The sequence below is a fragment of the Carex rostrata genome, chromosome 14, assembly GCF_964058835.1.
Source record: "Carex rostrata chromosome 14, lpCarRost1.2, whole genome shotgun sequence".
Classification (NCBI taxonomy): Eukaryota; Viridiplantae; Streptophyta; class Magnoliopsida; order Poales; family Cyperaceae; genus Carex; species Carex rostrata.
In genome coordinates, this window is record NC_135931.1 from 5,715,926 (window position 1) to 5,788,014 (window position 72,089).

General features: G+C 36.2%; 5 protein-coding genes across 11 annotated transcripts; 1 reads left to right on the top strand and 4 right to left on the bottom strand.

The window, feature by feature from the left end:
• The first annotated feature begins 2,190 nt into the window (after positions 1-2,190).
• Positions 2,191-8,906, top strand: POL (Protein phosphatase 2C family protein). 2 transcript variants are annotated; one of them, XM_078314785.1, is made up of 5 exons: positions 2,193-2,650; positions 2,769-4,774; positions 5,389-5,502; positions 7,339-7,603; positions 8,295-8,906. In XM_078314785.1, the coding sequence occupies exons 2-5, from the start codon at positions 3,002-3,004 to the stop codon at positions 8,408-8,410; spliced, it is 2,268 nt and encodes a 755-aa protein (XP_078170911.1). In that variant the 5' UTR covers positions 2,193-2,650; positions 2,769-3,001; the 3' UTR covers positions 8,411-8,906. The 2 variants fall into 2 exon arrangements, with proteins under 2 accessions (XP_078170910.1, XP_078170911.1); XM_078314784.1 differs by having other exon boundaries at positions 2,191-4,774.
• A 3,059-nt stretch (positions 8,907-11,965) lies between these two features.
• LOC144565852 (uncharacterized) lies at positions 11,966-16,633 on the bottom strand. Of its 3 annotated transcripts, XM_078315699.1 has the most exons (3): positions 16,451-16,633; positions 15,813-15,864; positions 11,966-12,693 (listed from the first exon to the last, which is right to left on the bottom strand). In XM_078315699.1, the coding sequence occupies exon 3, from the start codon at positions 12,664-12,666 to the stop codon at positions 12,115-12,117; it is 552 nt and encodes a 183-aa protein (XP_078171825.1). In that variant the 5' UTR covers positions 12,667-12,693; positions 15,813-15,864; positions 16,451-16,633; the 3' UTR covers positions 11,966-12,114. The 3 variants fall into 3 exon arrangements, 1 of the variants encoding a protein (XP_078171825.1); XR_013514993.1 differs by having other exon boundaries at positions 11,966-12,405; positions 15,813-16,633; XR_013514994.1 differs by lacking the exons at positions 15,813-15,864; positions 16,451-16,633 and adding an exon at positions 14,558-15,796 and having other exon boundaries at positions 11,966-12,405.
• Positions 16,634-25,630: 8,997 nt separating this feature from the next.
• Positions 25,631-47,572, bottom strand: LOC144565876 (metal ion-binding protein). Of its 4 annotated transcripts, XM_078315732.1 has the most exons (19): positions 47,045-47,572; positions 40,330-40,464; positions 39,894-39,965; positions 39,233-39,303; positions 37,791-37,890; positions 37,161-37,259; positions 36,480-36,606; positions 35,688-35,821; positions 35,211-35,270; positions 33,989-34,224; positions 32,762-33,203; positions 32,161-32,484; positions 30,656-31,294; positions 30,385-30,558; positions 29,739-29,960; positions 27,641-27,924; positions 26,873-27,169; positions 26,352-26,474; positions 25,631-25,970 (listed from the first exon to the last, which is right to left on the bottom strand). In XM_078315732.1, the coding sequence occupies exons 1-19, from the start codon at positions 47,255-47,257 to the stop codon at positions 25,838-25,840; spliced, it is 3,885 nt and encodes a 1,294-aa protein (XP_078171858.1). In that variant the 5' UTR covers positions 47,258-47,572; the 3' UTR covers positions 25,631-25,837. The 4 variants fall into 4 exon arrangements, with proteins under 4 accessions (XP_078171858.1, XP_078171860.1, XP_078171859.1 ...); XM_078315734.1 differs by lacking the exons at positions 40,330-40,464; positions 47,045-47,572 and adding an exon at positions 40,120-40,264; XM_078315733.1 differs by lacking the exons at positions 39,233-39,303; positions 39,894-39,965; positions 40,330-40,464; positions 47,045-47,572 and adding an exon at positions 38,125-38,369.
• A 12,342-nt stretch (positions 47,573-59,914) lies between these two features.
• Positions 59,915-60,655, bottom strand: LOC144565478 (uncharacterized). The gene is made up of 2 exons (XM_078315245.1): positions 60,562-60,655; positions 59,915-60,351 (listed from the first exon to the last, which is right to left on the bottom strand). The coding sequence occupies exons 1-2, from the start codon at positions 60,653-60,655 to the stop codon at positions 59,915-59,917; spliced, it is 531 nt and encodes a 176-aa protein (XP_078171371.1).
• A 1,516-nt stretch (positions 60,656-62,171) lies between these two features.
• LOC144565602 (heavy metal-associated isoprenylated plant protein 2-like) lies at positions 62,172-62,990 on the bottom strand. Its single transcript, XM_078315399.1, has 3 exons — positions 62,914-62,990; positions 62,733-62,808; positions 62,172-62,558 (listed from the first exon to the last, which is right to left on the bottom strand). Exons 1-3 carry the CDS (start codon positions 62,920-62,922, stop codon positions 62,227-62,229), a joined length of 417 nt encoding a protein of 138 aa, XP_078171525.1. The 5' UTR covers positions 62,923-62,990; the 3' UTR covers positions 62,172-62,226.
• Positions 62,991-72,089: the final 9,099 nt, after the last annotated feature.

The window sequence follows — 72,089 nt, forward strand, 5'->3', positions numbered from 1 at the left end:
ACTCATGATTTGAATAATATATTTATTGCAGAGAACTAGTATTGCAGCCATGCAGTGGAAAGCCTGTGTAACTTATCTCTTATCTTAATAGTAATGCAACTGGCAGCCTCTGCCTGATTTCGATAAAAAAAAAAACATAATTTACATGTTGTGCATCTCATGTCTTTGAGAAGAGATAATAGTATCGTTCATCATTACTTTCTTGATGAATTAAAAAATATAATTCCTCTTAGTTGTGCGTAAAATGAAACTAATATATTGTGTAATTTAATAGTTATGTCGAGTTTATAGCACTTAACACTAATTGTTTTTTTTTTTTAAAAGGGCATTTCAATTATAAAGAAGAAAATTACTCTGTTTCCAAATAGCCTCTTTTTTACTACAAAATTTATAATTAGTTTGGCATAAGGTCACACGATAATAAATTGATTATAAGTTATTCTAATATATTTTTTTTTCATTATCTGTTGATTGGTTGAATGTATAGTTAAATTCGTTATTTGAAGCAAAATCAATATATTTTGAAATTAAATTCATCAACAATAAAACACATTACTTAAATTAGTGTCTCTAAGGTCATGTTTGGTTGTGAAGTAAGTAGTAAACTCTCTACTCCACCTTTAACGAGACAACTAAGGAGTAAATTTGAAAGAGTATGATGGACTAACATTTTAGTTAGTCCGGATTAAGTTGCTTCACCTCTCTAAGTGAAGTAACTTGCTCAATCTGTGAGTCCTGCGATTAGAGAAACATATTAAGATCATGTTATAATTTTCTCTCTCTTCACGAGTTTACTCCACCAAATTTCAACTAAACAATATTATTTTAATTTATCTAAACTCGGAGGAAACTATATTCCACAAACAAACACAACTTTAATGTTTACAAAGAAGCCAATACGCTAATAGCCAATGGTCTTTTCCTATATGTTTGAACCAGGTGTAAGTCTTATGTGCATCCATCGTGGGCTAACTTTATTTTGACTCTTTGCACCACCAAATCCAATCATTCAAGCGGACACACCGAATTGCAAAACACAAAACAAGAAAACTAATATTATAGTAAACACAAAATTAATAAAAGGTAGCAAACAAACAACGGAGACCAACCAGAGTGTAAGCAGACACCAACTCCATCCATTTCAACCCAATTCCTTATACAGGGCTTTTAGGCATATAATCTCACCAGATTTGCAAATATTTAATTACATATTTGATATTGCAAATTTATCCTTACAAAATATGCTATTCCGTCAAACCTTATTTTATTCCTGTAGAAGCCCCAACAGAGCATAATAGACTTTAATTTTTTTATAAGTTAACACCAAAATAAACACATAAATTAATTGCCTTTTTTTATTATTCAAATCGGACAAAACAGATAGGGTAGGTTTGATTGGAGTAAGAATATGCTATTTTTAGAACAAGGTTATTCGGAATAGCTTGTTCTTTGTTTGAATGGAATTGAATAGCTAGAATAGTGAATTCAACTATTTTGTCTTATTAGAATAATCTATTCTTACAAAAAATTAAATTTAATTATTCTAATAAAGACAAATAACAAAAGAGTTAGAGTGAGTCTATGGTACTATGCATATTACGATTTGTTACTGTGCTACGGCTCTATATTCGAGTTTTCAAATCCTAACGGTTGATCCGAACCGTCCATCTTGTTCTCCATATTAATATGTGTTTGGAGACCAAATTTTACCTTTTTTGAAATTCTTTTACTATTTTTTTAGATTTATTGAAAATCACTGTTTTTGGATGGTCCAGAATTTTTAGATCAAGTGATTTTCTAAATATCTAAAAAAATAGTAAAATTTTTTCAAAAAAATGTAAAATTTGGTCTCCAAACACATATTAATATGGAGAACAAGATGAACGGTTTGGATCGACCGTTAAGATTTAAAAACCCGAATATAGAAATGTAGCACGGTAACAACCCATGATATGCATAGTACCATAGACTCACTCAAAGAGTTATTATTGACTTTTTAGCTATTCTTGTTTTGCAACCAAACATATTATTATGGACTCTAGACTTAAAGAAGGACTCCGGGCAAAAGTTGAGGTTTTACGAGGGGTTATTTGGATCTTTCACGAAACGAGCCCTCCAAAATTTGTTTTTGATCTTCATACTCTCTCAACCCATTTGAAAACCCCGAGAATAGCGAGACTGAAATTCCCAAAATGGGTCTCGCAGCATAGTTGTCTAGACTAGTGAACAAACCCACTCTCTCTCTCTCTCTCTCTATTTTTTTTCTCTCTCAGATCAGAACAAAAACCCCATTTCTTCTCCCTCTTTTCACCTCCAAATCTCCCATCTCGGCACAAGTCCTTTTCCTGCCTCCCCCATCTTCTTTCTCTTATAATTTTTTTTTACATTTAAACCCGTATTTCACTCCTTTTGTATTCCTGTTGACAGATCCGCTCTCTTAGTGGAAAAGTTCCCCCGAATAAATCAAAATCATGTTTTAGTTTTCATACTGGAGCTATTATACCGAAATACATGGGAGGTGGAGATGCTGCGATTTCACTGAGGAATTTCTTCGAACAGTTGGTGACCCACAGCCGATGATGCAATCCCTGTGCAAAAGGGCTCATTGGGTTGTGGGTATTCTCCGGTTTTTGCTATGTCTCCTCATGAGGTACCCTGATAGACTCGCTGTTGGAGTTTGGTTTCTCTTTTCCTTCTGAATTGAAAGAAAAAAAATAAAAACAAAAACCAATTTTTTTGACCAATGGGCAATAGTACCTCTCGTGTAGTTGGCTGTTTCGTCCCTTCAGGCGAAAATAAAGAAAAAGCTGGGGTCAATTTGGATTTTCTAGAGCCTTTGGATGAAGGATTAGGGCATTCTTTCTGTTATGTTCGACCTGTTTTACCTGATTCTCCAGTGATTACCCCTTCAAACTCTGAAAGGTATACCATAGACTCGAGTGTTCTTGATTCGGAGACTCGTAGCGGCTCCTTTAGACAAGACATCCCTGAACCTGGGCTCATGCCTGGTAAAGGTTTTAAGGCCATTTCAGGTGCCTCAGTGAGTGCAAATGCCACCACTGCCCGTACTGGTATAAACCCTAATTTCTCCTTTGAGCCCCTAGCCGAGCCGGCGGCCTCATTCGAAAGCACAGCCTCCTTTGCAGCAGTTCCGCTACAGCCCATACCTCGGGGATCGGGTCCCTTAAACAATGCGTTCATGTCGGGCCCTTTGGAGCGTGGATTTGCCTCAGGACCACTGGACAAAGGCATGTTCATGTCGGGCCCACTGGAGAACACCAGTACCACTGACCGTGCCAACTTCTCAGCACCGCTTTCTTACTATGGCCATAAGAGGCCTGGGCTGGAGAGGCTGGTTCGGAGCATGAGTAAACCCGTGAAACGGGTCAGGAGAATGTTGTTGGACCCGGTAACCCGGTTGGGATGGAATGCTTCTAAAGAGTTAAGATGCCAGTCTGAGTTAAGTGTAGGGTTTCCAGGTGGCTCTTCAGAGCCAGAGTATAGTGAGACTCGAAATTTGCAATGGGCTCACGGCAAGGCCGGTGAAGACCGAGTCCATGTGGTTTTATCTGAAGAACAGGGTTGGTTGTTTGTTGGAATATATGATGGGTTTAGTGGGCCTGATGCGCCAGATTTCTTAATGGGCAATTTGTACAAAGCCATTGATAGAGAGCTCGAGGGACTTTTATGGGATTATGATGAGAAAGTCGAAGAAAGTGAGATAAACGTGCCTCAGCCTACTATTACAATTGCTGACAAAAATCTTTCATGCACCGGTGACCAGTGCATGAGATCTTGCACTAACAAATTGGGTGAAACAGGTAAGAGTGAATCCAGGTCAATTGAGGGCCAATGCAGGATAGACCGTTCAGATTGTGGAGGAGAGATTGTAGAGGAAAAGGGCGCACCTGTGGTTGCTGGGAGCAGCGATACACTAGGCCAGGCAAGGAAAAGCAAGAGGCTTTATGAGCTACTCAGAATGGAGCTTCTTGAAGAGTGGAATGAAGTTGGTACAAATAGGTCATCTGATCAACCGATTGGGGATGAAGTCAATGATTGTACTGATACTGCAACAGGTACCGATAAGGCATGTAGACAGAGTGACGGGGCCTCTTCATCTGATGTAGGTCACCTCCAGGTCAGGAGAAGGAAGCACCTCTTTGGGGCACAACTGAGGAAAATGTACCAAAAACAAAAATCAGTACGGAAGAAGCTATTCCCCTGGAACTTCGACTGGCACAGAGACTACAGAGACCACCAATCCCATACTGATGAAAAAGCTCAGAATCACAGGATGCAACCAGGTACAGTCCGAAGATGCAAATCGGGCCCAGTTGACCATGATGCAGTCTTAAAAGCCATGTCAAATGCCCTCGAGTCGACTGAAGAGGCGTACATGGAGTTGGTTGAGTCAGCACTGGATAAGAATCCTGAGTTAGCTTTGATGGGATCATGCGTATTGGTCATGTTGATGAAGGATCAGGATGTCTATATTATGAATTTGGGGGACAGCCGCGTAATATTGGCACAAGACAGGGCAGTGTGTGAAAATGATGTCGGAGAGCACAGGAAGAACAGGTCCAGAGAATCAATGGTTCGAGTGGAGCTTGATAGGATAAGCGAGGAGTCACCAATTCATGTTGGAGGGGTGAACTGTGTGAATAGTAACAGTTTGAGGGGGTGCAGTGCAAATAAGAGCAAAGAATTGACAATTTGCAAGTTAAAGATGCAGGCCGTGCAGCTGTCTACTGATCATAGCACTAGTTTAGATGAGGTACTTTATCATCTTAATACTTTCCTTTCAATGCTATACTCGGACATTTATAGAATCCGGAACCCTGATGGTCTCTTCATAGTTCTTTTTATTTCTTCCTTTTTTGTGGAACATCTAAAGGGTACAACATTGGTGTTGGTAATAGATCTGGTTAGATGTTGTTTTCATCTCATTTTCTTAAATTATTTTAATCTGCATGTCTAAAACCCATATATCGGGCAGAAGTACAGCCAAGTATGGTGCCAATTAAATCACTTGGTACCACTCGTTGCTAAAGTAATTAATAAATGGTACATAATTTCAAACTAAGATATGTTTGTTATTTAAGTTAGGTATTTATATGAACTAGTAATCTATGTTTTAGTCTTTGATGGCCATTCATTGATCTGCTTGGATTCAGTTTGGGTTCATGCATATTCACACACACATGCATCTAAATTTACTAAAAACAAAGAATTGTTGACATTTGAGGTGTCTAGAGTAGTTCATTTCACGTGCACCCCTAAAGGGCCTCAAAATTGTCCAACATGTTACTGCTGAAGATGATGATACATGTTTCAGTGATTTATGTACTTATGATAGTAATGTTTCTCTTATTTGTCCCTAAAAAAAAGGAGGTCGTGAGGATAAAAAAGGAGCATCAAGACGACCCTCAGGCGGTATTTAATGAGCGAGTAAAGGGTCAGTTGAAGGTCACTCGTGCTTTTGGTGCTGCTTTTCTCAAGAAGGTTTGATGCTTTATCCACAAATACCCTGTATAAATTGATCTGTATAATTTTTATGTTACGTCTCCAGGAAAAAATAATCAAATATCACACTTGCCCCTGTTGACCATGGGAAATATGACCCGTACTCCCTCTCATTATTTCATCAAAGAAAAGAAAATTGATTATCCTTTCTGTGCATTTGTTAAGAGTCTGAGACATTGCAATTAGGTCTATTCCCAAAAAAATATGCAAGGGGTATGTTATTTTTATTATGTACACACTGACATCTTTTTTCCATTGTAATTTTTGAAGTATGCATGATGGTTCTCATAGCTTCAACAGGGGCGGAACTAGAAAATTTAGTTAGAGGGTTCTGAAACTTAAAATGCATAATTATTAATTTGTGGTTAGTGGGATTTGAACCCAAGATCTCCCAAAGCACAAAATAGAGTCTTAACCACTGGACTACGAGCACACATCTAGCATTTTATGAAGGGGGCTGAACTATAGAAAAACTTCAAGAAAATAAAAAAATCAATTACATTTCAACACACGTCATTAAAAGTTTCAAAATCATGGGGTGGCTTAGCACCTTCTGGGCCTTTAGTGTAGATCCGCCCCTGTCAATACATACTGATATTATTATGATCTTCTGCATGGGTTCACATATGATACTTGCTTTTCTGCTTCTTTGAGCTTGTTATTTTTTCAAAACATATCACTTTATAAATCCTAGTAATGACCTAAACATTTTATTAACAAGTATCTAATGCTGCATAGCTGAAAGTGGTATTTTAGACTTTTAGCAAGTCATGTCTCTATGTAGTTTATGTTGTGTTTATAAGCCATACTGCCATAGCCATGTAAAATGCTCACCTTTGATAGATATTGGTTTGTGTGGATAACTATGTAATAGTCATATGCAACTTGCACTGGATAACATTAGATTTATGTAAAATCACAATTATATATTGGATTGAAGTTGCGTACTGCATAAAAGCTTGTGCAAATATGCAAAATGGTGTTACTTAAATGCAAATAATTTTGTTAAGAAAAAAATGTGTAAACAACTGTTCTCTTTTTACTTGTGTGGGTTAGTATGAATGGCAATTGTGGGGTTAAATATAATCTGGTTGACAATATCACACAAGTAATAGTTAGTGCACATGATTGAGTTTAGCTGAGGTGTATAGTGCCTTAGTTGCTCACTTGGACTTAATTGAGGCGTAGCTATTGTAATTTTGGTGTCAAACTGGTGGAAGTTATGGAGGAGAAAAAGGCTAAATTAAGACTCAACTGTCCAACCTATGAAGGAACTTAATTCCACAGAGCTGACTTACATTTTTGCATGGTGTGTTTTGGATGATTGTTTTTTATCCTTTGTTTGGGTTATTGGTGGTGTTATTTGTTGGAGTATCCGAAGCTAACATGCTGGTATTTCTAGAATTATTTGGTTGAATTTTTACAAGGATGCAAGAGAAAAGATGCTTTCATACGAAATAAGGATTTCACTTTTGACTGGTGTGTGATCCCTGATCTGTCCCCAATCAATTGTACATTATGATAGTAATTTCGGCAACATATACTAAATATTTAGCCCAATTATGCCTCCATATATCTTAATTGTGCAATATAAAATTCAATTTTGCTTCCACATCCTCAATTTGTGAGTTGTGCCTTCAATTTTCCCAAGTTTTGCAATAGACCAAAAAAACTACAGCGAAGAAAATAGTAAATACAAAAGAGGCTCATGTGGTCAAAACTTGCTTTGCAAGTTTTTTCTCTGGAGAAAACATAATAGTGTCTTTGCATGTTAATTTAATTTATTTTACCCTATTTAATTTTCTCTGGCCACAGCAAAAATTCAACGAGGCCTTGCTGGAGATGTTCCGCATAGATTATATCGGTGCAGCGCCATACCTGAGCTGCATACCATCAGTACTTCACCATCGTATGACCTCTGGCGACCGCTTCCTGGTACTGTCCTCTGATGGGCTGTATCAATATTTCACCAATGACGAGGTGGTATCACATGTTGCCTGGTTTATGGAGAATGTACCAGAAGGGGACCCTGCACAGTACCTCATTGCTGAGCTTCTTGGCCGCGCTGCAAAAAAAAATGGTAATCTCCTTTTTTATGAGCTTATCTTTGGTGCAGATGTTTTTTGTCCATTCCCAGAAAACATCACCATGCTGTGCATGCCCCAGAAAATAACGACTTTCTTGAACACCCTTCCTAAATTTGTTTATATTTTATGCAGTGAACCTTCTAATACTTAAAAATACTCAACTTGTGCCTCTTTTCTTCCTGATTGTAGAGAAATAACAGTGAGAGGGGCTCCTTTTGGCAATATTTTTAAAATTAGACAGGGAAGAGAGAACTGCATAGTTTTTTTTTTTATATATTTATTTTTATTTTATGGGATGTGCATAAGATTTTTTTTTTTTTTTTAAGTAGTATACACTATCTTTTGCTTTTCAGGAGAAGAGTAGTAATTTTAACATTTACAGGGTTTATTATCTTGTAGTTCATTTCAAGCACTGCTTCATAGTGCAAAGTAGTTTGGCAGTGTACATCTCAAGGATGTTTATTTGTAGTGCTATTCAAATGAATGGTTTGATCTACCAGTTTGACCAGCGCTGCACTCCCCTTCTAGTGTTTCTTCTTTTCCCCCTTAATAATTTTATCAACTGCTGGGGTTGAGTTTCTGCTAATTGAGAAACCAGATATGAGCTTCTGGAAGTATATGATCATATATTTATTTGAATATTCTGCTGATCCACTTGAGAAAATATGCTGTTGACGTGAACAGGGATGGACTTCCATGAATTGCTGGACATCCCCCATGGTGACCGGCGGAAGTATCATGATGATGTGTCAGTGATGATTATTTCGCTTGAGGGAAGGATATGGAGGTCATGTGGTTAAGAAAACATAGCAAACTGCAAATCTACCCCCCTTTCCCCAAATCTGAAAAAACCTGACAATTGAACCCAACTGGTTCAAATCAAGAGACTTCCTATTGTCTTTTTGTTCCATCTCTTCATTTTTTTTTTCTCTTTTTCTGTCTTTTCCCTCCCCTGATTTTGAAAAGATTTGCCTGTCTTGAGTATATGTGGGTGGCATGTTACTGGCTGATCGAATTGACAGGCTGCATCAAGAATTGACATAGCTCGTGAGCGTCTCAATTTAGTCCTTTTCTTGTATTTTGCCTTTTTTTTTTACCTTTGATTAGGTGGTTGTTGGATGATTTTATCTTCTGTTTCGTAAATATCAGGGGCATAGATGAATTGGTGGGTGGTAAGGTGATATATGTATCTTAATTGCCTAGTAATGTAGCTCGCAATCTAGTTTGTAGGAAGAAAAGTTTAGATTTGTTTGCTAACGCAAGCAAACCCTAAAGATGGTGTCCCTATTGTCTCTATGTTTGAAGGGTTGCTTATTACTTGATGATATCACTTCAGCAGCATTTAATACGATGCGGGTCAATTGAATGTCAGTTGTAACAACGAACAAGGGGATCATTGTTCCATAATTGACCCAGGAATCAAAGAAGTCACTGGCATGTAATTCCCTGCTTTTGAGTTCCTTTTGGGTATGCCTTGTCAGAGGAAGTGGGGCGTGTCTGATGCCGGCTCGGAACTGTCCAATTCCGATTCGCTTCAAGCTTTAACAGTTTAAATTAATTAAATAGATTAAATAGTTAAACTTATCAACCACCTTATAAGCTTAAATAATACTGACATCACTATATTGTTTTTATACTATTGCACGGTTTTGTATCTTCATATAAATATGCACATGCACATACACATACACATGACTGTTGAGATTAATTTAAAGAAAAATGCCTCGCACATATAATGGAAAAATAATACATAAAAAATGGGTAGAATTAGAGTGTTCTCAAGCACTAATTTAGGCACTAATTTTCTATATTTATTTCGGGTTGACGTATAAATCATGGCATAAAAGGTTTAGGCTTCAATTAAGTCGTCAAATGCATAATTGGGCCGGTCTAAGATGGCCTAAGTTTAATTTTAGGTCTTGGTTTAACCTTTATTACTTCATGTGACCCAATCAATGAAAGCTGTTGGTTTAGGATAATTGCTGATTTAATTAATGAGGCTTCAAATACCTCTATTTTTTTTGTCTCCATCATGCTTATATTTTTAAAAACTTTTATAATTCAAAATTTTAAACTTAAAAGTCAAAATAAAACCGTTAGATATGATTTACATCATATTACTATGCACGTGTCAAAAATAATGACATTTCAACTTTGTTTTGGTTGTCATCAAGAGATTGTAAAAAATGCAATAATGTGGATAACTTCTAGCCGTTGATTTCCAACTTATTGATTCGCATAAAAATAAAATTGAAATGTGATAATTTTTTTATGAACACAGAGAAAATAACATAGATCACATATAATGGTTTTATTTTGACGTTTATGATTTAAATTTTAAATTATTATCATTTTAAAATAGAGGCACGGTGAAAACACATAAAATAAAAATAAAGACATTTAACCCCTCTTAATTAATTGTAGCTTGAGTGATTGTCGATGGTATTTTTAAGTTATAAATTACGGAAGTCACCTTACTCAATTCTTTTGAAAACATTTGTTTCATGTGGTCGTTTGGATTTTTATAAAAAAAATTGTAGAGTTATGCAGATTTTATCAGCAAATTGTATATTGAATTTCACTGCTAACTAATTGATTCAAAAAAGGTAAATTGAAATAGAGGAGGGATCATTTACAACATTTGTAAGTTACATTAATTTATAACAATTTGATTTTGTGATTTTCAAAAATCTAAATAGTCAAATTCAAACCATTCAACATGATATCTATATTAAAATGTGCTCAGAGATTAAATTTTATATTTTTTTTGAATTTTTTTACTATTTATTAAGTATTTTACAAAACCGTTGTTTTCAGTAGTCCATAATTGTCTAAAAAACAACGGTTTTGTAAAATACTTAATAAATAAATAGTAAAAAAAATGTAAAATTTGATCAAGCACATTTTAATATAGACTTAACTTAGAAAAAGAACGAGGATGAAGAATTTAAAATGTATATTATAGCACATTTGACTTGAAATAGAACGAGGTTTTGTTAAAATCAGTGTTCTAAATAGTGCGCTATAGCGTTTTTGGAGACCAAACGCTATGCTATGGCATTAAAACACGCTATTTGCGCTACAGACGCTATAGCGGTAATAGCGGTCCGCTATAGCGTATAGCGTGTAGCGCAAATAGCGCGCGCTATGCAACATTTTTTTTTTTCAATTTATATGAGCTTTAAAATAAATAAATGGTGAAAATATTGTTTAATTTTGATGAATATTACATTATATCAAATTCAGGTCCGCTATAATAATTTTTTCATTTTGCTCTTGATTTTTTTTAACTGATGATAAATCAAATAAATAATTGCTAAATTATGGAAATTTTAGGGACTAACAAGAATTTCTTCAAGGATCATCTGTTTATTTTACTAGAAGTATGATTTTTTTTTTCTTTTCAATTTCTAGGTTATTTTGAAATTTAAATAGAAAAAAGATAAATTATGTTATGATGTTGAAGATATTTTAAATAGAAAAAGATCGATAGTTTATGATATTAGTATTACTATAGATATTTTGAGTCGCAATTTGGACTTTGTATTGGTTCAATATGAATATTATAATTTTTTAATCAATTTGATATTATTTATTGTTCTACGAGACTAAATAATGTTGATATTTAGTAGAAATATATAATATAATTTTTATAAAAATAAAAAAACGCTATTTGGGATAGCTTTCGCTATAGCGTCGCTATTCGCTATAGTTTTTTCTGGAGGCTCCCCGCTATGACGCGATAAACGCTATTTAGAACCTTGGTTAAAATGTATATTAAAATGCTTCAAATCAAGTCTACATAGATTCTTTTAAGAACGAGGATGAAGAACCAGATATGCTGAGAAAGCGATCAACTTGACATCTGATTCTTCATCCTCGTTCCTGCGGATGGCTTCTTCTGCACTTGATGAACTCCCAACATCTCATTCTTCTGACTGGAAGTTGTCAGTTGTTTCCATCTATAGGTCTCCCGTGATCTATTCTTAGTTTCAGCAAACATACAATCCGCGTCCCTCTAATTGTTCTACCATGGCCCATCTGTATAATATTCAGATAAAAAAGGAGAATGTTGCTTAATAATATTTTGTGGTTGTTCTTAAGTATTCATAAAGTTAAATGCTTCAAGCCAATAGTGAATCTCTATTGTGATGTCTCCATTAGTCTCTAATAGTGAGATTATTTAGTTGTCACCTTTTTCGTTCAAAGATCTCAACAAATGATCACAAGACACACATGGCTACTAAATAAGGAAATATCAAACAGGTTAAAGATAGACCATAAACCCACAAACGGGAATGACAAAAATGACACTATTCCTATAATTAAAAAAAATAGACAGGAGACATCAAGCGTTTATCTACCAAAACTTTATTCTGATGTAAATTTATTAGCATAAGCAGATGTCATATGCTGACATGCACAGAATTATCAAATCAATCATCCAAAAACTTGAGCATATCAACAGTATATACCAATCAGTGGGCTATAACTAGACCTCAACTCATAAATGTACATGGCACAAATTGTAGGTGAAGCTATCAAAGTTATCAATAACAATTATTGGCTTCTCATCGCTTTTCACCTCTGTATGCACACTCCCATTTGGAAGAGCGGTTGACAGAGAAGCTGTCACAGGATGGCTTCGCCAAATAGCAACAATTCGACTCTTCAGAGATCTCGAATTAGGATAAGGCAAGGTGGTGGTGACAGAGTGAGCATTGGCTTTGAGTTGTGACGGAACATAGGAGAGAGAGGCCCTGGCAATTAAAGACGAATACTGGATCCTTCGGGGCTGAGGCAACATCAGAACAATTGTATCAAAGTCTGAGCTTTTGGGTGCTTTACCATCAGTTATGGGTACACGTGCATACTTCACTGGGAGACCAGCCGATTCCAAACCTCTGTAGACCTCAAGAGGTGTCTGGACTGATTCCCTTGTTATGTGTTCCCACAGACCACAAATCTTACCACCACCTGTCTCATGCACCACAATTATGGCCCCGCCATACCTTTCAGCTTCACACAAGATATCCTCCTTTAGTCGGGCTTCCATTTTTTCCACTCTCTCTTGCCGAATTCCCTGACATCACCAAAACATATTTTACTGTTACTTATTTGAATACATAGATCTTTTAGGGTCCTGTTCGGATGACCAGGGTTTCATGGGAATTAAGTGGGATTGGATGGAATTTCTTACTTTTTTCCCAACTGCGTTCGCATGGCCTGTTTCTTACTAATGGGTTCCCAACTTTTTTTCCTGCACCGTTCCCATCTTAGTTCATTTTTTTGGGAAAAATTTTATTAGCTCAGAGAGAATTATTTTTTTTCCCATCCTTCTCTCTCCTCAGACTTTTCACTCTACTCACGTGAGCCTATCTGCCACTTCACTTATCTTCTCTCACACGCGCACAACAACTCTTTATATAAGGAGCTTCTATTAAATTCCATTTTTCATTGTGGGACAAGTCAAATGGCTAGTGTCCGGACCAGTTTTTTGTTTTTTTCTTTTACGTATACAAATTATATATAAATTCTTTGTACAAGTCAAGTGGTGTTGTACATAATTACATAATTATAGAATTACAAATTACATTTTTTTTACAAATTACATGCTTATTGATCATCTATGTATACAAATTATTAATTTGTACATGATTATTATTTGTACGTAATTATTTTTGTGCATAATTATTTGTATAGACCAATGGTTCGAATACGGTTGTACATAATTACATAATTATATAAATTACAAATTACAAAAAATTTTGGGTACAAATTACATGCTCATTGATCCTCAATTTTATTTAATTTCATTAATATAATTTTAAAAAAAATTATGTTTACCAAATGTTACAATTTACAACCCATTAAAATATTAAATTTACAATATATTATTGATCTAAATAAATAGATGATGGCTTGATAGTTTTTTTCATTGTAATTTTATATTTAATTACTTTTTTATATTAAACTAACTTTAATTTAATTGGTTAAAATCAATACAGAACAGAACGCTATACTATTCAAAAATAATAATTAAATAAAAAATTATTTATAACTAAACTAAACTAAAACAATTAAATAAATATACATATTTTAAAATAAATAAAGATTTCCCACAATTAATCCCATGATACAAACGGACACTCGTTTTCTCATTTTTCCCATAATTGATCCCGTGCATTCCGTACCCGTGGGTTCCCACTTTTTCAAAAGTGAATTTCTATTCCCATTCCCATTCCCATTCCGTAATCCCATGACATCCGAACACGCCCTTAATGAAAAGCATGGGAATGGGAAAAATAAGAAGGAATCTTCTTGGAAGGTAGACTATAACACCCTAAAAATCCTAAATAGGTAAAACGACATACAATAAAAATACGTGTATAACAACTCCAATACAAAATGTCAAAGTTCCATAAAAAATTATATTCATAATGGATACATAGCATGCATATTAACAGAAAAGGTGGAAAATTCCATTGATCTAACTGTATACTTCAGCATTTTTTTACAAGGGATCTCTTCCTCATAAAGCAGAAAGGGCCTGCCACTAATATAGATGACTGGTTCTTCTCTCATGTTAGACAATCGGAAAAATTTGGAATGTCAATGAGCAAAGCAACTAGCAATCCTAAATATTGTTTGATCCAAGCTTGAATCCAATCTAAAAGTCTGATTTGGCCCAATAAAGTCGAACCACAATTTGAAAACAAAAGTAGGTCCTGAAAATACCCTTGAAAAAGCAGCAGTCAACCAATATTTGAGACCTTGGCTGATAGTGCCCCAGAGTATGAAGTTCAACGAAAATTGTCAAAAATTGGTTTTTGGAGGTGTTATCTATGATCCCTATTTTGGTCAGAGCAGAATTTGTGTCCTGAGTTCACGAAACATCAATAAGAAAAATTGTATCTTCTTCCAGTGCAAGATTAAGAAAAACTTACCGGCCAAAGAGTCTCAAATTTTGGTACTGTACTGGCAAGGACCAGTACCAATATAATGCTGATTGGCACCATCCAATACCATATTTACATAAATACGGAAACAATTGACTCTTGGTTCTCCCTTTATTCAATTGTGCAGATCTACTCAAAATGAATAACAAAATTCAAAGGAGGCTAGGGTTCGGGGTGGATCTTCCTCTTCCCTCCTTTTATCTTCTTTTCCTCTCTCTTTTCTCTCACTCTATCCTCTCTCTCCTTCTTTTTCTTTTTTGAAATGCTTGGCAGTTGGCAGAGGCTGCCAAGGGTCTATCTTCTCTCTCTTTCCCCTCCCCTCTCTTCCCCTTTCACTATCCTTATTTCCTTGTGTAATGGGATGTTTGGTGTGAGATTGAGATCCTCACGCCTTTTACACTTATTTTTATGCGTAACGTTTGTCTTTCTGTGGCTCCGACCTCTACTTTTCCTTTACTTGCTCTAAAACCCTTACCCACTAACCAAAACCATCAAAAGTCACGGGCTTATAAACCGAGTGCTTCTTTTTTGAGAAAGAATATAAAACGGGTGCTTATTCTTACGTTGGAGAAGTTCCACGGCTCTCTGTGTGCTGGAAGTTTTTTTGGATACTGAAGGATAACAATTCCTTATGGACTGCATTTAAGGCCCACATAAATTAGGGGTAGGGGAAGAAACTGCAACTTACACTTATCAATGCTAACATTCCTATTTAAGATTCAATTAACCACAGGAACACAGCTCATCACAGCCCAAAACCTAACACAATATTAATATTGATGAACTATATATATATATATTCAGAACTCAATGGCTATTAATCCATGACCAATTAATAGACAAAGAAATCAACCTTGCATTGCTCACTGGGAGCTAATCTAACTTAATATGTAATAAACCATGCCAACAAAAGTTTCCAGTTAACCTAAGCAAAGAAGGAAAAATCAAGGAAGGACCTATAAATACCAAATATATTCCTATGAGATAAATTATTTACCTTCCTCATTTTTCTCTCTATGAATAGTAAAGAAAGGAGGCGAATTAAGCAATTTCTTCAACAAATTGCAAGCGAATACATATTATACAGGTTACCATGCTTTATAGGGTCACATGGGTGACATGACATATTTCTAACTTCAAAGCATATGTAGAGTAATCTAAAGTTTCGTACGGGTACATATAAAGAAAATGAAATGTTCTTCTAATTAGAACAAACAATCAGGTAGAAGGATGGAATACTCACCAATGAGGCAGTATGCTGACATGCTTGAGAGTCTCATCAGGCTAATCTAGTTCTTCAAAACAAAGCGCATCATATTAGTGTACACAATGGATTTCTCTCTGAGGTGTGTTATCACAACTTTCCGCTTTGTTCTCTTTGAGGTGCATTAGACTTTCTTGCACCCTCTATTGTTAGAGTTGCTATGCATATATTTGGTACTGATCCACCGATCCACCTATATTCACCAGAACATTTCATACCAAGCTTCACTGATCCCAGTGAACAATTTAAATCAAGCTAATCTAGGTTTTCACTAAACAAAGGAGCATTGCAATCCTCTCAGGTAATTAATAACCGACACAAAAATTATTGTCTTTATCTAGCCCACATGAATAGCCATTATGTCTCTATATTGGCCTCAACTGGTACAAATTAGCTCGACGCAAAAAGGGCCTCTAAATCTGATTTGGGTCATCTCCTGTTAGGTCCCTATTAAACCAATCAAATTATTCTCTGCAGAATTTTGTTGAACATCTTGCAGGCATAACCAAAATACAGCCACCAGAAATGCTTTCAATAATACCAACCAGAGGGTTTACAAAGACACCCTATTTGAATCAGTTCTCACCAACTCAAATAAATTACAGCAAGAGAAGTACCATTGGGAGAATTGAGAAGACTTCATCCGCGAGAAAACCCGACTTCAACCGACAAATAGTACTGGGATTGAATTCTTTTCAAGTTTCCATAGATTTAGAGTCGAACTAAAGTCCAGCATCAGCTGCAGTAAACCGCCTTTCTCTCTTTTCTTTCCCCTCTTCATTTTTGTTCTGGTATGAGTGTGAATTGAGAAAACAACGCAAGCTCTCATTACTAGCAAAAAAAAATGATTTTATTATTGAACACAATCATATCACCTAAGGTAACATAAATTTTGAGTTAAGATCTGGATCGTTCAATATACTTTGGCACGAGTATATAAAGAGCACGTGCATTTCACCACGGGCCAGATTGGTCCGGATTCTGATCGTACGGACCAGATTTAAATCAAATATTCTGTTATCTCAGAGGATGGGACTGCCCAGTGCGCGGTTTCTGATGCACGCATAAGAATAGTAACACGTCTCATAGATTTTGAAGTTCCTCCAGATTCTGGTAAGGATTTCATGCATCGTAAGTGCAAAGACTGAAATAATGCTTTATTTCAGCCTATTTATTTGATCTGATAACAATTTTTGTTGTATCTGTTGAATTGATATGGTTTCCTAAAATATTTAATAGTGCCTAAATATGTTGATAAAAATTTAACAAATCTGTTCTTAAAACAAAAGGAATACCTCAAAAAATCTTAACAAATCCTATATCATATGTTCATTAGCAATGCCAATTGACACAAATTTTAAAGAATCTTTGTAAATATTAGATAGGTTTGTTTTTCTTACTGACCCGAACTCAGTTTTGCAAAATCAAATTGTTCTTAGGTGCAATAATCTTCTGCAATGTCGTAGTTACAGAAAATCTCAAAACTAAATTCTAAAAATTAAACTATAAAATGGGTCGAGTTCTCGTACATCTTAGTCATACTCATACTTAGGACCGGTTCTGAAGATTTTGGGTCCGGGGCGGGAGAAAAATTTGAGCCCTTTATATATACAAATTTTTTATGAGATCAGCTAATACACTTCCACAAGTACTTCAACACCATATGCCTATTAAGTCATTTTTGCATTTTTCATAGTTCAAACAGTTGATCCAAACTGTTAAATATGATATCCATATTAAAATGTGATTGGAGACCAAAATATATATTTTTTTGAATTTTTTTACTATTAAGGTAAGTAGAAAATCATTGATACCTATCTTAAAAAATAGTAATTTTTTTTCAAAATAATGTAAAATCTGGTCTCCAAACAATGTAAAAAATAGCTTAAATTCTTACATGCTTATCTTCTTATTTATAAGTTATTTTATTTTAAAAATTGAACTTATTTTTCAAATAGATATTTGAAATCCGAAGGACGACCTTAATTTTTAAATATTAAAGAAAAAAATGAATAAGGAGAATTAGAGTCTAGAGAGTTCCCTGTGGATTGGAAATTAATGTACACGAAGATTTGATAATTAAGATTTCAAATTTGTGTAAAATAAATAGAAGAGTAATTCTTTCCTCCCGTCTACTCTGTTTACTCGGTTAGTGCGCATCTCCGTCTTCTAACGAACTTATGTGGTACCTACTAACTAACCTCCGTAAATACCTTTCTATTTTGAATTTGAACTTCCTTTCCTTTACTTTTTTGAATCTGAGATTGTTAATTGTTAAAGAACAGTAGAAGAGAGAGAAAGATTTTCCTAATATTGATTTTCCATCATCCAATACATTTACAGAGTGGGATTTATATAGCCTTAATGAATCAGGTAAACAATGCTTAACAGACTAGCTAACAACCTTTCTTAACAGTTTTGTCTAATAGATTTACTAACAGTCTACTAACAGTCTTTGACTTTGGTCAAAGCTGTGTTGTGTCTATCACCCCCCTCAAGTCCTGTGTAGATGAAAGAACACAGAGCTTGGTGCGTAAGCTAGTAAATCAAGCAGTACCAAGATTTTTTGTGAGAGCATCAGCCAACTGGTCTTGAGAAGACAGAAAGCGAACAAAGAGGCGACGAGAAGCTACCAAGTCACGAACAAAATGGATATCAACCTCAATATGTTTGGTTCGGGCATGATGAACCGGGTTGGCAGCAAGAAATGTCGCATCGAGGTTATCGCACCACAAAACCGGGGGAGTAATGGGATCAGGAATGAGCTCTTGAAGAAGCGATTGAAGCCAAACGACCTCAGCTGCAACAGCAGCAAGAGCCCGGTATTCAGCCTCGGTGCTAGACAGAGCAACTGTGGGCTGTTTTTTTGAAGACTAGGAAACTAGAGAGTCACCCAAAAAAACACAGTAGCCGGTAGTAGATCGGCGATCATCTGGATTACCTGCCCAGTCGGCATCAGAGAAAACTTGAAGGGAAAGGTGAGAGGAAGGGCGAAGAAGTAAACCAAAGGATAAGGTGCCCTTAAGGTAACGAAGGAGGCGCTTTACTGCTGACCAATGAGTATCTGTTGGAGAATGCATAAAGAGAGAAAGTCGGTTAACAGTAAAGGCAATTTCTGGCCGTGTGATGGTAACGTACCGAAGGGCCCCCACCATACTCCTGTACAAGTGCGGGTCAGAGAAGGGATCTCCTTGAGTTTTAGAGAGTTGAAGTCCACTTTGCATAGGTGTAGAAACTGGTTTGGCCCCCTCCATTTTTGCTCTATGTAAAAGATCAGTAATGTACTGACTTTGAGTGAGAAGAAGACCAGAATCAGTTCTGGTTGCTGTGATGCCCAAAAAATAAGAAAGACACCCAAGGTCTTTGATAGTGAATGTAGCATGAAGGCTTGAGATGAGATGATCGACTAAGGAGGGAGATGTGCCAGTGATAACAATATCATCGACATAAACAAGAAGGTAAACCGCATCACGAGCCGTGCGTTTTATGAAAAGGGAAGAGTCAGATTTTGAAGCTAAAAACCCGAGAGAGGCAAGAAAATCTCTAAGGCGATGAAACCATGCCCGTGGAGCCTGTTTGAGACCGTATAATGCCTTTTTAAGAAGACAAACATGGTTGGGAAAATCGGGGTTGACAAAGTCAGGAGGCTGAGCCATGTAAACAACCTCATTAAGGTCACCATGTAAAAATGCGTTATTAACGTCAAGTTGACGAAGGGACCAACCCTTGGAAATGGCTAAGGATAGAAGGGTCCGAATGGTGACCGGCTTAACCACAGGACTAAAAGTCTCGGTGTAGTCGATTCCCTCTTCTTGCGTGTAACCTTTGGCCACAAGACGAGCCTTAAAGCGTTCAATAGTGCCATCAGCTTTTCGTTTGATTCGGTAAACCCATTTGCATCCAACAATGTGTTGATGATCGGGTGGTGGAACAAGGTCCCATGTCTGGTTTTGGGCAAGGGCATCAAGTTCAAGAGCCATAGCACGTTGCCATTCAGGTGAACTTTTGGCTTGGGTAAAACAGGTTGGTTCTTGCTCAACAGAGGGTGAAGCCGTGTAAGTAACAAAATCTGGAAATTTCCATGTGGCTCTTGTATTGTCTCTAGTTCGAGTGGTCATTTGATGAGTGTGAGTAGAAGAGGCTAGAAGGGGAGAAGAAGGTGGAGGTGATACTTGAGGTGATGGTGAAGGAGGTAATGGAGGTGATGGTGAAGGTGCTGTTGAAATGGGGAGAATAGTTAAGGAATAAAAGAAGAAGGGGAACGCTGTGAGTTTGAGTCTGGTGAAGAAGAAGATATGGAAAAAAGGAAAATTAGACTCATGAAAAATAACATGTCGGGAAATGTATACCCGATTAGTTTGTAAGTGAAGACATTTATACCCTTTATGAATAGAGGAGTAGCCAAGGAAGATACAAGCCAGAGAACAAGGCTCTAATTTGGTTTTGGGCCTTTTGGCATAAGGGCGCAACCAAGGGTAACATAAGCATCCAAGCACTTTAAAGAAAGAATAGTCAGGCTGTTTACTGAAAAGTAGTTCAAATGGTGACTTGAATTTAAGAACTGCTGTAGGGAGCCTGTTGATAATAAAAACGATGCTTTCAAAGATATGATCCCAATACTCAAGAGGGATGGAGGCTTGAGTCATTGAGGCCAAGGAAAGTTCAACAACATGCCTATGTTTCCGTTCAACAATACCATTCTGTTCCGGGGTATAAGGACAAGAAACCCGAAATGTAAGTTCTGGAAACCGGCTCATGATGGGTTTAAACTCAGTGCCACCGTCACACTGTAAGGTCTTGAGGGAAGAAGAGAGAAGATTTTCCACTCGAGCTTTAAAACCCGCAAAAATATCAGCCACTTGGGACTTTGCAGAACAAGTAAACAGCCAAGAAAAACGGGAAAAGTCATCCACAAACAGTATATAAAATCTATTACCAAGTGAGGAGATTACAGGAGAGAGGCCCCAAACATCCACATGCACAAGCTCTAATGGCTTAGAAGCCTTATTTGAAGACAAAGAAAAAGGCAATCGATGAGATTTGAATTTGCTACAAGCATCACACGGTGAATTGAGAGATACAGTAGAGATGAGATTATTCTTCTGTAAGTGGTGAAGAACAGGATAGGAGGTGTGACCAAGTCGATGGTGCCAAAGATCGCCACGAGAAATATCACAGAGAAGTGCAGCAGTACTGGGTAGAAAATAAAGCCCTTGAGAGATGCCACCTTCAAGCAGAACCTTGTGTGTCTTGAGATCCTTAATCACACAGCCAGAATTAGTAAATTCAACAATGACATTATTGTCTCGAGTGAGCCGAGAAATACCAAGTAACCGTTTGGTAATGTGAGGAACATGAAGAACATGGTCAAGAATTAGATTTTGGTGACCAGTAGAGAGAAAAGAAGAGCCAGTGTGAGAGATAGGTAAACCATGGCCATTGCCAACTCGAACTACATCATTACCTTGATAAGGAGTGTAGCTGGTGAGGCAATTCAAGTCGGGAACAATGTGTGAAGAAGCACCGGAGTCAAGAAACCAGTCACTAGTTGGTGAAGAAGCCGGTTGAGTAAGATGTACCTGCGGTGAGGGAGAAGAATCATCATCATACCGGTAGTAGCACTCTTTGGCCGTGTGACCGAATTTCAGACAAATTTGGCATTGCAAAGTGCCAGTATTGCTACGAGGTGCAGTCCCACCATGGCCACCAGAGCTTGTATTGCCACGACCTTGTGATGCAGCCTGAGAATATCCATTCGATCTCCCACGACCCCGACCCCGACCCCGACCCCGACCCCGACCTCCTCTGTAATTGGATTTATTGAGCTGCTGAGAGAGATAAGCAGCAGCCATTTGCTGTTGTGTTTGCCAAGAGAGAGTAGAGAGAAGGGCTGGAGCCAAAACGGAGGAAAGATTTGGAGACGATGAAGAACTGGACCCAATAGGGAGCGGAGTAGGCATGAGCGGAGAAGAGAAATTAACGGGTTTAATAGAGGCATCCGAACCGGCTCCATTTGAATTAAAAGAATTCGGAGGGGCTGTTTTAGAAGAATCGCCAAGGGTTAGATTTGCAGCGTGATCACAGAGAGCTTGAGAAGCAAGCCGCAATTCATAATTGAGAAGGTGGCTGTGAAGTTCAGCAACAGAGAAGGTGGTATTCTGCGATGTGAGGGAGGTTACAAGGGAGTTGTACTCCGGCGGCAGGCCATCAAAAAGGGAAAGTGAGAGATCCTGATCACTGACTTCACAACCAATAGATAGCAACTGAAGAGCAACGGATTTAAGCCGATTGAGATACTCCGTGCAGGATTGATTTCCTTTCTTCAAAGTGTGAAGTTGAAGCTTCAATTCAAGCATCTGAGAGGTAGATTGAGCGGAGTAGGACGAGTGCAACATACGCCAGAGATTAGCGGAGGTCTCACAGCCGATCGCCTGAGGAAGGATATCGGGACCAAGACTAGAAAGAAGCCAGGCAAGAATGAGCTGATCTTGCTGCTGCCGCATGTCAGATGGCAGATCGGAACTGGATGCACCAGGTGAGGCTGTGAGAGTACTCGAAGCAGCGGAAGAAGAAGACTCGAGGAAGGAGAGCAAACCATGGCCTCGAATTACAGGTAAAACTTGCGATTTCCAGAGCAGAAAATTAGATTCAGTAAGCTTTGGATTAATGGAGTAATGAAACTGGATCGGATTGATAACAGTGGGTAGAGGAGAAGCAATTGGGGTAGGATCGGGAAGAGGAGGAGCAGACATGATTGTCTGAGAAAAAAGAGGATACTGGTAAAGTGAGATAGCAGCTCAAGGCGTTTGCCGAGAGGCCTCTGATACCATGTTAATTGTTAAAGAACAGTAGAAGAGAGAGAAATGATCTTCTTAATATTGATTTTCCATCATCCAATACATTTACAGAATGGGATTTATATAGCCTTAATGAATCAGGTAAACAATGCTTAACAGACTAGCTAACAACCTTTCTTAACAGTTTTGTCTAATAGATTTACTAACAGTCTGCTAACAGTATTTGACTTTGGTCAAAGCTGTGTTGTGTCTATCAGAGATGCTTTAATAGAAATTTTGACGCGGTCTCACATCTCTGATTCTGACGCTCTCTCTAATCAAATCTACGATCATATTCTTTTGTTTTCTTGCAATTTCTCATATCTGATCATCAATTTCCCTTCCTGTGAGTTACAATTTCTCTTTTCTCGATGTGTTTTTGTAGTTAATTTTTGTGTTTGGATTGGATATGTGAATAAATGTGTTTAGGATTTGACTAATGATTTACTTGATATGTTTTGATTTGATATGTTATGTACTTGATATGTTAAGCAATAGTATTACGCACTATAAATATAAATACTTGAAAGATATGATATTAATATTTTGAAAGCAACAAATATTTGCAAGCCCAATTGATTAGTTAAAAAAAAAAAATTACTTGAAACCGGTTGATATGTTATGTACTTGAGATGTTAAGCATTAGTATTACATACAATAGTTATAAGTAGAATTAGGGTGTTCTTAAGTTCACCAAGTCCCTTGGTGAACTCAAGTCTAAAATCCGTTAAATTGGTTTCAAATAACGAATCCGAATCATTGAAACCCGCCTACCTTATGAGTGATGCGTCTACATGTAAAAAACAAAAATTTTGAAATTAATTTTGCATAAAATCAAAAGGTCAAAACACATTTAAAAAAATGAATCCATTAAAATTAATTTATTAACCTTCTAATTTTGATTGATTGACTTTATACTAAATTAATTCAAACGTTTAAAATTTTCATATGTAGACACATCCCTCGTAAGGTAGACAAGTTTCAACGGTTCGAATTTGTTATTTAAAGACAATTTGATGGGTTTTAGACTTGAGTTTACCAAAGAGCTTGATGAACTTATGAACACCCTAGTTCTACTCCAATAGTTATATAACTATTTGCAAGACATGACATTAATGCATTGAAGCATTAGTTAAATACTTAGTACAATATGTTAATTAAAAATACTTTACAATATAAATATTCATACTTCAATATATAAATATAAATACTTGTCATATTACATATTAATATTATCAAGCGTCAATTAGAGTCATTTGTAAAAAAAAAAAAATTACATTTTTGGTACAATATGTTGATTAAAAATATTTTACAACATAAATATTCATACTACAATGTGTAAGTATAAATACTTGTCCTATTACATATTAATAAATTCAAGCGCTAACTAGAGTTATTTGTAAGAAAATACATATTTGGTACTATATGTTGATTAAATATATTTTACAACGTAAATATTTATACTTCAATACAGAGATATAAATACTTCAAATTTTAGTTATTAATATATTCAACAAAAATTACAGTGTTGGCACTTGCGTTGGCGGTTTCGCATCCATTTGCGCTTTGCGATTGCGGTCCCCTTTGCGGTTGTTGTTGGAAAACGTTTGCGGTCCTCTCAGATAGTTGTAGTCCAGAGAACATTTGAGGGATTTTCTTGGAAACAATTAGTCACCTGAATTCCAATTTTTTTGCTAATTAACAAAAAATAGTTTTTACTAAAATTTGAATGGAATTCAGAATGCAGCAAATCAGAATTCATTCTATCTTTTATTTCCATTCAATAATACAGCTCAGTTCCTATTAAATACCTACTCCATACTTCCTAAATATAAAACTATATAAAGATTGAAATAAAGTATAAACGCGATACAAATTAATAAATCGTTACTTATGAATTATGATTCAATTTTGATACCATATTTCATTCCTACACATATTGCTATGTTTTACAAATTAAATAAATTAATTCATAAAAAAAGACATTAGAATTATCTCGGGTATTTAAAATAATATTTAATCAATTATAGAATCTGATAGGTAATAGTAGCACCCAGATTCAGTTCGTTCGTGATCGGTAAAAGTAGCACCCACCGTAGGAATTCGCATTATATCTCCGCGTGCGTGACTTTTTGGAAAATCTCAACCGTTCAAATACGTTCTACCCGAATTCAAAACATAAATAATGCTGCCCCGCCGAATACGAGTGCGTATCAGCGTATCCTCTCAGATATTTCATAATTTGCGTGACCGACTTGTCCGGTGCCTATTCGGGGATAGTGCAGGGGCAGTATTATTTGAGCTTTGAGATTCGTGTAGTATTTGAACGGTTCAGATTTTCCAATATGTCACGCAAAATGTGAGATTTATCAGAGGATGCGAATTTCACTATGGGAGGAACGCAGGAACGCAAAAGGTTGGACGATTTTCTGCGACAGTTCACTTTACATATCATAGCAATGTACTTCTGAGTTCTGACCCGTAATAGTATCAAAATTCACTCGTTGCATGGACGATCGCACAAATTGGGCTGCCAAAAGTTTGAGGGAGAAGTCATTGATCTGAACCGTTAGATATACAGGTCCTGTCCCGGATCACCTGAGGTTGTGATTTCACCTGAGGTAAAAGCTCTTTTCTACCCTTGCTCTCTACCAAGAATCAAGGTACAGTTATTCTTCTGCGGTGCTGTGGTTTAGTGCTGGATTGCTCGTTCAAGGAATACTTGGCTGCACATCCTCTTCACTTCAACGGGTTTGGTGAAATTTTGTAAAAATAGGGCAGGATCACATTCAAGGAAATATCAAGCTGATGTGGTTGCCTTGAGTAATTTTCATAGTTCCTTCCCTTTTATCAATGATATTAATTAACTTAATTATGGCACATTTTTATGTTTTTATGTTCTTTTAGAAACACAAGCAAGTCAACCAAAATAAAAAATAAAAGAAAATCCAAACAGCCGTATATGAAAAACGGGTAACTATACAAAAGCATAGACTAGATCACATATCTAATGAAATATCTATTGATTTATTTACATATTCCTCTTTGATAAGCCATAGACATACTATTAGAATATACAACAGAATGCAATTTGCCGCAAATGCCTATTTTTTTTTTCATGTTAGGAAAAAAATGGCGTCAGTAGGCCAAAAAGAGGACTTGAGACTATTATTTATCGAGTCTCAGGTTATCGCAGAGGTGGGCAAGCTCAGGTCGTGCTTTCATCCATGTTGTGAATTTGGTTTCTCTAGGAGATACGCTGTAGAGGTACGACCGGTATGTTATCAGATAGAAGTACCTCCTGCAGAATATTAAAAAAAATTATATATTTTGATAAATTATCAATTTCAATGGTAGAATCAAAATTTTAGTCACTAGGTATTATGCTAATATTTATTTTTGTCCCACTAACAATTATATATGTCTAATTGCAGTATCAAGCAAGTATCATCCCAGATATATCCAACACAGGTTCATATTATCACTATAACATAATTTTGCCTCTACTTGACATAGTAAGGCCAACAAAATTAATGATCAACCACCAAGATGACAGTAAGAAGCAGAAAATGGTATAAGTTGGCCAAACAGATGGTCCATATGAAACAAATACCACATTGGCTGTACATTATGGTAGTGGACCATACACATTTTTGCAATAGGGAAGAAGGTATTGACTAACCTCAGAGCCTTGATGCCCATATCCATGAGGTATGACCGTGCCTCATCATCATGGCTATTGCACTTCTCCAGTGCCTTCTTATACTGGAGAATGTCATCCCTCAAGTGTCCAGCACCCCCACATCTACGAAGTACATGATTAAAAATAGTTTCTATCAGATTCTAATTTATAACAATGAAGAGTTACAACAAAATGGCAACTATTAGTTATCATAAAGCTTACTTCCTATTTCATTCAATACAAGGGTATGAAAACTATTATCTCGTTTTCATACATGACCGGTGTGGCACCAGTTCCTCAAACCTTGGGACTATGGCCTAAATCGGCAATAGTCCTCAACTAACCCTTAATTGTGCAATTCAGAATCAATTGTGATGTGTGAACACTCCAGACCCAATAAACCCACAATTCCCAAGCAAGCACCAGTTCAACGGAATCATCCTCCAATTCTTACATAGGATATACAATAACCGGAAAGCAAAACTAATTCAATTACTTGACCAAAAGGGAAAAAAAGGTACCTATCAATTATGGAGTCGACCTCTACTTTGCTCTCGGGGCCATGGACCAAGACCCTGGTGAGGCTCAGAATATCCCGGTAGTCACCTTGTCTGAAACCGGCAGCATCTTTATTGTCATCAGATTGATTCTCACAGGCCGAACTGGTTTCTGCAGCCAGTGAGGTTGACACAAAATGCGTCTCTGCGGTGTGCTCCGTCTCAAACTTTCCATCAGCGCCAAGCCCGAGACAACTGATAGCCATCGCGTAGGCCACCCCGCCATAACCTGTGTGCGAAATAAACAGATATCTCGCACCCCTACATGCGTGCATATAGTACAATTAGCAGAGTTTCGTGACTTAAATTAGAAAATTAATCAAGTGACAGTGACTTTAGTATTTCCCTTAATTTTTTTCTCTCCGTGATAGTCCTATGGAATGTTCTAACACCCTAAGCAAAACAGAATTTCATTCAAGCTTAAATGGGTGCAAAAAATGAATCTAGTTTCTTTGTGCTGATAACCACTAGTGTATTTTAGCAAGTATTAATTGACTTAAGTAGCCTCATGTCTAGTGGATAAGGGGATAACTCTTATCAACACTCTCACGATGATAAGAGCTATCCCCTTATCCCTCACCCATCCCCAAACATGACCTTTAAGGTTTTAAAGAAGGCTTAAGAAGAATGATTTTGTCAAAACTATAGTAAAATTCCTAAAATGGGCTTTTTGTAATATACCACACAGGTCTTCTGTACAAGCATGGAATGATATGGTTAGCAAGGACATACCCGAGCAAGCAAGAATGGATGGCATCTACGTCAGAAGCCACTGCCTCCCGTTCTCTGGTCAGAGGAATTCTCTTGTACTCAATGTCGAAGCCTTCCTCTTTCAGATCAGAAAATACTTCTGAAGGCGTCTTGACATTGTCCAGAGAAATGTCCTCCCAGTAACCAATTACGCTTGATTTGTTTGAGACTGTGCTAATCACCTCCCGATGCAAGAGCATCTGGCCTCCTGACTGGGAGACTTCAGAGATGATGTCTTCCTTCATCCTGGTCTCCATGTGCTCGACCTGAAAAAATTATATAAACAAGCAAATTTGGTTATTGAATCTTTGTCATAAGACTGTTATAATGGGCAGTGAAGCAGTGGAGACAAATTAGGAACAAATTAGTCAATACTCATAAATGAGTCACTAGAATCCTATGTCAGATAAATCTTGCCGTACACTTTATTCACACACACTCAAATTTAGGTCCAGCTTGGCCTGACAATAATCTAACACGAAACAACCAAAAAATATTGAAAAATCAATGACTGAAGCAAACACTGACCACAAATCAGGTTTGATGGAAGCGGAAATCAGATCTAAAATAGAAGCAACCATTAATGCTGAATCAGGTTGACTGAGGCCAAAACCAGATCTAAAATTGATGAAATCAGGTTGATCCAAACCCAATCTAGATCTAAAATTCCAACTTGGTCCAATGCAACTTGAAAAAGAAAAAAACAAATAACATCTAATACCAAGGATACCCTTCCAAAGAAGTGGTCAACCAAGACTGAGATACCGTGATGATTGATATTCCCCTAGAGTATAGAGTTCAATAGATAATACCATGGATTGGGATAATACCATGGATTGGGAGATGGTATCTGCGATTTGTATAGGAGGAGATTCTACAATTTGAGGTTTGAAAAGGTAACTATTAATTCCATCTTCCTCCATTGTAAGGTAACAAAAAACTCACCAATTGATGCAAAAAAAGTCTCAGATTTTGGTACCATACTGGTAAGGACCAGTATATATATGGTGCTGACTCGCACCGGCCCATCAATATTTGACCAGGAGTTGCAGCAGTCAGCTCCTAATTCACCCTTTGTGCAATAGCACAGATCTACTTGACACGAATAACAAAATAGGCGGGTAGGGTTTAAAAAATTAAGGCTCCTCTTTTCTCGTTTTTCTTTTTTTCTGCCGACTCTCTCACACCATACCCATCTTTGTTTCGTTAATATCTAGGGTTCTGAAAAAGGTCTTCCTGCCTCTTTATGTTATTTTTTAGAGTTCTGATGCAGCACACCCAACATTGCCCCCACTGCGCCCCTGGCGCTGTCAAGATAAAATGTCCTATTTTCTTTAATACGCTGGCAGCGTTACCTTTGACACCAAGCTTCGGTTGGTGGTGAACTGGAGGGGGTAATGCAGGGGGCATTATATATTTTCCCTTTCTATGGGTTACAGCTGTCTTTGCATGGCCTCTACCCCAATCTTCTTTTTCTTTTGCCTGACAACCTTATGTGACAACCAAAAAACTATCCAAAACATTGAGCTTATGGACCAAATTTAATTCCGCATTAAGTCAGGGGAAAAAAAATACAAAACTGTAATCCCTTTATCTATGGCTGGTTGTCTAATTAGATCTCATCAAACAGCCCATCCTAACCCAGCCTGTTATTTATTTAGTATTGATGATACTATGCATATTCCTAACCCAGCCTAATCCATGGCCAAACCTACACATTGGTCACTGGAATTTAAGATAACTAACTGACAATGAACCATGCTAACAGAAGTTTCCTAAGACGTATCAAAAAAATTAAAAAGAAAAAAATAACGAAACCATGTAGATACTGAAGTATAAACCTTCCCAACTTTTGCCAAAGATCACAAAATCCCTTCCTTTTTTTTCCCCTTCTATGAGTAGTTATGAACTAATATTTCAAAAAATTTCGAGGGATTACCATGCTTTTCAAGGTCATATGAGATATTTCTAGCTTCACAGGATTTCCAGGATAATTGAAGCCTTGTAGGGTCAAAAATAAAGAAAAAGAAACTGTATGTATTTAAGGCCATACAACCAGGTCGAAGGAAAGAAAGCTCACCAAGGGACCAGTGATGCCAACATGCTTGAGAGTATCGACGGGCTGATCTAGTTCTCTCAGAACAAAAGGCGTCCCATTAATGTATACAACTGCTTCCTCTTTGAGGTCTGTGATCACAACCTTTTGCTTTACTGTATTGTCTTTGGCGCCTAAATAAGTTAGTACTTCTCTTGCACCTTCTATTGTTGGAGTTGCTGTGCTATATATTGGGTACCCGTCCACCTATATTAACCATAGGTTCCATACCAAGTGTTAGTGATAGCAGTGAATATTTAGGTTATATTGATAGCAGTGAATATTTAAACCTCAACTAATCTAGGGTATCAGCAAATAGAACACAGTAAAAAACAATTCTCTTAGGTACAAAATTACTCTCGAGTATCATCTGGTCCAGCATATTCTCTTTATATAGCAAAAATGTGAACCTGAAATGCTTTTATACAGGGCCTGACTGGTACAGAGTAGCATAGTTATCAGTATAGAACGGGTAACTTTCCTCTTCCCACTTTGGCCAGATAAAATTAAGAGAAGCAGAACAAAATAAAAAGGTACTTTAAGCTCAGTGAGGTACAGACGAGGACGAGATGGTAAGCAATACCCTGAAAGTTAGATTAAAAACAGTGAATTTCAGAAAAAGAAAATAAACCTTGAAAACATGAGGTGTCCCATGAAATTGCATGGAGGTGGATTCTTTCTGCCCAGGGAAAAAATACATCTTGAGTATAGATCCCTTTCCCAAAACTGAACCATGACGTGCCCTAACTCTTGCTTCCATCACCACATCCTCATGTTGAGATTGCTGCATTGATTTTGCCTCATCCTGTTGCAAAAACATAAGCTAACAATTATCAAGAGCTTTTGATAAACTTGTTTTTTTTCATGCTTCCTTTGTGATTTTTTTTCTAGAGAGAGATTACGGGGAGGGTGAAAAACCGGCCAGGGCGTAATCTGATGCTCCATTTCATCGCCTGGATCTCAGGCCGCTGATGCAGCCACGTCTTGAAGGACATTTTCATCTCCCCTTGCCCACAGAACCCATCAAATGCATCGCTCCCCAGATATACTGAGAAAGCGATCAACTTGACATACCTCTCCAGGTACTCAGCCCCACGGCTCAGTGCAACCCTCCTGACACGTGGCTCCAAACGTTGTTGATTTATCAGCTTCAGATACTGCAAGACAGCCTCCCGAATGTTCTGCAAGGAAGAGCATCTGTCGATGATGGCATCCAGCACCTGCCGGCACTCTATCCCATTGTCAAGCAGTCTTGTGATCTTCCTCAATAGAAGTATGTCGTCAATTCCAAATGGGTGATGCTGGCTCTGGTGGCTGGCATGTTCTTGTGATACGCTTAATTTTGTGTCAGGGGACCCGGTATCTGATTCTTCATCCTCATTCCTGCGGATGGTTTCTTCTCCACTTGATGAACTCTCAACATCTCGTTCTTCTGGCTGGAAGTTGTCAGTTATTTCCATCCTGATAGGTCTCCCGTGATCTATTCTTAGTTTCAGCAAACATGCAATCACCGTCCCTGTAGTTGTTCTACCACGACCCATCTGTACAACAATAAGGAAAAAAAATGAATGCTGCTTAATAATATTTCATGGTTGTTCTTAAGTATTCATGAAGTTAAATGCTTCAAGCCAATACTTAAACAGGAAAGATATGACATGTTATTTTAAACCATATGTTTATCAGAAATAGCATTTGCTCTATTGCTATGTTGCATGGATACGGGTACGGGTATCGTATCGGACACGACACGGGTACGGCGACACAGCAATTCTCAAAAATAAAGGATACGACACGGCTATTATATATTATTTTAATTATATTATTAATTCATCACTTGTATTATATAAAATAAATATAAAAAATTCTGAATAAGTATGCAATATAAGTTATATATATAATAAGCTAATACATAATAACAACAAAGTTGTTCTATTCCAGTGGTAAAGGCGCGGCTTTGGATCCTTTCGAACCTGGGTTCGAATCCCGCTGAAGCCACTTAATTTTGCCAATTTCGTTGCAGCTCACACAAAAAATGAAATGGACTCGGTTCACGCGCGGTTCACAGTAAAAATCAAATGCTCTTGAGGCGTATCCCCCCGTATCAGAAATTTCCAGCCGTATCGGCAGGGGTCAACAAGGTGTCGGAGACCGTGTCAAGAGGGTAGGGACACGCCAGCTAGCGTGTCTGATACGTATCGTACGCGTGTCTGAGGCGTGTCGGTGTCGGATACGTGTCGGACACGGGTACGATGGCTTCCTAGGAGTGTCAGGGTAACATAGCTCTATTGTGATATGTCACATTTTTCTTTCAAAAATCTCAACAATGAAACAACAGATTATCACAAGACACATGGCTACTAAATATGGAAATATCAAACAGTTAAAGAGAGACCATAAACCGACAAACCTGGCAATTAAAGACCAATACTGCATCCTTTGGGGCTGAGGCAACATTAAGAGCAATGGTATCGAAGTCTGAGCTTTTGGGTGCTTTACCATCAGTTATGGGCACACGTGCATACTTCACTGGGAGACCAGCCAATTCCAAACCTTTGTAGACCTCAAGAGGTGTCAGGACTGATTCCCTTTTGACATGTTCCCATGAATCACAAATCTTACCACCGTCTGTCTCATGTACCACCATTACGGCCCCGCCATACCTTTCAGCTTCACGCAAGATATCCTCCTTTAGTCGGGCTTCCATTTTTTCGACTCTCTCTCGCCCAATTCCCTACCATCACCAAAACATATTTTACTGTTACTTATTTGAATAGTAGATCTTTTTATGTAAAGCATAGGAATGGGAAAAATAAGAAAGAAGGGTATCTTCTTGGAAGGTACACGGGACTATAATATCCTAACAGATCCTAAATAAGTAAAACATGTATCACAACTCCTCCACAATCTCAAAGTTTCATATGAACTTATATTCATAATGGATACATATAAGCATGTTTATTAACAGAAAAGCTAGAAATTTCCATTGAGGGAACAAAAGAAATACTAACTGTATACTCGAGCATATTTTTATATGGCCTCTCGACCTCGCGAAGCACAAAAGGCTTGCCATTAATATAGACAACTGGTTCTTCTCTCATGTTATGCCAAAGGACTGGCCTCCCCCCCTTGCTACAGCTGATCCTCTTGATAACTGTGAGAATACCATCAACCGTGGGGTTTGCAACACCATACACAGGAAACCCAGGAATTTCTCGAAAATTAGGGGCGCCTTCAACTAGCTCGGGCAGGTTGAGGTTCTGACAGCCTGGGCAGTGATCGCTTTTAAGAACAGTCTGACTGCCAAGCACCTCTCCATTTCTCATGGCTGCAACTGTGCTTATATCATAAGGACGACTGACACCATCCAGATGACTTGGCTCTGTCGATTTTGCATGAGAATGTTTCGAGCTTGAGTATCCCAATGCACCCACTGGATCTCTCCTTAGCAATCTGCATTTAGTACAGTTGTTACTCTATATTTAATAACCAAGACAAGTAGAATGAGACTTTGCCAAAATTAACTACACTAGGTTTCAAAATCTTGCTTCATAGCACCCTTACTAATTTCAATTCTAACACTTTTTTTTTTTAAATTAGGGCTTTTGTTAACCCCAATATCCATTTCTTGTTAGATGCCTCTTGGGGAATTGAACCTGCATCTCTCTGTAGCGAGAGGCCCATCACCATATGTGCTAGGCCTACTGTTCAGTTCTAACATACTTATATTTGGGTTCACAAAATTACATACAAAGATTTTGCATTTTTTCAAATAGCCAGAAGTTTTAAAATTGCCATAAATATTATTGCATATTCATATGAATTCCCTTTATATTTACCTATAATCAACAACTTCAAACATATGTGAGGTTACAATCGTTCCAGGCAATACAATTTTAAAATAATCATTCTTTTTTTAGTCCTATTTTAAATTAATTTTGAAGAGGTTATCTACGCAAAAAACACACGGCATCATTACAAAAGGAGGCCAAACCAGACTGTAGATAATAACTTGCTAAAATCATCAGGGCCAAGCTTGTAGATGTGCAAGTGACGCAACCGGCATGACACAACTTTGTATTAGATCAAGAAGACCAATTATTGTAATAAGAAGGATAATTATCTTTACTTAGTCCTTTAAAAAAACAAAGCAATAAGCAAAAACTGATATGAACCCCTGTGACCCAACCCAAAATCCAGACCTGAACCCAACCCAACCCAACCCGATAAATATATACCTGCGGAGGATGCTGTAAAGTTCAGGTCTGGCCTTCATCCAGTCGGAGAAAGAACTCTTGCAAGAGGAAGCAGATCGTAATGCTGAGCTTTCGGTGTGGATATAGATCGCAAAGCAAATAAGGAAGTAGTATCGCTCCAAGTACTCCACGAAAAAGGAAAGTGATGCTGCTCTCTTCATTTCATCTGGTTGCCTCAGGATACTATTGCGGTATGTTGCAATCGCCTCTCTTAGGTTCTGTTAAAAGACAAAATTTCAGTAAAAATCAAAAGAATTAAATTGGTTCAATCCAGTATTAATTGATGTCAAGACTGGCTATGCATGGCAGAACTTGGAAGCGATGAGATAGCGGTCTATTTTTCTGAGAGTAAAATAAATTGCCAAAAAGGTTTCTTGACCTTAAAATGTTACACTCTATCACTTCATTTTGGAAAACCTAAGGAAACTTTCAAAGAATTTTTAACCAGATAGTTGCAATACAAAGTCCAATACAAATCTCATAGCCTCACATAATTATGAAACAAAAACAAAAAACAAACTATTCTACAATCAACATTTTCTTAGGATCACTTTATTCTCATAACAAACTTGCTATTTATGAAAATAAACTACAAGCAATTTGATATTTTATGATTTGTCAAAATAAAGATGAACACATTTGTTGAAATATCATTTTTGTTTTTCATTTGAACAACAAAAATTTATCTACTGTTATCAATTTACTGTTTTAACTGCTAATGAGAATAATATGCGAACCATCTTGGTGATCACCAACTAACCTTCAAACAAAAAATATACAATCAATCTGATTTTATTATATACATAAGCATCTCTATATAGTTTTTGATTGTGTGTTTGGAAAACTGTGTATTTTTGTGCAGCTTTAGAACTGATTTGCTGATGTTTTGTAACTATAACTGATGTACTGCCGGCTGAGTTAAAAGTTCCTGCTTTAGGTACTTATACTTGGTCGTTCTGATTTCTAATAGAAATCGGTGGAATTAATTCCACTACTTTTCAAAAAAATATATAAACATAAGCATCTCACTTGCCACATAATCTTACAGTTCTAGATCAAATTGTGCAATATGACTCAATTCTGTATCCCAACAATCCTTCATAGAATACTACTCTGACAAATCTAAACACAAACCTATCTTGGGTGTCAATTCAAGATTACTACCCGTGGCAATCTATTCAGAAAGAAATGCTGGCTACCTTACCTGCATTGAATCGCATTTGTCGATAACTTTATCCACTTGCCTCTTACACTCAACACCTCCCTGTCATAAGAACACAGACCAACATTAAAAATGGAAAAAAGATAATGAAATGAAGCCAACCATATATAGGTAATAGAAGGTGACAATGAAGCAATGAAAATTTGATGCTCATGCACTGGCCATCCAAATTTCCATCTGTATTTATAAACCACTTGAATTTCAAGTTATATAAAATCAAACATATAGCAAACTATTTCCCACTTGTTTACCAGAAATAGAATTCAACCTAGCATGACCAACAAACATACATTATACAAGGTTTCAAAGATTTATACATCTGAGAAAACAAATTGTTCCTACATATTCCTAAGCCGACTTAAAACGATCTGGATCTAACACGAATGGATTGGGCCCAAGCTTAATTTTAGCAATACAGTCGGTAACTAATGCTGTCGTATTAGATGTTTTTCTTTTTACCTCAAGAACACGAGCCAGACTTCTAATAACAGAATACTCGCCCCTGCGTATTGCTTCTTCCGAGTCTGGAGTGTTGTCTGGCACATAATTTGCAGTTGCAAAAACTTGTCCAATGGAGCTTGTCCTTGGAATGCCTATGATTTACATACAAAAATACTATACGAATCAATACATTGCAAAATATGAATGTAGTCTGAAAATACATATATGTTGTCATTTGGTAGATATTATTAGGTACACACTAATTTGTTAATTGATATCATGTAAAGGAACACTATATATTTGTTACAATGATGGTGCAATTTTTAGTAAAAGAAAATTATTCTCCAAATCCAAGAACAGTTACATTTCTTGAAATCCCATTAAATCCAAAAGCAAACATCCTCCAAGAGTCCAACCCCGTCAGATCCAAATCAGGGGAAACCAACCCGCAAATGTGCAAGCCAGTTACATACGTACAGGTACAAGCAGGGGCAGAGGCAGACTTTCGAACTATGGGGGTCAATCATATAAAATTTTCCTTCGAAGAATGGGGGTCAATTATACAGTACCGTGATATTTTACTCTAAATTATATAGAAAATTATATATAAATACAATTTTTTTTAAAAAAAAAAAATGGGTGTCAATTGACCCCTACTTCCAAAGTAAATCCGCCTCTGGGTACAAGTGATACCTGACCCAATTGGTTGATACCACTGTCTGCAGCAAGGAATATCAAACCTGACTTTCGCAAACTTTGGGCCATAACCAGTTTTTAACCGAATCACTTGATAAGAAAGGGAAAACTAACCTGATGTGCCAATCCGGTTCATGTAGACCAGGGTAGCTATGACCATACCAGTTGTTGTTCTTCCTCTTCCCATCTGACAATTAAATACTATTTCTGTGTCTATGCTGACCTGAGATATTTTTTGCACCTGTTTGCAATGAAATGCACAATATATATTATACAAGCCAACAAATTCCCAGGCTTATGGCAAGTGGGACCGTTCGTCAACATGTGGAATAGTGAAAGAATAGAGGAAAAGTGGAATTTGGAATAGCTTTATATTTCATACTGTTCTGGTTGTGTTCAGTTGATGGTGGAAGAGTGGAAGAGTATCGGTAAACAAGCCAATTCTATCTCCTAAAAAAGGCAAATTCCAATTCCTCTATTCCACCATCCATGTGGAATAGAGAATTGGCTTGTGGAGGAATAGAGGGACCAAAGTGTAATAAGCAAGGGTTTGACTGCAAATGTTCAAACCCACTTCCACTTTTCCCATTTTCACAATTCCACTCAATTATTTTCTTGTTCAGCGGGAATGGAACCTCTATTCCCCTTTTCCACACTTGCTGAACATGCCCAAAACAGGATGCATCTAACATTGATAAATTACCAAAAATAAAGTAGTATCTCTAAGAAGAAAATTTATGTTTTTTTAGACAATGAATATAATATTATTGAAATACGAGGAGCGAGAAAACATACTAGGTGGTCAAAATCTATTTCTTTTGGGGATTTCTCGTCAGTGATGGGAACGCGCTCATACTCCACAAGGTACCCTTCCTGCTTTAACTCCTCGTACACCTAAACAGAAAATTCACTTAATGTCACAAATGTAAATCCACCCTCCCGCTGTATGTGCAGAGACTTCGGCGTAAGTTTGCCAAATTTAACCAGACTTGGCACCACAGCTTTTGTGTGTGTGTGTGTGGGCGGGGGGTTACTTTGGTACAAATTACTGAGAGAGAGAGTACGGCTTCTCTTCTCAGGGGAGGAAAAAGACAATGTTTCTGGGTTTGCCAATTCTAAAAAACAAATTGGGTAGGTCTGCATTCAAATATTTCTTATTCTGGCATCCATGTTTTACCATCTTGGGAACGAGATTAGGAGGAGATTTGAAATAATTAAAAATTTCTACTGGCATGCTAAAGAACTCTAAAATGCATAGTAAACACTAGCATTATTCATTGTTCAACAGAAGTCAATAGAAAACTCGGGAAGAATAATTTGAGCAGACCTTCTAAATTGTTTTTCAAGTTTAGTCATTCAAAGTCCAATGCACCATTTGAAGACAATAATATTTCATAGAGAGAGTATATATGAAAAGAAAACTACCTCCACCGGGGTCTTAATAGAATCCACTCCAACCGTCTCCCATTGGTCGACCATCTGACCATTTGGCAGCTCGTCAGTTACAAGTATCTTATTCCTGTATCTGTTTATGTTGGATTTTTAAAAATTAAATGAGATACTTTGACTATTGGCTAAAAAGGTTGATAGACAAGAGACAAGTCAAATATCGCAACCAAGGGTTGCGATGCAGTATCTATCCATATACACACAGTTAAGTTTTTATTGGAATACAAATGTGGATATGTTCTTTCATATTACACTTTTGAAAAAAAGAATAGGACCCATACCAGATCTGGACAGTTCATGGTCCACTAACCTAACAGATATGACCCGTGATGACACGCAGCTAAACCAATAGCTCAGACTAAGCTGGGTTTCGTCAGGTCTACAGCTAAGAAATTTCTGAATTTCCATAACTCAAAAGTTTAAATCTTAAATATTTTGAACCCGTTGTGAAATTTATTTACACAACAACCAAGGAATGAGCACACTTCAGTCAAAACTGTCTTGTATCATCATGCACACACTTCTTGGGTCCATAAAGAAAGAGGTTATTTGATATGAGCCCTGCTCATCTGTTCCAAAAATGTAAAAACAATGAGGGGACCACAAGGTTGTGTCTTAGTGGACAGTGGTTGGCTGGAAAACATCGACAAAGACCACAAGGTATTATGTGGATTTAGCTAAGTTAAACCAGACTTGTTAAATTCAATTTATTTGTTTTGGGTCCTTGAGTATCTGACGATTTGATAAGAAAGGAGACACAAAAGCACTCGTATAGATAAAATTATGAGAAGGAACTCAGATCGCTAACAATGTGTTAGCGGTCCAAGCATGCAGTGTTTTAAAATGCGGCCGCATGGGCCGCATATGCGTATGCGGTCGGCAGCCGTGCTCAGAATGCCCATGCGGTTGACCATGCGGCCGCATATGCGGTCGTGCGGATTAAAAATGCGGCCATGCGGTCCGAATATGCGGCCATGCGATCTGAATATGCGGCCATGCGGACTGAAATATGCGGCCATACAGTTTTGATAATTTGATTGTATTTTAATTAAAATTTATATTAAAAAAGTCAAAAAATTATTGTTGATTATGTAATTATGTGAAAATAAATTCAAATATATGAATATGAATATATATATATATATATACGTGAATTTTTATTTTAAAATCCGCATATATAAATCCGCATGAAAATCCGCATATGCGGTATGCAGTGGCCTTCCGCATGTATGAACAAAACCGCATTTTAAAACACTGCAAGCATGTAGGAGCTTTCATGGTCTTGCTAGATTTAAATCGTTTGTTACCTCGGTTCTAAAATCTGAAATCCTAACTTCTAAATTACTAAAAGTTCATAAAAATTGCCAGTTGAGTTTAGATCAACATTATCAACTCATGTTTTACTATAGACTGCATACCTTGATGCTTCAACAAGGATGTCTTCCTTTAGACGAAATTCCATCTGTTCAACTCTCTCTCTGTTAATTCCCTGTTTCCACAAAAACACCTCAATCACTATTTTAAATGTCATATATACGAAATGGACTCAAGTTACACTCCTTTTGTGAAATCAGGTCTCAATCAATTCAAACATTCAGAAAATTTTGTGCAAATTAATTATTAATTAGCTTACTGATGGAAAAAGGTCATTGGCAATAATTGACATTTAGCAAAGTACACAATAACATATTCTTTAAGAAGAATCTATTTTATTAATTAACAAGGAAGTACATATCATTATTATTACGTTATACATTTGAATAAAATAAAACACACACACACATGAAATTTCCATGTATTATATTATTTTGCATTTGTTGCGGAAGAGAAACAAATAAATAAATGGTTACTCTTGATATTGCTTTTCTTGGATAGAGTCACATTAATGAATATCCGCTAAAATAAAAATATCAGTCAACTATTTTAAATAAGCATGAGCAAGACTTCAACAGATTGCAAACTCTATCAGAAAAGTCAAGACATTTTATCAGCCCTGGAGAAGAATCAATTGAGTAGCAGATTGCTTGAAAAGACTGAATACTAATTAATCTCAAAATCGAAAATGGTTAATCAACGGACCGTGTACTCAAGATTGGAGAAAGGCCTTCCAATATCTCGTAAAACAAAAGGCCGTCCGTTGATGTATATGACCTATTCAGAGGAATTCAAAAAAAAAAAAAAAAGGGTAAACAGAGAGGACAAAAATAACATCAGGAAATAATCAATAAGGTTCCATATTTGTTTCAACGGACTTGGGAAATGTACAAGTCCCCCAGAAAGTGCACATACATTACTTCAGACTGACCTTGTATGGTCATGGTCCATCTCTAATTTGGTGCCAGTGGATTCTATACATAAAAAAAAAAAAAAAAGCTTGAGGTCTGCTTCCAAAGTTATGCCAGGTACGACTACAAATACAAATGTGGATATCCAGCCCAGCTGCCGGTTTGGTACTTGAAGCTCTGACTGTGCTCTTACACAGTATAAGTCAATGGAAAAAATTAACACAACCTACCGGTTCTTCTCTGAGGTTGTTCCAAAGGACGTGCACCTGTAAGGCTCCTCTTTTATGTGCACCTATATGGTTAAGCACATTCCTTATACCATCCATTGTTGGGATTGCCACACCATGAACATGTAGCGATCCAGCCTGAACAATTAATACCACAAAAAATCAGGGAAACTATTAGTACCTGTTGTTGAATCTAGAATAATAACCATTATTATTTTTAAACATATAATTTGAGTAGAAATTTCAGAAAATATAATTGTTTCATTCCTTTGTTCGTTTGGGCCTATATAGGCGTTACAATTACATCCGTAACCCTACGGTTCTCTATAATTGCTTTCTTACCAATATAACCCTATAGTTACTATTAATGCAATAAACATACATAAATCTCAATACTCCCCCTCAAGATGGGCAAAAGATATCAATCAAGCCCATCTTGTCACAAAACCTCTCTAAATCTATTGAGCTAAGTCTTTTGGTGAGACAGTCAGCTACTTGATCTCCAGTAGCTATATGACTCAGCTCCAATAGTCTACTTTCTAGCTTTTCCTTTATGAAAAACCTATCGATCTCCACATGCTTGGTTCTGTCATGCTGCACAGGATTGTTGGCAATGCTGATCGCTGACTTGCTATCGCACCACAATTTCATTTGAGCTCCGTGATTTACCTTGAGCTCTTCCAACAACCTCTTCAGCCACACCATCTCAGCAACTCCCAATGCCATAGCCCTGTACTCGGCTTCTGCTGTTGATCTCGTAACAACTGGCTGCTTCTTGCTCTTCCAAGAGACCAAGTTGCCCCCTACAAACATGCAATAGCCAGCTGTGGACCTCCTGTCATCTTGGCAACTAGCCCAGTCAGAGTCACAGTAGCCCTCAATGTTCATATGTCCATTCTGCCTGAAAATCAAGCCCTTCCCTGGTGCACTCTTCAGGTACCTCAGAATGTGATACACTCCGTCCATATGGCCCTTCCTAGGGTCATGCATGTAGCGGCTCACCACGCTCACTGCAAATGAGATATCGAGACGTGTATGTGTCAAATAGATCAATCTGCCTACCAATCTCTGGTACCTCTCACGATCAACTTGTTCTCCTGCGTCTGCACTAATCTTGGCCTTCACATCAATTGGAGAAACTGCAGGCTTGCACCCCAACATGCCTGTCTCAGTGAGCAAGTTTAGGACATACTTCCTTTGAGATAGAACAATCCCCTCTGCTCCACGAGTCACCTCAATTCCAAGAAAGTACCTAAGCTGTCCCAGATCCTTCACCTCGAATTCCTTCCCCAATCTTGCCTTCAACTGTGCAATCTCCCCCTCATCATCCCCGGTAATGATCATATCATCGACATACACAGCCAGCATAGTAATGTGACCACCATGTTGTCTAGTAAACACCGTGTGATCAGCATTGATCTGCTGATAGCCCATGCCTACCATAGCCTTCCTGAACCTATCAAACCAGGCCCGAGGAGATTGCTTCAACCCATAAAGCGACTTCTTGAGCCTGCACACCTTACCCACTGTCTGATTCGTGCCAAACCCTGATGGAATCTCCATATACACCTCCTCTAACAGGTCACCATGAAGAAACGCATTATTTACGTCAAGTTGGTGTAACTTCCATCCTCCATTCGCTACCATGGAAACCAGTGTCCTCACTGTGCTCGCTACGGGTGCAAAGGTCTCATCATAATCGATGCCATAGGTCTGACTGTACCCCTTTGCTACCAACCTAGCCTTGTAGCGCTCAATCAGACCCTCTGGATTCTGTTTCACTGTAAAGACCCACTTGCACCCAACAGCCTTCTTACCTGGTGGTAGTGACACAAGCTCCCAGGTTCTGTTCTTCTCGAGGGCCTCGAGCTCTTCTTGCATGGCTGCTTTCCATTTTGGATCTCCTTTAGCAACCTGCCAACACTTAGGAATAGAGACAGTGTCTAATGATGCAATGAACGCTCTATGTACCGGTGATATGTGTGAGTAAGAGACAAACTGGGCAATCTCATGCGGAAAACCATATCGGTCAGGAGGAATGCCCGCATTCTCGCTAGGAGTCCTTACTGATAGGGGAGTGGGAGGAGTAGAGAGAGGAATCATAGCACCTGTGTATTCTGAGTCTGAGGTGGATGGTGTGAGTGTCTCAGGAGTTGGATTAGGCAGGGACAAGGGACTTGGCACAGGTGGCACTGTAGGCACGGCACCCTCACTCTGCTTATTTCTTCTCACATACACCTCACGGTATCTTGACTCCCCCTGAGCTTGAGTTCTACCACCTTCGGGCCTATTTCTCTCAACTTCCGGCTCACCTGCCGAATCCTTCCTTTGCGGCTCAACTCTGGCCGAATCCTCCCTTTGCAGCTCAACTCTGGCCGAATCCTCCCTTTGCAGCTCAACCCTAGCCGAATCCTCATTTTCCGGCTCAACTCTAGTCGAATCCACCAGTGGGCAAGGAATACCACCCACACTCACCATCCTCCTCTCACCGTCACTACTACTCTCCCCCTCTCGCCTCATACCTCCTGTATCGAGCGAGTCTCCAAAGGGTGATGTAGTCTCTGAGTAGTAAGGTTCGAGCTCGCGGAATGTAACATCCATACTCACAAACAATCTCCTCTCTACCGGACTCCAGCACACATAACTCTTTTGAGTAACTGAGTACCCCACAAAGATACACCTCACAGTCCTCGGATCCAATTTTCCAACATTTGGTCTATTGTCTTTCACAAAGCACACACAACCAAATACCTTTGAACGAAGAATACCCTCATTATCTCCTTTCAACATCACACATGGAGTCTGCCAGTCCAACACTCTAGATGGCATTCTATTGATCAATTGTGCGGCTGTCAGGACTGCTTGTCCCCACAAATATTTCGGAACATTCATCGAAATCATCATACTCCGAGTTATCTCAAGGAGATGCCTGTTCTTCCGTTCTGCTACTCCATTCTGCTCTGGTGTGTATGGACACGTGGTTTGATGCTGTATTCCCTGGGATGACAAGTACTCCCCAAACGCCCTATTGGTGTACTCTGTTCCATTGTCAGACCTCAATACCTTCACAACTGCACCGTATTGAGTCTGAATCCCTTTGTGAAAGTCCTTGAAGCAAGCAAACGCGTCACTCTTCTTTTTCATCAGATAAATCCAAGTCGCACGAGAAAAACAATCGATAAAGGAGACAAAATATCTGAACCCATTCACAGTAGTTGTAGGACAAGGCCCCCATACGTCTGAATGAACCCGATTAAAGGCATGAGAACTCCTACTTCCTGAGCTTACATATGAACTCCTTGTATGCTTCCCAAACTCACATCCATCACACACAAGTTTCTGTTTGTCAGCTTTCTCATACTCTGATGGATACAAACGTTCCAGTAAGCTGAAGGAAGAGTGCCCCATCCGCCGATGAATCAGAAGCAACTCATCCTCCACACTCACCCCAGATCCTCCTGCCCCCACTCTATCGACCACAGATGCCAGCGCTGTGTCCATCCCTTTTCTATCCATGTACCACAACCCATTACGCCATGTACCAGTCCCAAGTATCCGTCCCGTCCCCTTCTCCTGGAAGACCATCTTCGGAATATCAAAGGTCACGATGCATTTCTGCTCACGGATAATAGCACTAATGGACACCAGGTTTACCGGAAAGGAAGGAGCATGCAACACATTAGTCAGAGTCACTGAATCAGTACATTTTACGGTACCCTTACCAACTACGGGCTGAGCTGTACCATCTGCGATCTGAACGCTCTCTGGGATTGTTAGGCGAGTATAGGAAGAAAACTCTCCAACAGTACCAGTCACATGGCGAGACGCACCAGAGTCGACTATCCAATTTGGTGATCTCGTGGTGGGTATAGAGGCTAGAGCAAGGGTATCATGAGTACCTGTAGCTGTGGACAAGAGAAGCAAAGTTACCCCTGGATGAAGCAGAGGTTGATGCATCATCTCTCACGCTCTTCACATCACCCATCAACTTCTGCATGTTCCTGAGTCCCTGAGAATAGGCCTCCACGAGTGCCTGATCCTCCTCTGTAAGGTCTCCACCAGTTTTTTCTTCCTCCTCTGCAACCATCAGATGTGTCCGGTTGTCTCCTCTTCCACCTCTCCGACCTCCACGGCCGCGACTCCCAAACTGCCCCCTCCCACCTGTATCTCTCTCCTTTGGTGGCTTAGGGCAAGTCTGCTTCAGGTGACCTACCTCACTGCATCTGTAACACCGTCGAGGCTCGCCTCTAAACCCTGTGTTACCTGTGTGACCTGAGTTGGAGACCGCTAGTGCTGACTTCACCCCTGGAAGTTCTGCTGCCCCAGCCTGTAGCCTAATCCGGGTCTCCTCCTCAGTTAAGTACCCCTCAAGATCCTTCCCTTCGAGTCTCATGTCGATAGGTGGCAGCTCAACCTTCTGCACCTTCGGCTTGCTCTCAATAGAAGCTTGGTACACGGCCAACGCTCGTCGCACCATGACAGTCATCTCATCAGAGGTCAGCTTTGCGCAAGCCTTCGCAAACGCATTCCCAGTCTCCTCCTCTGACATTGATCCGACTCAAATCTACGCCTCACGTATCAATCCAAGTCCGAATCCTTCCTATTACTCTCTTAGACCCGATCTTACACTGTTAAGATCGAGATCCACATCATCTCCCCCTTTCTTCTTCTCTTTCTTGACCCAATCTTGATCTATCTCATCAAGATTCGAGCCCAAACCCGATCAAACCCGATCAAACCCAATCAAACCCGATCAAGAGCCCGATCCAAACCCGCTTCTCGAGTATCGTGGGGTATAGGCCCCCCACGCCGGCCAAATCACTCAACAAAGAACAACTCTTCTTACCTTAGGTAAGCCGGCTAGAGAAAAAAAACGGAGCTGTTACTGTTGCCCTTTTATTTTTTCCTTCTCTCTCAAATAACCAAAAACAGTAACAGATCAACTAAAAAAAAATCCAAACCAGTAGCGGATCAACCAAAAACCATGTAGCTAGCGGCTAAGAGGTGGCTGACTCGGGCAGAGCTGGGCGGCGGTCCGAGCAGTGCTAGGCGGAGGTCACTGTTGCTAGGCGGAGCAACGAACTTAGGTTCTGGGAGCGGATCTAGGTCATCCGACCGGTGGTTGCTAGGCGGAGGCTACCAGTGGTGGGCCTAGGCGGAGGCGACCCTATCCCCGCCGGCGGCAGCGGCGGAAGGTTCAGCAGCAGTGCTGATCGGTGCTCTGCCTTGATCTGATCTGTGAAGCGGAGCTACAGTAGCGGAAAAAAAAAAAAAAAAGAGAAGAAGAAAAAACGCTAACCCTAGCTCTTGATACCAAGTAGAAATTTCAGAAAATAGAATTGTTTCATTCCTTTGTTCGTTTGGACCTGTATAGGCGTTACAATTACATCCGTAACCCTACGGTTCTCTATAATTGTTTTCTTACCAATATAACCCTATAGTTACTATTAATGCAATAAACATACATAAATCTCAACAGTTTGCGTTGGTGTTAAAACTTCCAGGGACATCTTTGAATGAACTTCACTTTTGTTTACTTTAAAAAACAATACTTCCCTTCTGTAAGTCATGTGCTCAAATATTATGTTTGACTGATCAACAGCTGCAATCTGAGATAAGCTAGGGTGTGTCTATCATGCCTCAAAAGAAATAGAAGCACATTAAGTCAATTGATAGAAGCTTTTCAAATCCACACCTACATTTAACTTATTAATTACTACAGAGGCTTAAAGACTTGCCAAATTCAGATAGTCAAATGTATACAATATTAGGAGATGCAAGTCTTTTTTTTTTCTTAATAAGCTAATATCATATATACAAAAATTTGAACAAACAAAGGAGATAACCAATTTTATAAGGTGACTTGTAGGATAGCCAGTTGAATGTAAGGGTCTAGAGACAGTTGACTTTTCGCATGGTATATGCATTAAGTCAGCTGGTTCGTTTACTGATTATGTTACCGCATACAAGTCAAATGAAAAATATTCCTTTTGAAATTTTTGGTTGAGAGTTGAATAATTGATATGTAATTAAACCTCAATTAACCTCATTTCAAATCTAAACACCAAAGAAGACAAGAAACGAAGTGAAATAAACTCAGTTTCCAAAGGTACATAACGTCACTGAAATAAGTTCCAGCAGTATATGCAGGAATTATGAGGGTTCAAAGCGAAAAGGCTAAAGATTGAACAATTTCAAACTGAAAATAAATAGGTTGAGTAATTAGCCATCATAAAAATATTCAATCTTTAGTCATGCCAAAATAATTATAACATGACGACAAGATGTTATCCAGGGAAAATATTATGCAACTTCCAAAACTAATTCAAGCAAACACTAAAGTGAAGTGGTACCTGATCTTAGAAATGTTTCCAAGTTGATATGTAAATACAACTGGGCAGCAAAACATCCAATCCAAATTATGATGAAAGTTAAATTTGACAAGCTATTGGTTTCGATATTCCAAATTCTCAAAACAATTTGAGATATATGTGCTATACCTACAAATAAACTTGGATTCAAATTGTCAAAAATACTAGCTAGGAGCTGTTGACATGGCAATACCCTGTGCTGATAACCCACTTTATTTTCTTTTTCCATTTTTGTTAGTTCGAAACTGATACCCATTGTAACAAAATCAATTAAAGATAATCCAGATTGTCCTGCTGTAAGTACTCGGACTGAGAGAGAGGGAGATAGAGAAGAAACAAGGTGTTACCTGTCTGTAATTGGGCGCGCCATCAATTTGGGGAAAGAGGCGCTTATTCTGACAACCTGGAAAATGGTCGGACTTGAGGATGGTCTTCTTCCCCAGCACGGCTCCTCCCCGGCAATTAATCACGTGCTCCGCTTCCACCTCAACGTCATACTGTTCAGGGACACCAGCTGTCTGTGTCTCCAGAGAGCCCGGCGCGGAGCTCGAGGTCACCATTGCCTATCAGGACTTTAGCACCCGGTAAAAAGAGAGAGAGCCTGAGCACTTGGAGAAGGTGTTTGCGCTTGGCGGTAGAAGGTAAGTAAGGAGGAAAACGAGGGAAAGGAGAAAGGCGATTAAAAGAGAAGGGGATGCAAAGAACGCAAAGAACCGAAGGGGAAGAGGGAAAGGGTGTTAGAGAAAGAGAGAGATAGAGAGGTACAGTGAGGAGGAGCTAAAGCTATCCGCCCAATTTAACAAACAAAGGCGACAATATTTCCGGACAGCGGGTTGCTTCAAATTCGCTCGTTTCTCTCGCTCGCGCAGTCTGAACACTTAAAATAATAATAAATTAAATATTGGCCGCTGTGCGCTGGGTCATGGATGGAGGGATCAGTGGAATATGACGAATCACGTTTGATACGGTGCGAATTTATTTCCTTTTTATTTTTAATTTTTGAGAGAGAGGTTCGTAGTCACAGACTCGCAGGCAGTGTGGTGCGAATATTGGCACGAAAAGGAGGAAGAGGTGCGTCGCATATTCCCAAGCGAACCGCGCACAACTAGGGGTGGCGACGAATCAAACTTAAGTTTGAGTTTGGTTTGAACAAGATTCGAACTGAACATGGTTTGATTCATTTCGAATTGAATTCATTTTGAATCAAATTAATTGTGAACTACAAAATCACGAACTAAATTATTTTTTAGCAGTTCTAATTATACCGGTAGTTTATACATTAATTTTTTTCTCGTGGAACAAAATTCACACGACTTCCTTTTACTGGTATGAAATTAATGTTTTTAAGTTGAAAAATTGTTCATGAAAAAATACATCACAATAAATAATCGTAAAAAGAAGATTAAGTACAAGAATTGAAATATGTAATAAAACAAGTAATCGTACCTCGAGTGCTCACTCGATTAAACCCTCGATCGGACCATCTAATGAAGTGAGAATTCGAAAGGTAGAGAAGGCGGAGGAGAGAGGAGAGACAGCCGTCTAGGCCGGAGAGATAGCCAGTCGCCGAGAGCGTCGGTTAGGTTTTAGAGCGAGAGGCAGAGTGAGTTAGGGAGAGACAGAGAGAGAACTAGGTTATTGAGATTTGAAATTGATGGAGCGTCGGCTAAGTTAAATTATGACTCTCTATCTTGGGTTTTAATTTCATCAGGTAAATAAACGGCCGATGTTATTATGAGATTCGAACCATAAAAGTTCGCGAATCCATTTCGATCGAACCAGGCTAGGTTTGAGTTTGATTTGAATTAATTTTGAACCGAATCTGATTTGGTTTGTTTCAATTTAAACTCATTTCAAATCAAATTAAACCTGAATCAAATCCGAATCGAATCACGAACTACGAATTTTTTTGCCAGCCCTACGCACAACACAGTGCCACAGTCCTTGACAATTGGAAGTACTTTGCTCTTGGCCACACATAACCGTCCTGACAAACTCGGCCAGGTGGCTGTTAGTGTTGGTTGTTCTCCACTTTCCACTTTACATTTTTCAGTAAAACCCCACTACCCAGTAGTTGAGATTTGAGAAGCGTTTTAAACTTTTAATTGGGTAGGGACAACAGAGGTACGACTCATCTGAGACGGCAAAACTGTCGGGTTGTTGCGTTATTGGATCGGGTCTTGTCCAGGACGATCCGTTGTTGTCGGTTTGTGGATCGTGATCAGCATTTTGAACTCGGCCAATAAAATATTGAGTTCGGATGTGTGGACATCCTATTTTGACTTTAAAGTATTTTCGATTTAAATATTTCTTCCGTGTGAATAGTTTCAATTGTTAGCGCTAAAATATGACTGTGAAAACAATAACATATTGATCGCTTTTTCAGTAATATGTTACTGAAACAGAATAGTTTAAAAATTTAAGAACAACAAAATAAACAAAAGGATCTATTATGATATTTGCATGGTGATTTGAATCGCCAACTTGATATTAGAAGATTTGGAATATCAAAGATTGATCGTACAAAATATTTTGGTTCCTATTTTTTTTAGAGCACGCGAAAAACGTTTCCGGATTTGGTTCCGGACGAAGTGACGTAGCCAAAATTGCGCTGTCATTAATAAAAAAAAGAAAAAGGAGGAGGAGGAGATATGACGTGACGTGTGGTTTTAGTGTGATACAGAACAGAACCAATACTCCAATAGAAATCGATTTTCTTTCTAGAAAGACCAGAATTCAATCCTAATCCTATCCTCTGCCTTAAAACCCTAAACCTGGGGGCGATATAAACCAATAGAGGTTCCACGTGGCCACTTGCCATGTAGCATTAGGTCCCGAAGATTGATTGATTAGTTAATAGTTAATTAACACTTAAACAGTGCTCTTAGTTATCCCGAAAGAAGAAAAAAACAAAAAAAAAATGCGCTTGTCAGGAATTTTGGTGGGTCGTGTCACTCCAATTTGATCCACTGAGAAGACCAATTTTGGGTATGCATCTACGCTTTCATATTAAAGAAGGAAAAAGGATAGTGTGTGATGTTGTATATGGTCGTTGCAAATTTTCTTTTGCTTGCACCTAAATTAAATTAATATATGAGAAATTAATGTTTTCCTTGATCAGTATTTGGTGTAATTTTATAATTAATTACTAAGTCTGATGATTATCTTTTATTTTTTATTTTATATACCTATGGTTATTATACTATTTGATTGCACTGTCAATAAAATAAATAAAATAAGAATATAACTCTTATTTTATTAGGTATGTTTGATAAAGAAAAAAAAATAGATCGATCAAAATATGACCATTATCTCGTTCGAGTAAAAACGATTATCTTGTATTTGATAGAGGAATAAAAAGATAATTCTTGATTTACTTTTTAAGAGATTAAACAAAAGGATAAGATAATATATCTCATCTTATGGGGACGAGATAAGAATTATCTATTTATCCCTCTATTAAACATAATTGAGATAAGTGCTATCTCTTTACTTCGATTGATATTTCTTTTCCAAAACATAAGAGTTATGTTAAGTATTGGTAAATGATAAATAAATGAAGATTAGAAGATAAATATTAGCTTACAACCATGCTTGAAAAATAGATAAATGGACGACAAAGATATAATTTGTATCCCCACTGTGTGAGATAAGTTCAAGGGGCATTTTTTTTTTAAAAGGAAAAATGGCACACATGCTATTCATCACAAAATAAGTCGTTTTATAATGTATAAGTTAATTTTAAAATGATCATTGAGCAATTTAAATATTAAATTGTTTAATTATATTAGTTTTTACTGGCAAAACAAATAATTTTTAAAGCGCATCGAATTTGACGCACAACTTATGGCGAGTGATATAAAAGACTTCAATTTTTCTTGTTGTTAAACCTTGCGTCAATTTCATAGTGTTCATAGTCTTTATTATTTTTAAGTAACATTTTTTTTAGTCACTTATAGAAAATTACATACACGGTGCTGGCTTCAATTTTTACCTCCATTTTGATATCTTTTTCTTTCTCGGAAGTATATAAGGCTTACCCATTAATTAGTCTAAATTGTGGTTAGTGATTTTCATTAAAGATAATTCAACTGTTCTGCTAATGATTGAAAATAACAAAATAATAAGAGCTAGCTACTATTTCAAATATATAATAAAATTCGAAATAAGTCAAGTTAACATTATTCCTTGTCTGTTCAAACATACACTTAAAGATTGTACAAACATATGGATTCAAGAACTAATATTTGATCTAGTGACAAAAACACAGTTTTTATGTAAGAGGTTATGAGTTCGAAACTCGGATAGAAAAATAATTTATTGTAATAACAAAGATATTAAATAGTTGAGTAGCTTGACTCAAACATATGGGTCCATTCTAATACTTAGTTTGAGTAAATATTTTAACGTAATAGTTTTGTTTCATACATCGCACAAATTCTAAAATCAAAACAACATTACATACGATTTGTGTACTGTATGAAGTGAAAACTGCTCTGTTAAAATCTTTACATGTCCAATCTTTCTCGATTTAAACCATTTGGAAAAGAGACTCAAAAACCAATTGAAGATTAAATCTCAACCGGTTTAAGATTTGAGCCAGCGCAGGGAGCAGTATTATTGGACTTTGAGATTCGTGCCAAGTTAAAAGGAACGGTCTGGATCCCCGAATTGTAAAAGATTCCCCTTTCAGGTAATGAAGAGCATGTGAATTCCACTAGACTGATCTAAAGTCGTAAACCCAATATAGTAATGCTAAGCAGCTTGCAGCCCCCACTAACACCTACGAAGCAAAGTACATAAAAATATTAGATAATTAGACATCTTTAACACGAGTAAGGCTACCGTACTATGTATAGTACAGATTGATCTATAATTAATGTTTTTAATTTTAAAATTAAAATAGTTAATGTGAAGTGCTCTACGTGATCGCTATATAGAGTATTAATTATACCCGTTAAGGGTATACCCTACCCTACCCGCCCGTGCCCGGGTATGGGTCGGGTACTCGGGTACGCAGGTACAGGCAAAAAACGAACCGGACCGGTTTTTTTGGACAAATATCCGACCATACCCGTACCTGACTACCCTTACCCGATACCCGTCTACTGTTCACTTTAATTCAAAATTCAAAAAACCCAAGTTCCCTCCCACCCGGTGCCATCCCATCCAGACCCGACCGGCTGGACCCACCCGGATCGACCGGATGGGATTTTTTTTTTCTGTTATTCTTTAAAAATTTAAATTTTATCCCTCCAATCAAAATTTCTTTAAATACCTCTCTTCCTCCCTTCATTTTCACAACTCCATCTCAATTCTCATTCTCTCATTCTCTTAATCTAAATTTCTATTATTCTCAAATTTTAAATTTATTGTTAAAAAAATATATAGTTGTACATTTAATTCCTTCTACAAATACGCAAATGGAATTACGAAGGTATCGAAATTACGAAGTTCGGGACCTTCCGCAAGATTTTTCCGCGAGATTTAAAGGTTATATTTATTTCATGTTAGATTAATTTATTTCTGTAGAGTAAATTTAGTTTATATAGATTTATTGGATGTTAAGTAATTAGATATTTAGATTTGTTAGATTTATTTTATGTTAGATTTGTTAAATTTGTTAAGTAATTAGATTTGTTAGATTTATTGAATATGTTAGATTTATTCACTTTATGTTAGATTTGTTAAATGTAAAGTAATTAAATTTGTTTTGATGCTAGATTTTATTTTTGAAATTCGGATTTATTTTTCATAGGTTTAAAAAATAGGTTATATTTATTTTTGAAAATATGTGAAGTAATTAGATTTGTTTTGAATAGGTTAGATTTTTTTTTAAATGTTAGATTTATTTTGAATAGGTTAGATTTATTTTCAGTTTTTTAAATTTTGCTTTTTTTTATTTCTGTTTTTTAATTTCTGTTTTTTAGATTTATTCTTGAAAATGTTAGATTTATTTTTAAATATGTTAGATTTATTTTTGTAAATGTTAGATTTATTTTGAATAGGTTAGATTTATTTTTAAAAATGTTAGATTTATTTTGAATATGTTAGATTTATTTTTGTAAATGTTAGATTTATTTTGAATAGGTTAGATTTATTTTTAAAAATGTTAGATTTATTTTGAATATGTTAGATTTATTTTTGAAAATGTTAGATTTATTTTGAATAGGTTAGATTTAATTTTTTTTTTTTTAATTTCTGTTTTTTTAATTTCTGTTTTTTAATTTCTGTTTTTTTTTCCTGTTTTTTAATTTCTGTTTTTTAATTTCTGTTTTTTAATTTCTGTTTTTTTTATTTCTGTTTTTTAATTTCTGTTTTTTTGTTTATGTTTTTTTTATTTCTGTTTTTTAATTTCTGTTTTTTGAATAGGTTTAAAATATGACAACTCCTTCTCGCGACGCGGATGAAGATTTTGCCTCGAGATTGTCGGCCTCACTTTTTGGCCCCGATATGCCACGATCTCATTATCCACAAAATTATCCACCTAATTATCTTGATAGTTCTTCCTCCCAAATGCCACCACCTAATTATCCACAAAATTATCCACAAAATTATTCACAAAATTATCAAAGAAGGGACCAAATGTTCCAAACAAATTATCAACAACCTCCACAACTGAGTGCACCGCCACCGTATTATACTTCAAACGATCCAAAACGTATTCATTCCACAAGAATCACTTCAACCGACACCTCCGTATACATATGGAGGCATGGACTCTTCTGTAGCATCAAGTCAATTCACTGACACTGCCCCTACAGAAGGTACTCCTTCGACAGCTGAACCTGAAATTCACGAAGAAGTTGTCGCTCCTTCGACAAGTAGACCCCCAGAAGCACCAGCAGAAAAGAAGACTAAAAGAGAAAGAGCTCCTCCCAAATACAATCAACCGTGAACGAAATTTTATGATATTACCAAAAATAACAAAGGTACTATGCAATCAACCCGTATGTTTAAGTAACATTTTTTTTAGTCACTTGTAGAAAATTACATACACGGTGCTGGCTTCAATTTTTACCTCCATTTTGATATCTTTTTCTTTCTCGGAAGTATATAAGGCTTACCCATTAATTAGTCTAAATTGTGGTTAGTGATTTTTCTTTAAAGATAATTCAACTGTTCTGCTAATGATTGAAAATAACAAAATAATAAGAGCTAGCTACTATTTCAAATATATAATAAAATTCGAAATAAGTCAAGTTAACATTATTCCTTGTCTGTTCAAACATACACTTAAAGATTGTACAAACATATGGATTCAAGAACTAATATTTGATCTAGTGACAAAAACACAGTTTTTATGTAAGAGGTCATGAGTTCGAAACTCGGATAGAAAAATAATTTATTGTAATAACAAAGATATTAAATAGTTGAGTAGCTTGACTCAAACATATGGGTCCATTCTAATACTTAGTTTGAGTAAATATTTTAACATAATAGTTTTGTTTCATACATCGCACAAATTCTAAAATCAAAACAACATTACATACGATTTGTGTATTGTATGAGGTGAAAACTGCTCTGTTAAAATCTTTACCTGTCCAATCTTTCTCAATTTAAACCATTTGGAAAAGAGACTCAAAAACAGATTGAAGATTAAATCTCAACTGGTTTAAGATTTGAGCCAGCGCAGGGAAAAGTATTATTGGACTTTGAGATTCGTGCCAAGTCAAAAGGAACGGTCTGGATCCACGAATTGTAAAAGATTCCCCTTTCAGGTAATAAAGAGGATGTGAATTCCACTAGACTGATCTAAAGTCGTAAACCCAATATAGTAATGCTAAGCAGCTTGCAGCCCACTAACACCTACGAAACAAAGTACATAAAAATATTAGATAATTAGACATCTTTAACACGAGTAAAGCTATCGTACTATGTATAGTACAGATTGATCTATAATTAATATTTTTAATTTTAAAATTAAAATAGTTAATATGAAGTGCTCTACGTGATCGCTATATAAAATGTACTAGAAGACTGTTTATTCTTTTCTTTATTTTTTTTACAACTTTTTTAGATAATTAGACATCTTTAACACGTAAGGCTATCGTACTATGTATAGTACAGATTGATCTATAATTAATATTTTTAATTTTAAAATTAAAATAGTTAATATGAAGTGCTCTACGTAGAGGTGTAAACGGAGCCGGATATCCGCTCCGAATACGTTAATAATCCGAATTCGAATCAAACGGATTCGGATAATTTTGAAAACGGATCCAGATATTGATTGGAGGAGGACTACAGTACCCGGATACGGATTCGGTCAAGAATGTCTAAACGGAGCGGATATCCGCATATAACAGAAACCCAAATTCAAATTTAATCCGTCAATGCAAATTCGAATATTTTATTCGAACTCCTCTGTCTCACCAGTTTCACGTGCACGATGGCCTTCAGAGACTTATATAGTGTTGAATTATTTTACTGTATCTCATGTGGGACTATATTATTACACATCCGGACTTTTGCTGTGGTCTCGGATTCCTCTACTCTCTCTCTCTCTGAAACTCCACGTGGCCACGTCAGTGTTTTCTCTTGAATCCATGTGCAATAAATTAAAGGATATCGAAAGGCCAAAGCCCATGCAATAAATTAAAGGATATTCAAAGCCCAATTCTAATTAAGATTTTTTTTTCTTTTATAAATTACCAACTTAAATATTTAAATTATTCATTTTTGTTAATTAGTATTTATATTTTAAAATTCATACAACTCAATTATCCGACCATTATTCGTTTTATATCCGTATCCGTGGACTATCCGTTCCGTATCCGTATCCGTTTAAGGCAGATTTGGTTTTGAATTTTGATATCCGTATACTATCCGTATCCGTATTCATATCCGCTCATTATCCGACAGATGCGGATATGGTATCAGCATTATCCGCTCCGTATCCGCTCCGTTTTCACCCCTAGCTCTACGTGATCGCTATATAAAATGTACTAGAAGACTAAAGTTTATTTTTTTTACAACTTTTTTAGATAGGTAGTAAATTATTACTTTAATTTTAATAGTTTATAATTTTTAGGTCAGCTGACTTTTGACCAATCTAAAAAATAAATAAAAAATTAAAAAAATAAATAAATTTTGATCATCAAGTATATCTTTATATAAAAATTTATATAAAAAATATATTGAATTTTTCAAATTAATTGTTTGGACTTTAAATTGGAGATATTGATTTATAGTAGCAGCCATTATAAGTTATGCGTAATACCATAGCCTCAGTTTAAAGTTAACATTTTCTTTTTATATAGAAAGGTGAAGTCTTAATCTACCAATTTTTATTTAACTGTTTATAAATTTTGAACTCATAAATTCTCACATAAAAAAATATATGCATTTTCCATTAGATCAAAAGTTATTTTTTCTTTAAGTTAACACTTGTACTTAAAGCTGTGATAGACCATAATGTATTTAAAAGCTTTTTTAATCTAATGAAATTGCTATATTAATAATTGTTCTGCATTTCTATAATTTAAAAGAGGAGGGATCCAATTACATCTTTTTTTGGTAATACCAAATTACACTCTATATTTTTAAAATCCAAACAATCGATCCAAACCATTCAACATGACGGATATGTTAAAATGTACTTGCAGATCAAATTTTACCATTTTTTTTGAATTTTTTTTACTATTTATTAAGATGTGTACAAAAAATCAATGGTCTAAATATAGCGATTTTCTTAAATACTTAATAAATAATAAAAAAATAAAAAAAATATAAAATTTGATCTCCAAGCACATTTTAATATATCCAATATAATGAATGGTTTGGATCGACTATTTGAACTTTGAAAACTTTGAAAATCAAGAGTGTAATTCGGTGTCACCAAAAAAAATGTAATTGGATCCCTCCTCAATTTAAAATTGCAATAGTCACGTCATTTGTAATTTTACCAAATGTTAGTTGAATCTCATAAATAGAAACTTTTTTTTCAATACAACACTATAACAATAATAAAATAAATAGACCAGGCCAAAGCTCCATTATCAAATTAAACAAAACGAATCATAGACTAAAGGTCCTAGACAATATTAATCTGCTATGATGGACTACAAGTTCAAGCACGAGCTTAATTTCCACGAATAATTAAGTATAAAACTTATTTCAAGAATTTTGAGAACATAAATAATTAAAATCAAAATTCTGAAATGCATAGTTCGTTGATTATCCATCCTCAAGGTTCACACCTCAAATAAATGCATGTCACGTCCTTTTTTTCCTGTTGAACTGTACGGAAGGACATGTATTTCCAAAAAAATGAAACGACATTATTTTGTTTGAGAAAAAAATGAAAATATATTACAATCATTAGAAAGAGAATTATAATCTCCTCTTCTGATTTCGGGAAATTAGGGAAAAAATTAAACAGGAATTAAAAGAAAGAAAAAAAATAACATAATGATGCTATGGTAATATGTACATATCAATCCGTAGTTCCGTACTATAGATTCATATCTCCATTTCAATGTTTAAATAGTCGCTTCGAACCGTTAAACATGATATTTATATGCAAATGAACTTGATAATAAAATTTCTGAAATTTTTATTTGTAGAACAAAATAAAAAAACCAAAACACTCTAGATTTAGGAAATTTTCATATTTATCCGGACCGCACAACTAATCTGCGGCTCATTTATGGGGGACGACAAATTGGCTCCCCTAAAAGCACAAAAAATGCACAGTAATATTGAATATATTTAAGTTTTGGGGATCTCTAAACCAATCTGCGCCCCCCATAAATGACTGTGCGGCCCGAATAAATGTGGAAATCTCTCAAATCTATGGTGTTTTGGTTTATTTTTTTATTATGGTATTTAAAAACATTTATCATTTTTATATTTTTTTCAGATACTTAAAAAAAATTGAACCATCCGAAAATAAATTTGATTAACTATTTAAATCTGATTCTATACCTATCCCCCCCCCCTCCCCCCCCAACCCCACATTCTCTTGATCTTCAAACTTGTCATGTTGTCGGCGCTCATGGCGCATTGCTTGAAAATGCGATTGACAAATCTAAGGAATTATTTTGAGAAGTTACATGGAAAGGAAAGTAGAAAACTCTGCACTTGGATGAAAGTTGAATTTAAGCGAGAAATGCCATATGGGCTTTATATATCTGATGTATTCGGCTCGCTTAACGAATCATCTGGGCCTTGGGCCTAAAAAGGCACCGATTAATTGTGGCTTTGCAAGATGGAATACTGAATTACTGAACCGGAGGCGTTACGAGGATATCAAATCAAATTCGGTTAAATGTCTAATCAGATCCTCATCTGAATTTTTTTTTTTTAGGAAAAATAAGAATCTCGTCCTTATTTGTTTTATTGATCATAAAGAGGTTTCAACATGAAACCGATTACAAAAGCTCGATGTTATTCAACTTCGTTGAATATAAAGAAAACCAAATGAAAAACAGAAATAAAAAATAGAAGAACCACAAAAATCAAACATAAAAAGGAAAAACAAAATTGACTAAAATCAGGGTTTAAAATGTAAAAATTGCAAAACTTCTTGTCAGTGAGTAGAGATGCTTTGTTTTCCAATTCTGCATCGTTCTTCTAAGAATACAGCATACCACGCCTTGCTGCACTCATCTGAATTAAGATTTATACGGACAATTTATTTTCAAATTTGTGTCATTAATTCAATTAGACACATAAATTTAAAATAGATTGGATGATTTTGACTTAATATCATGATCTCATATTCATTGAGCTGCCCCCCTTTAAACTACTCGGTACCCACTGAATTTCCCCCCTTTCTCCTCTCTCTTCCGTGGAGTGCATATCCTCTGAGATATCTCAATTTTTGCGTGACCAACGTGCGTATCCCTTGATATTCGTGCGAGACGTACTGAACGGTTGAGATTTTCCAAAAAAAACACTCCAAGTTTGAGATATCTCAGAGATGCGAATTCTCTTCCGTGACCTGCTAGATCTTCTAAGGATCGATCATCGACTTTTCCGGTTCAAGTCTCCTACAATTTCACTCAAAAATCACCCTCTTTAATTTCTTTTCTCCAAGATTTCAATTCACTGGAAAATGAAATGACAGAACTCCCGATCTCACTTCCTTTTTGCTCTCTCTCTCTCAATGACAGGATCTAGCAGGGTGGATTCAGAGAATTTTAAGGGCGGCTAAGCTCTTCCTATAATGCAAGATGAACAAATATTGGATGTATTTTTTTTTTTTTTGAAATATGAGTTAGAAATTAAGCCACCCAACACATTATTTCAAACCCCTATATATTAATATAAAATATTTTTTCACTTTGTGAATTTTGAACTCATAACTTCTCATATAGAAGTCACGCGTCTTTGATCACTAGATCAAAGATAAGTTATTAATATTGGATTTATTTTAAATAACATTATTTCAATATTTGAAATTTTTTATGGAATAATAGATGAACACTTTTTAATTTGGCACTATTTAAATTAATTATAGTACAATTCAAACAATATTTATACCTTTTCAAGTAGTACAAAATTAACACTTTTTTCTCACTGTACTCAAATTTATACTCTTAATTAGCGTACTATTTTCATACAATAATCCCAATAAGACTAGACTATTTTGAGAAAAAAAAAAAATTAAAGCGCCATTTGGATGCTGACGCTACTTCTCACATATATGTTCCTCCTGTGTACAGAAAAGGAAAATTAAACATAACTAGGTACACAAAAACTGTATTTAATTTAGTGTGACATGATGGGAATTAATCTAAAATCTCAATGCCCATAACAATTAACCAATCGAACCACCGTATTGACTACTCGTCCCGAAAAGATATTATTTTCCTTTAAAATACTTATTAAGAAGCATTAAACATATCTAACAGAAAGAAAAGACAAATAAAACAAGAGAGCTGTACCTAATTAGTTGGACGCCACGAACCTGTGTATTTCACCGACCCTTGAATTGGTGAATGACTTGTTTACATGAATAAACTTACGTCACTAAATTAAGAGAGGAAAATAAAATGTATCATAGAACAAGTAACGGCTATTTCACAATTACTTATTATTCTTATCTTTCCTAATCACCCCCCTAAAAAATGCCAATGGGGTAAGGCTTCCGTACTCGAATTATATTTGAGATGACAAATTCTGAAATGCAAAAACTGAAAAAAGAAAGAAAGAAAACAATGAAAACTAAGGGAGGGAGGAAAAAGGAAATGATAAGGAAATAAATTTAATCAGCAAATAGTGCAATTGTTGTAGGGAGGTTGATCGTAGAAGACGACCTGCGGGCAGCCAGAAGGTTGCGGCATATAGTTCGATGGCTGTGGGTAGTAGCAGTAACACGGTAGAGGCTTGTTGCAGCTGCACTCGTGCTTCTTCTCCTCCTTGCCGCCATCCTTTTTGTCACCATCCTTCTTATCACCGTCCTTCTTATCACCGTCCTTCTTGTTGCCGTCCTTCTTATCACCGTCCTTCTTGTTGCCGTCCTTCTTGTCGTCCTTCTTGTCGTCCTTCTTGTCATCTTTCTTCTCCGGGGGCTTCTCGGGACCTACACTCACGACCTCAGCTGGCCTTTTGGCCTTCTTTAATTGCTTCACAACTTCCACCACATCAACACAACCCGTTATCGTCAGGATTCCCTTATCGGAATCCAGAGACATCGACTTTACACCTTCATAATTGCGACAACAATTAATCCTAGTATAGGTATCTATAAATTCAGTTATAATTAACATATATACCCGGTACACATTGGAGTCATGAAGAGTGATTGGTGAACATGAACACTGTTTCATTTTAGGTTTCTAAGCCATTTTAATTTGTTGTGTCAAAACACCCCTTTTTTTCTTTGCTTTTTTTCTTGAATTGATCATTGACTTACCTTGTACCTTTGCTACCGTTTTCAGTATGACAGGCTTGCATTTCTCACCCTGTGATTGCACTCTTAATTCAATTTTCTGAAACATTGCACGCATTCATATCAGAAGAAAACTAATTGTAAGATCAATCTATTCATTTCATGGATAAAGAAAAAAGAACATGAGAATTAATGCAATATGTAATCAAACTAAAGAAACAACCTATAGGATCCTAAATAAAAGAGAGAGAGAGAGATGAGAATAACCTTAGACATCTCCTCAGAAAACTACTGATTAAGATGCAAAAGCTTGCGTCGTTGAACCCTTCTATAAATCTAGGAAGAATTATACATTCATATATATATACACACTTATATAGCATAGATTAGAAAGATCAGGAAGGGGTCTTAATTTGTTAGTTCAAGCATGGAATCATGTATGATGTGGGCGCACAACTAGTCTTCCTATCACGGAATATTTCTTTTGATGGAGACAAGAGGGTGATGTGTTGACTTTATATTGATTAATTGAGAAGTTATAACTGACATTTCTATATTTCTATATATTTTATCTGCATCTCAAAACGTAATTATAATCAAATTATTTTTTTTATAATTTTATTATCTCCAAAAATAAATGTTTATATATTTTAAAATGTAGATATAAATATTTTTATAACCGAATATATGCAATACAATCTGAACTCTTAGAACATTTTAATTTGTATACGTACAATTTATTAAAAATAATGTCTGTTTCTACAATATAAATATTTTAATTGTCATCATATGTAAACAGTACTTTCTACCAAATCCATGAATAGATATTAAATTACTTCTAAAAAGAAGATATATATAAACAATTTTTAAAGGTATATCGATCTAAGAGGTATAAAAATGCATGGGATAAATGAATAATGTCTCTTATTTTACTAATTCTCTGCCACCTATATAGGCAAATTAGCAAGGTGGGTTAATTAATTGTGGCGAAGCTGCATGCCCCTATTATACCCGCTAGCAACAAACAGAGAACAATACTTGGGAAACCAGCACCTAATTATGATTTATGACCCTTCATAGAACTTGATATACTGCAAGTGGCACAAACAACCTTGACTAGACATGTTAAACAATACGCTTAAGATATATATGCGATCATTCCTTTGTTAATTATATATATAAAGAATGAAGCCGGTCAGTTAGACTAATTCAAATCCACTTTAATTTTTTCTTCTTTCCTTGAACGTTATTTTCATCAATTTCGACGAAAAAATTTATTGATTATTTTGATATTTAAATTTTAAATTTTGAGTTATTATTATTTTTTTTTTATAAAAAAAGATGCACTTGAATCCTTCTCTAATAGTATAATGTAAAATAAATACAAAAAGGTCAATATTAGTTTCTTGTAGAAAGTGCAGATTATTTCTTGACATCCACGCAATTACATTTTATTTGTCTTATCAGTTGAGATAACATATTCAGCATCTTTTAAATACGAAGAGTAGAATAAGTACTGCAAATTAAAATGTAGAGTAAGTTATTATTTTTATTTATATTTCCAATACTTATAATTACATGGGAAGAAGGAGCCCATATAGAAATAATAATTCTGTAAAATATCCCTATTCATGAAAATCTAAATCACTCAAAAAAGAAGAAGAGAGATGATCAAAGAAGCATATATAATTAGAAAATGGTGCAATTGCTTTCGGGATATTGCTCGTAGTAGACGATCTGCGGGAAGCCTTGCCGATACGGCGGCTGTTTGCAGTGGCAGTAACACAATGGCATGCATTCAATCTTCTTTTCTTCTTTCTCTTCTTTCTTCTCTTCTTTCTTCTCTTCTTTCTTTTCTTCCTTTTTTTCTTCTTTCTTTTCTTCCTTTTTCTCAGGACCAAAGCTTATGATCTCAGCTGAGATTTTGGCCTTCCTCAACTTCTGCACCAGTTCCACCGCATCGGCTGTACCTGTTATTGTTAGCACTCCCTTATCGGCATCCAGAGAAATCGAGTTCACTCCTGCGTAATTGTGACATCTTTAATTAGCGTAGACATGCAATTTTGAATTATATGGAACACATATATACTTTCAGAGAAGATCACCATAATTTAAGATTTTATAGAAACAGGGTACAATTTAGGATAGTTTATTGTTTGGAAACACCCTTTCTTTGTTCTACTAACTTGACTTACCTTCTAGTTTTGCAGCTGTGGTCAGAATGGTACTCTTGCATTTCTCACAAAAGATTTGGACCTTCAATTCAATTTTCTGCAAATTAATTTGCATCAAGATAAGAAGAGCACTTGATGTCAGGATCAAATCAAAACAACAAAAATAATAATGTACAAGGTCATAAATGAGAATAAATATAACCTTAGACATCTCTGAGAAACTACTGATGAATACAAGGAGAAGAGCTGCAACAATGCTACAGATTCAAAAGGCCTGTGTTTGAATCGATCCTTTAATGCTTCTATTGATGTGAGTGTGAATAAGCACACATCCAACCCCTACAATATAAAATAAGAAGACAATCGATTGATTATCTCTTTGTTGACTAGTTAAGATCTGTGCTTGTATATATATACTGCCTTTTATTTCGGTTTGTTCGGTTCAAACCGAAATATATTAATTTTTTTTATTTAAAACAATTGATTTATAATAAACCGAAGTATATTAAGAAATAAACTGGAGTATTAAGAAATAAACTAAGATATTTAGAAATAAACCAAGTATTTAAAGCAATTGATTAAGATAAACCGAAGTATTAAAAAATAAACCGGGTGGTTCTGATCAAATTCACATTATATGAAAGTTCGGTCGGTTCAGTTATTTCGGTTTTGAAAATTTTCAAACCGAACCGAACCGAAGTTATAATTCGGTTTTGAAAAGCCAACCGAACCGATCCAATAAACTGAAATAACCGAACCGTTTAAACCAAACTAATTCGGTTCGGTCCAAAACCGATAAAACCGAACCGTTTGAACACCCCTAATGGGAACATTACTTCTGATGGAGAGAGAAGAGGTGTTGACTTGACTTTAGATTAATGTATAGCAAAATCGTACAAAGAGTAGCTGCATCTGCACTTTATGTTTGACCATAGGAACATTATGTAATGCATTTAAGCAAAATACTATACCTATTTCTTTTAACAGAGATAATTAGAATGTCCAAACTTGTATCACAGTTTTAATCTTTCACCCTTATATATACATTTTAGAAGAAGAACAATTTAGTTGGAGATGATCGTCAGGTGGTAATTTTTTAGTCAAGTATTTTTATGTCTGACTTGATTATGGTGACATCCCTAATAGAGACTTTGGCACTATTTGGCAGTCTAAAATACCTCTTAAGATTAATTTTTTTATGATTAATTAAAATAAATAAAATTTTGAATAAGGGTGCTACCTGAAACACATATTAATTGTCTTATGTGTGTGCTTCCTGAAACACATATTATCTCTTTGTTACATGCTCATTTTTGTATAATATTTGAAATTGGATAGATTTTGTTGATAATTGTTTCGTATTTAACAGTGTTGTAAACAATGGTATGTGCTCGTCGGCCGGACAAGATACCGGCAAACGATTAATCGGAAATAATCAGCAGATTAGTTGGGAAAATCTGTAACGATTTGATCACCGCCAACAACTAATCGACTAATTAATCAGTCTAAAGAGACGTTTTTATGACACTGATATTTAATTGCCATTTTATTGAAGATATCCGGTTCATTAATTGATGCACAGATCCAATAAAAAACAAGGCTACTTATTGAATTAGAGGTGTAGTTTTTTGGACTATATTGTTAAAACGTAATAATACTTTTATAAAAGGTATTCATGTTAAATCATTAAGAATTATAGGCAATAAATTTATTGTTTTAGTTTTCTTTTGATGTCAAGCTTAACGAGATGAATCTTCTTCTTTTTTTCAATAATTTTACCTCCACTTTTATCAAAAAAAAGAAAAGAAAAAAAGACAAGCTATTCATTTTAAGTACCTTTTTGAATGAGTAGATATATAGATGACACAAATTCTTGAATTATTTTAATTATTTGCTTACAAATTTTACGAATGCATTCTGAATATTCGATGAACTTGTTTTCTTTCTTGATAAGTCAGAATTTAATACATGTATATGCATGATAAGAGAACTATTTAATCTTGAATTATATCCGTATTATATATACTCAAATCATGAATGAATTCTTATGGAGTTATTTCTTAATTCCGAATTTATCACATACGCTAACAAATAATGGACCGATATTAATGTGGAAAATATAGTCACAAGATTCATGAATGAATAATTCTTTTTTTTGGTGATGTCAAACCGAACGTCAAATTATTCGGTTGATCGAACTTTGACTGAACTAAAGCCGAATAATTCGCGAATTTTTCGAATTTTTTCCGAATTTTTTCCAGAACATTTTTTTTTGTTCTCTTGCAGGACATCTCTGATCCGGATAATTCCGAATCATTTCCGAATTATACCCGAATTATTCCCGAATCATGAATTTCTGACCTCGCCGAACCGAACCCGAATAATTCATTTGTCACTACTGGAAATCATCACTTAAAACGACCCGTCACAGAAACTTTCATGCTGCACTTGGCACAAAAAATCCGGACTAGACATGGTTAGCTTAACAAAAAAAGCACATGTAGCATACACCACAATGGGTTATTTATAGAGACCGGATATGATCTGTTCAACAATCATTTCCACTTGCGTTTACCTCTAACTTACTCTTCCATTTTAATTTCATTATCGACAAAAATGCTTGTGCATGTTACTCTTTCTTAGAAAAGGCTGCAAAGTTTCTTTTTATTTCTTTTATCTCATACCAATTTGATATATAGTGGTAGCCCTATTTAGCCGGAGAAGCACATGTTTCTTCCTAACAGTTACATCGCACCGAATTAATTTACTTCATTTTACTTTTTCATTGTACAATATTGCAATTTGGCATCCGTTAATTAAAAATTCATTATTTTGGATCTCCTTACAAATTGCAGAGTAGATTTGAGGTTCATAAAGAAACATAATGAAAGCCTCATCATGTTCCAAATGCTGACCTATACAAATGACAAATTTGCATTCAATCTATGATTATGTAGTACAGCTAGCACCTCATAGAGGACGGATATATGCTAAACTAATAAATAAGCAACTAGCAGCGAAAAAAGTGCTTCAATATAATAATAGCTAGTGAATTTGACTTTGACTTTGACTTTATTATATTTATAGGTAAAGAGCTAATCATAAGGCCGATTTTTTTAATAATAGAAAATAAATTATTAAAATATCGAGATTCAATACCATTTGCATTTTTTTTTAAAACTAAGAAGAACGGGTTGGCAGAATCCGTCCCTGCGGACGGACCAATTGAACCCGTCCGGTTAACAAACAATTAAGCACCTAATCAACTGAACTAACCGAAAAAAAAAAGCTGGACGGGGAAGTCCAACCCGTCCAGAGAAATAGAAAAAAGCCAAACACGCACCGCCCGAAAAAAAAAAAAACCGGGACGGGAAAATCTAACCCGTCCGAGAAATCGGGAAAAAAAAAACAAAAACAAACACGGGACGGGGTTGTCCAACCCGTCCGAGAAATCGGAAAAAAGAAAAAAAAGAAAACTCGGGACGGGGATGTCAAGCCCGTCCGAGAAATCTTCTTTGGCAGTACATTTTGTTCAACCACCTGTACAAAAATACAAAACTATAGATCATCATTATATTGAGCAGAATGCCTAAAAAGTATAGAACAGGATGCCTAAAAAGTATAGAAGAAAATTAATCAATTAAAATATAAATATGAAATCGCAAAAAAAAAAGTCAGGACAGGGACGTCAAACCCGTCCGAAGAAGAAGTTTACCTATTAATATTCAACCATGGCCTGAATAACAGACAGAAGCGCCTGAATAAAAGACAGAGACAGACAGAAGCGATAGCAAAGTCGAAAGACAGAAATAGAGATAGAGCTTAATAGCAGACTGAGACAGAGACGATAGCAAAGTGAAATTTTAAACAAGTAACTCTTCAATTAATTTTTCTGCTATGTTATTTAGTAATTGAAATGAATTATTTACAAAGATGCAAATGGAAGGAAATAATTTATATTTACACTTTTTTTACAAGTATTTGGCTTGTATAATTACTGTGAATTTCATAGCATTATATAGAGTATCAAATGTTTTATAATGACTACCAACAGAGACATATAACATACGATTCATACTCTGAATATGATTTTCATGACCTACCTGGTTAATTTAATTCATTATGTTGTACCAACTTTTATAAAATAATTTAATTTAAATTAGTTTTTATTATTGTAATAATAATAATAATATGTAATTTATTCATTATTGTGTAGGTTAATTTTAAAAAAAATTAATCATGTTGATGCTGAGGATTTATTTTGGTGGTGAAATACGACACGGTCGTAAAGGAGTAGAGTATAGTATTAGTCCTTGATTCTCTTTGAGTGTGACTAATGAATACGGTTGGTATGATGTGAAAGGTGAAATTTATCGCCAACTTGGATATTCTGAGAATGAGTATAACCTAAAAGCACATACACGGGTTAATGTTGGTACAACAGCCCGACGTTATTATGAGAAAATTGAAATCGTGTGCGATCAGAGTTGGAGAGGTATTTATATCCAAAGTATGCATGCCCAAACCCAGTATACTTTTCTTGATTTATACATTGAGTTAGTTCCAATCATCGGTGAAATACAACCACAGTTATTCGTTAATAGTATGGTACCAGAAACAAATCCAGAACCTCGACAGACCCAATATAGTGATAACTATGCGGGTCCCAGTTTCTTCGAACCCTATCAGACACAACAAACAGCGAGGCAAGACCCTCGACAGACCCAATATGGTGGTAACTATGCGGGTCCCAGTTTCTTTGAACCCTATCCGACACAACAAACACCGAGGCGAGACCTTTATTTGCATCCTTATCCCAATGTGAACGAGTTGTCACCGTCTGTTCAGACAGAATACAATAATCAGAATAGCCCATGGATCGATCCATCGGAGGTAGCTGATCCTAATACTGATTTTGATGATGTGCCGCAAAGTGATGATGCTGACTCATGTGAGGATGACGCCGACTCATGTGAGGATGACGCCGACTGGGATAATGAAGCTGATTCAGAAGGGGATGTCCGGGATGATACCTCAACACAATCACACCAAACACCACGCGTTCAGGCTAAACATTTTCCCATAAGTGACCGCGGTGTAAGTCACCCTGTGGCAAGCTTTAATGACACCTCAGCATTTCAACCCGGATTGTGAACGAACCAGATTGCGAACGAACCTCTTGCGCGTCATTCGGCCCCGATCTCTTCTTTTTTTTAAGCACCGCACTTGCGGTCCCATTTCCAAGAAGCTGATCCACTAAGATAGACCAAGCACGGTCTGAAGGACCCGTCACCGGTAACCCCATGATCGACAGCGCCCAGAGACAAGAAACATCCTGCAGCGTAATTGTTATCTCTCCAACGGGAAGATGAAAACTGTGAGTCTCTGGTCTCCATCGCTCCACGAGACCAGTGAGGAGTGATGGGTCAATTTTCATGTGACCCATTTGAGAAACCTGATACAAACCGAGTCTAAGCAAGAATGGTTTGCAAAGGTCGTGGTACTCAATCCCAGTCCAGATACCTCGAGGGTCCACTCCTACATCTCTGTAATCCTGTCAATGTTATACAATTTGATTAAAATAAAAATATTGTAATTCAAATAGTTATATCATTTTATAAAAAAAAAAATTAAATGATTCATGGAATAACTTACATCATCATGGATTCGTGAGACCTTATGTTGGTCATGCGGCATCCATAATAAATTGCTAAAATTACTTGCTGACCATGACGAATCAAAACCAGAATCACCATATACAGCTGCAGCATGTGAAGGGCCACACTGATCACGACTGCTTGACATTCTGCATACATAACATTTTGAAAAAATTAATAACAATCTAAATTTACTAACCACTCACATTATTAAATAAATTACTAAATTAAGCAATTATCTATGAACTCTAAAACTCACAAGAATAAATAAATTAAGAAATAAATAAAATACGAGATGAATAAATTATCTAATTTATTACTTCTTGCAAAATACACTTAACAAACTAATAAACCTGAGATCTAATTAATTCAATTCATTTTTATAATAGATTACGAAAATAAGTACCTGCATTACCTAAGAACCTAGAACGCATAAGCTTGTTTTAGTTCGTTTATGGTTAAAGATTGAGATTTTGCATAATACGTGCATGCTTGATGCTGTAACTACGTACAACGTAGTGATGCTATTATTTAAAAACTAATATCAATTAAATATTCACTTTGGTTGGCATCTGTGACCATGGACTATTCGTTGCCTCCTGACTTTACAAATACAGGGTTCATACTGGTCTGGACCGGTTAATCTTATCATTATATCAATAAGATAATTAACATAACAATTTTGTAAATAAACTTTTTCTTATTATCAATATATTTGTTGGTGGTTTATCACCAACCATCGAAAAAAAAATTCACATAACAATAATAAAAAAACATATTTGTGGGCACTTGTTGTGTTAGTGTTGAAAACATAGGAATTAGTATCAATATTGTTGAATTGATGCATCCCAACATGCTAGCAATGTCAAATTCCAGGGAGATGTGCTGTGAAAATCAATGATACTATGAATTATTCATATCTAATAATTGCGAGTACATAGTTAATCTCAAGAATAATTACAATAATGCTATCAACATTATCAATTCTATGCTATGGACTAATTTAAATAAATTAATTTATACCATATCAAATGAGTCTACAAATTAATTACAATAATGCTATCAACATTATCAATTCTATGCTATGGACTAATTTAAATAAATTAATTTATACTATATCAAATGAATTAAATTTTCTAAACTCAAAAACTCTAATTTATCAATTTTTTCAAAATGCAATTAACAAATTAATAAAATTCACTGTAATTAATAGTTTAATAACAAATTAAACTAGAAATTATTATCAATTAATTTATTTTAATTTTATATATTAAAAAATTACCTTTGATTGAGTGATGGGAGGGGCGAGTCCGACAGAGAAGGGGGCCGACAACGAAGGTGGCCGACAATTTGGACGGGCTGCTTTATTACGTCCGAGAAGCACACCGCTGCAGCACCGAACCGAACTGGTTTGAACTGGTTTGAGAATGAAGAAGGCTAAGGCAAGAAGGCGTGAGGGACGGGGGAGTGTAATAGGGTGTGGGACGGGATTACTTAACCCGTCCGTAATTTTTTTTTTCTTTTTTCGCGCACCGCGCCTTTGTCGTTTTTCAATTCTCTCGGACGGGTTGGACTTCCCCGTCCAGCTTTTTTTTTTTTTTTTTTCCGGTTAGTTTGGTTTTAGTTTAGTTGGTTAGTTTGGTTAATTGTTTAATTGTTTGTTAACCGGACGGGTTCAGTTGGTCCGTCCGCAGGGACGGGTTCTGCCACCCCGTTCTTCTTAGTTTAAAAAAAAAATGCAAACGGTATTGAATCTCGATATTTTAATAATTTATTTTCTATTATTAAAAAATTCGGAATCATAAGGTGGGGGCGTAAATATATAATTAATTTGAATCAGAACCATATTTAATTTGTTAAGATGGCGTCAGCAACTAGTAGCGAAAAAAGCCTTGATATTAACTAGTGAATTTAGTTTGAACTTATCATGCACAGAGACGGATCCAAAATAATTATAAGATGGGTCCGTAAATTTTTATAATTTTTTTTCCAAAAACGTAACAGCAATAAACACATTTTTTTAAAACTTTATTAGGTCAGAAGGTGATAAATGCCTCCTTATCGCAGTCTGTGATTTTGAGGTACCCAATTTTTTTTTAGTCACTATTAAAAAAAAAAAGAGCAGACAGATTCGATGTGAGTTTAAAAAAAAAAGTTCATTTTTATCAAGCACGCACATAATATGCTGCCATTTTTATTAATATCCCTAAAAGACTAATTAATTTTAAAAAGGCCCCTGTGTACTATTTTTTTTTATTTCTGCCCTGATCGCTTGGGCTTCGGGCGGCCCAAAATATCAAATGAGGCGCCAGCCCCTGGGGCGCCCCATAAGGCCAGTGAGGCGCCAGCCCCCCGGGCGCCCCACAGTTTTTTTTATTTTATTTTATTTTTTTAGAGATCTTAGTATTTTGATTTAAATAATTTTGTGAAGAAATTTTTTTCTTGTTTAGAGTGTATGCCAAAAAAATAAGATAATAGTTGATTTGAAGTATGTTTTAAAGAACTAAATTATTGATTTGATTCCTTAAAATTTATATGCATACCAAAATCATTAACCATAGACAATAGTTGATATGCTATACAAACTCAAAAAGATCGAATCAATTAGAAAGTGTCTAAAGAAATCAAATTCAAAATTCAAAATTTTTTCATGCCATTAAAAAAAATCCATCTTTCAGATTATTTACAAAATATTTAATACATTTTTATAATAAAAACTTTTACCATATATTTTGGTTATAGTCATTTTTGCACTCCAGTTTTTCTTTTGTTCTCGTAACTACAGTAGAAGAAGGTTATATTATGGTCTCCACTAATTTTATGGCCTTCTTTTTCAGTCACTGCATTAGTTTATGCGTCAACTTTCATAGGTATAAATACTTGAGAAATAAGAGATTAATACTTGCAAAGAAAGATATTAATATTTTCGTGCGTAACTTGATATGATGATCCTCTCTTTTCAGTCCTCCAATAGTCTCCTCGTCAACATTCCTCTAATGAAGTAGTGGGGATTGATACATGGACTAAACTGCAAAAGTGATTGCACCAGCATGTAGAGCATTAAAAAATACACAGAATTGATATAAATTTCAACTTATTTGGATTTTTCTACATTTAGTTTTGAATTTTCAAAGTTTAATTTTCAAAAAAACTTTAAACAGCCATAACTTTGGCCAAGAAAGTCGGATTTACGCGTATCAACAATTTTTGGAAAGGTGGTACACCAGGCATCGTCGTATCGGAAGCATCATAATTTCAAACAAATGTCGTTTAGTGCCTCAAAAATTCATTTTAAGTTTTCGTTCGACGGTAGGCATTAAAAAACAGCGATTTTCAAACCATCTTAATAAATAGTAAAAAAATTCAAAAAAAAAATGTAAAATTTGGTCTCCAAGCATATTTTAATATAGATTAAACATCTAACGGCTTAGATCGGATATTTGGACTTCGAAACTAGAGATATGAGCACGAATTAAAATGCCCCGTTTAATTCATGAAGTAGCATAGCCTTACTCTACATGTATATATATGTATATGTATATGTACATATTTATACATATATACATATATTATAAAAAAAAATTGTATATATGTATATATGTATATGTGTATATGTATATGTGTATGTGTAGAGATGGGCTATGGTGCATTGTAATGTATGAAGGGGTTTGTGCATTGGACCATAAATCTAAAATTCAAAATCGAAATGGCCGATCCAAAC

Bases quoted from the DNA above. Each gene is read 5' to 3' on its own strand.
- LOC144565478 (XM_078315245.1), bottom strand. From the start codon at position 60,655: ATGCGTGCAATGTTTCAGAAAATTGAATTAAGAGTGCAATCACAGGGT. The intron at 60,352-60,561 runs GTAAGTCAATGA...GCAATTATGAAG, and splicing joins AACGGTAGCAAAGGTACAAG to GTGTAAAGTCGATGTCTCTG.
- LOC144565876 (XM_078315732.1), bottom strand. From the start codon at position 47,257: ATGGTGACCTCGAGCTCCGCGCCGGGCTCTCTGGAGACACAGACAGCT. The intron at 35,822-36,479 runs GTTAGTTTTCCC...TGTAAATCATAG, and splicing joins GAACCGGATTGGCACATCAG to GCATTCCAAGGACAAGCTCC. The intron at 34,225-35,210 runs GTAAGGTAGCCA...GTCTTTTAACAG, and splicing joins ACAAATGCGATTCAATGCAG to AACCTAAGAGAGGCGATTGC.
- LOC144565852 (XM_078315699.1), bottom strand. From the start codon at position 12,666: ATGGAAGCCCGACTAAAGGAGGATATCTTGTGTGAAGCTGAAAGGTAT.
- LOC144565602 (XM_078315399.1), bottom strand. The intron at 62,559-62,732 runs GTAAGTCAAGTT...ACAATTACGCAG, and splicing joins CACAGCTGCAAAACTAGAAG to GAGTGAACTCGATTTCTCTG.
- POL (XM_078314784.1), top strand. From the start codon at position 2,744: ATGGGCAATAGTACCTCTCGTGTAGTTGGCTGTTTCGTCCCTTCAGGC. The intron at 4,775-5,388 runs GTACTTTATCAT...CCTAAAAAAAAG, and splicing joins ATAGCACTAGTTTAGATGAG to GAGGTCGTGAGGATAAAAAA. The intron at 7,604-8,294 runs GTAATCTCCTTT...TGACGTGAACAG, and splicing joins CCGCGCTGCAAAAAAAAATG to GGATGGACTTCCATGAATTG.